Source organism: Xyrauchen texanus, chromosome 25 (genome assembly GCF_025860055.1).
Source record: "Xyrauchen texanus isolate HMW12.3.18 chromosome 25, RBS_HiC_50CHRs, whole genome shotgun sequence".
NCBI classification, from domain to species: Eukaryota; Metazoa; Chordata; class Actinopteri; order Cypriniformes; family Catostomidae; genus Xyrauchen; species Xyrauchen texanus.
Genome location: NC_068300.1, coordinates 39,572,902 through 39,644,990, shown reverse-complemented (window position 1 = coordinate 39,644,990; position 72,089 = coordinate 39,572,902). Strand labels below are relative to the sequence as shown.

The following is a 72,089-nucleotide window of genomic DNA, read 5'->3' as shown; positions in this document are numbered from 1 at the left end:
CGGCTGGCCGAACAGGGCTTGGTTCTCGGAGCTAATCTCTTCCCTCGACGGCTCGCCTTGGGCGATTCCGAACAGGAAGGATCTTCTATCTCAGGCACAGGGCAATATTTCATCCCTGCCCCAAATTGTGGAATCTTTCATGTTTGGCCCCTAAGGGTACCAACTGAGGGACACAGGGCTCTCTCCTGAGGTTATCGAGACCTTTTTAAATGCCGGGCTTTTTCCACTTGGAACAAGTTTGGGTGAGATCTTAGGGCAGAAGAGGACCTCTTCGCCTCTATGAATAGTGCAATGTCTCCTCTACTTCTCCCTGAAATCACCCAGCCCCCTTGGGTCTGGACGTTAAGACACATACATGACCCAGAATGCGTCTGTATGCGTTTCCCCGGTTTCTCTGCTCCCGGGAGTCTTGGCAGTGTTCACCAGCAAGGGTCTTGCCTCCTATTAATGGCGCTGCGCTGGCCGAACAGGATTTGTTTCTCAGAGTTAATTCCTCTCCTCGACGGCTCGCCTTGGGCGATTCCGAACAGGGAGGACCTTCTCATCCTTGGCCCGAATTGTGAAACCTTTCATGTCTGGCCCCTAAGGGTACCGAATGAGGTTCACAGGGTTTTCTCTTGAGGTTATCGAGACCATTTCAAGTGCTAGGGCTCCCTCCACTTGGAACTGATCTGGGTAGATTTTACAGGGCAGAAGAGGACCTCTTCGCCTCTGTTGATAGCGCAATGTCTCCTCTACTTCTCCCCGAGTCGCCCAGCAACCCCATGGAGGGGCTGATCGTAGTAACGCATTCATAGCACAAATGCGTTTCCATCTACTAAAGTTCTTATTACAGAACCAGCTAACTGCCAGTTTGCTTCAGTTCTGGATTTTCTGTAGAAAGAACTGTCAGCGGGCACTTGCCTCGCCACTGCCAGGTTCTATGTGGCCACTGCGGTTTGCCATGGCTTGGTGGGCGGGGTGCCCTCAAAGAGGCATCCTCATTATTGCCTGGGCCTACGAGGCGCACGGTCAAGCTTCGCCAGTAGGTTTTAGGGCACACTCTACCAGAGGGCTCTCCTCCTCTAAAACATTGGCTAGAGGTCTCCCTCTGCAGCAAGTTTGTGATGCGGCAGGTTGTCCTCTCCGCACACATTCATTAGATTTTTATAGTTTGGATGTTCTGCCACTCCGGGCTCTTATGTCCTTGAGTCGACATCTCAAACTCATGTCTGGACAAGTTTGTGATGCGGCAGGCTGGTCCTCTCCGCTCACATTCATCAGTTTTTATGACAAGTTTGTGTTGCGATCGGGTTCTCTTCGCACACATTCATCGAACTTTATGGGTTAGATGCTTTGCTAGTCCGGGCTCTTATGCCCTTGAGTCGACATCTCAGCCCATGCCTAAACAAGTTTGTGATGCGACAGGCTGGTCCTCTCCGCACACATTCATCAAAATTTAATGGTTTAGATGTTTATGCTACTCCAGGCTCTTATGCCCTTGAGTCAACATCTCAAGCTCATGTCTGAGACCTCTCGCGTTTTTGTGAGTACACTGCACAACCGTAGGGGTCCGGACAGCCCCAAGTGTGGCGGCGTGGGTATTGCATTCCCCGTAGCGCTTAGCAGTGCAGCATCAAAGTGAAGCTTTTTGTAAAGGGAACGTCTCGGGTTACATGTGTAACCCTTGTTCCCCTTAAAAAGCGGAACGAGATGCTGCGCTGCTTTGCCGCACTGGGACATCCCAGGACTGCTCTTCAAAAAGAAGTATCTGACGACACCTGGTGACGTATCCATTTACAGCCTGGCCACAGGTGCATCTAATCATTACATCAACCGAGGCTATAAATTCCAGTCAATGTTCATTGACGTGTTACACACACTATTTCAGCTCGGTTCACAGCTAGAGTTGTTCCCCGTAGCGCTTAGCAGTGCAGCATCTCGTTCCACTTTTTTCAGGGAACAAGGGTTACACATGTAACCCGAGACGTTTTTGTTCACAAATATTTTTTGTAGTTTCTCCTCATAAAAAATGCCATTGATGACATCGCCATCATAATCACACAATCATTAGAGAGGTTGTTAGCGTGGGATGCACGCTGTTATAGTGAAAAGCTAGTTTTCCTCATACACTTTTGTGAATGGTGCTTTTACTTACAAATTCTAACAGTGTCACCAAATTCATATTCATATTGACACCTTGATACCCACAAGACCCATATAGTTTATGAAACACCACAATTTCATTGTCTTTGTTCAAAACAACAGGACTCATCTTGATGCTTCTGTGATAGCTGATATTGTATCCATCCGTGATGTCTTGAAGTATATCGATGTAGAGTTTGGAGTTTGCAGCTGTTAAATATCTCCACATCCTACTTTTTAAGGTTCTATTAAACCACTCAATGACACAGGCTTTTAATTCTGTGGTGGGTGCAAAATGTGTGATGTTGTGTTTATCATGCTTTGAAAATTCTTCTTAAAAAACACCTTTCCTTTGTCTGTCTGTAATTTGTGTGGCACACGGCCCTCTTTCAGTATAGATTCAAAAGCTTTAGACACCTCGGCACCGCTCTTGTTTTTCATCCATGCATATTTACTAAACATCTATGCATGTCAACAGAAAATGGTTGTTGTCATTTTCCTTGGCGTATGTAGACATATCAACTAGATCGGCCTGGAACTGCATATCAATACCATAGACAAAAACCTTATTCCTTTTGTATTTTAGAGGGGCAGTTCTGTGTAGTGAGTAAGCATCCTCGCTGGCGAGCCTGTCCGAAACTTGTTTATCAGTTAAACAAACATCCGTTTCTTTTAATACACCATCTTTTTAAAAAAATTTACCTCCTAAAGAACCAGTTTAGAAGGTGTGTAATAAATATTTTTCATTTCTTCTGAAATATAGTCTGGTCATTTCTTGACAACGTAATTACACATGCAGTAAATCAGTAACATACATACACATACACATTATGTTAGCAATTCTAATACAACCAGTATTTTTCTGATAGTTGCACAAATTGGATCGCCCGCATTAATACACATACGCATCATCATATCTGTCCATTCATTTGACATGCCTCATACAACAGACATTTGCTTCATGAGGTTTGTTAAATGGTTGTGATCAAAACCACATCTGTTTACAGCAACAGGTACATCAACACAGTCGTTAATGATCTTGTACATTAAGTTGGTCATCTCACATCTAATACGAAGTGAGAAGAACTTTGCCAGTCCTGTTGCACATCGCATGTTCCTCCTTTCAATATCACACTCAGGCGACTTGTGCCTTTCCAGCTGCCCATGGTGTCATAGACAATTTGTTCACTGCTGACATCCACAACTTTCTCTCTGACTTCAAAGCTTTTCCACAATGTAAATTTTGTCACGCAGTTCATTCAAAATATTGTCGAATTCAAATTTTTGTTGATGAGATGTTCCAGAAGGACCACAACAGTCACTTTTATGATTTTGAATACGTCAGAGTAGATACAACTGTCTGTATCATCAATCCCAGTATAGGCTGCAACTCCAGCTATTACGTCTGCATTGCTGTATGGTGTTGCTCAGGTTGTGATACCCCAGATCCTTGCAGCTATTCAACCAGCTATTGTCACAAGTTTGTGGGTGGGGCACCAGAGGCATTGCATTGTCATCAGGCATTGCCGGTGCAGTCTCAGGAGTGTTGTAGGAGGTGTAGCAGAAGACAGTCATAGATTCTTGAGACATGGTGAATGTAGCAAATGTACCGAACTGCTGGCGTTTTTAATGGTTGTAAAATGGGGACAGACTTAAAGAGTCGGTCTTCAAGATTGACCTGCTCAGGGTGAAACAATATCGTCTTTACAGAACCGATCATACATGTTACACCATCTAAACATCTTGTCAATATGGTAAAAATGGTATATGGTCTGCACTTATATATGGCCTTTTTTAACCTTAGAGTTACCAAAGTGCTTTACACTGTGTCCCATTCACGCATTTACACACACATTCACACTTATATGCCAATGGCGGCAGAGTTTATGCAAGGCGCTAACCTGCCATTGGGTGCAACTTGGGGTTCAGTGTTTTGCCCAAGGACACTTTGGCATGTGGAGTCATGTGGGCCGGGAATCAGACTGCCAACCCTGCGATTTGCGGCAGACCCGCTCTACCACCTGAACCACAGCCGCCCCAATACAGGTAAAAATGTCGTCAAGCATACAAACATCTTTCTGTTGAAACAGAAATGTCATGTCATAGTTAATTTGATGCTCAGACTCAGGAATAGGCCATGCACATTCACAGAGCTTTGTCTTGTCATTGCAGCAAATATAAGGAGTCATGCCGTCCCACTCACCGATGAACAGTGGCTCATCACCAAAGCCATTCAAATCTCTCCAAACATAATTGTAAAACATATACAAGTCTTTGGCAGGGAAAATCAGGCAGGGTTCCTGTGATGTTAAATCATCTCCAATATCCACAGCATAGAGTTTCACAGTCCACATCACCTTGTCAAACACATATCTTCCAATATGATTACCAGAAAATTCTAAATTACGTTTCGCAAAGACCACATCTTCATGAGGAAACTTTGTCAAACTACACATTGATTTTTTTCCTTGGTGCAAAACTAGTTCCTCTCTCATTTCAATAGGTACTTTTGATCGTGAAGTACACATCACTTCTCTGAGCATAAATTGTAGAAGAAAATTGCGGAGTGTCTTCTGTATTTTAACTATGGCATCTTAAACCATTATTTAAACAACAAATTCAGGATGTAGTGATGTAGGTTTGAAAGGCAGGGCTCACGATTAAAATCATTTACATAAACAATCATTGACATCCAACGACTGGCCAACACATCCCTGGAAGATCATGTCAAAATATGTTTTAACATGTCCGAACTATCACCTAACAATCGGGTGACAGAGTGTCATAAATCACATGTCATAAATCATAGTAGAGGTTATACAAGTTGACAAGTTCTGGGTTTGTACTGATCTGTAATGATCAGTGGCCCCATGGCATAATGACCATTTACTGTGCATATTAAGACATCAACTTAATGTTATATTTGGGTATGAATCTACAGAATGGTGTTAATGGTAGTTTTAAATATTTTCAAGGTTCTTTTCAAAGTGTGTTATCTGTTCATTTAAAAGGCCAGTTTGGCATTGAAAAAAGTAAGTAAACTTGTTATTAAGAGAACAAAAATCAAGTTTGTTTATCTTTCAACCCATTTTTGTAATGTACTTCAATAACGGGTAATACTGTATACCGTAATAAAAGCTTCAGCAATAATAGTGATGTGAAAATTGTTTACTGTCACATGCCTAATGGTCAGACCCTGGAACAAATCCTGGTAATTCCATATTTAGGGGCATGGATGGATGGTTTGAGTTTGCACATGGTGGGTCTGCTGGTATATGTTGATGTGCCAGTTAGGCTATATGTTGTGGGCAATGCACATGGGTGATCTACGGCGGGCGATCTCTGGACATCATGGGGGGGTGTCGCACTATCGGGGGTGTTGATCTCTCTAATTCCACAACCAACCGCTGCAAAAAAAGCATTACAAACACAGCCAATAAGGATATGCTGTGGTGTTTTTGCAATCCCAGCAATTCAAGTGAAGATGGGAGAAATAACGCTGGACATTTGAAGACTTAAATTGATGGTATACTGGGTCTCAATTAGAGGTCATCCAGAAAATCATCTGGTGAAAAGATTTTAGAGTGCTGGGAACTTTGACATCATTTTACAATAAAGATCTGTAAAATTATTTGGATTTTTACAAAATTATTTTGACTTTATAAGTAAAGGACAACAGATCACATTCAGATAAGTTTTTCCTACAGAATTATTGGCTATTATATAGCTCTGCAATGGGTTGAGGAAGTCCAGACAAAGAATGCACTAATCTGCTCTGACTCATTTTCGGCACTGATGAGATTGTCAAGTGGACAGCCATTGTTCAGCGATTATATAGTTTGTGAAATCCTTCAGAACATATTTAGAATTAATGGTTTAGGTTTAGGCATTTGTGCTATGCTTCGTGTGAGTGAATGTTCACATAGGGTTAGAAGAGAACAAAGAGTCTGATCATCAGGCAAAGCGCATTATGTAATCCAGTGGTACATTTAGACATTGGTACAGCTGAATTAAAGGGAATGATGAGAGTGTTCACAAACAAAATCCAGCAAGGAAGGTATCCAAAAACAGGTTGGGAGAGGCAGCCTTAGAACAAAGTGAGAAAACACAATTATCACCCATCTCTATAGGGCTTTCTGGTTTGAACAGTTCACTTTGCATAATAGGGAAACATGTGTAAGGAAACTGTATACACTGTTTAACATGTTCTTCTCTCTTGTAAAGCATGTGATGCAGAAAAATAAAAACTACGTTTAAAAAAAAATTAAAATACAAAGTATTCAGCATATCTTTACGAAGTCTTTTATGGTATTCTGTTGATCAGTCCATAGTGTACGTTGCACTGTTGTAATATCTAAAAGAAACCGGTTTATATTACAGAATTTAGGTTATTTTTATTTTTTATTTCCTATCCACGATGCTCCACAATTCAGTCCAGTTGGTGATGGTTTTAGCACCTTTAGTTGGCTTGCCAACCGCCAAATAAGAAAAAGAAGAAATTTAGGTTTACACCTGTTTGTCTTTGTTCTTTATTTTTAAGGATTTATTATTCTCTATTTCATAATTTTTATTTATTTTTCTTACAACAAAGTTGATTGTTACTTTGAATATTAAATAAAAAAAATATTTTTTTTATTAATCCATGTGTGACCTCCCCATTTCATGTTACTCTGCCTTGAGCCAATGTTACTCACTAATAATAAACTTAATCAATTATGTATTGTTTTTGTACCAGTAATTGTGCATCTTATGTAATAGGCTGTGTAAATATTGACTCAAAAAGTCTGAGGAACATGGTATGCTTCATAATATTCAGAATAATATAGGCACAGTATAGAGGTACACTCACCAAGGTCCTCCCACTTGGACATTTCTTGCCTCGCCACTGACTCACTGTTATGACCCATGGCTCAAAAGGATGCAACAAGAGAGGGACACACAAGCTTTATCAAAAATAAATTCAAGGATTTATTAACAAAAGTTTTTTTCAAAATTATAAAAATTAATGTCATGTGTAATTGTCAGTAAAGTCAGTGATGTGAATACACGGAAATGTGATGTGATGTGATGTGATGTTGCGAGTGTACAAAACATGCAAACTAAAAATTCCAAACAAAATATGCAGCCCCTTCTCTGTCTCTTCTGTGGATCAGTCAATGGCTCCTTTTAAAGAATTACTGGTGCCCAACACAGGTGTGTGTAATGAGACACTTTGGGAGAGCAATCAATCTAGCCTGTGCTGGAAACCACGTACCAAACAAGACACAGGGCCATCACACACCTCCCCATTAAACAGGGTCTCTCTGTCAAGAATCCTTGTGAACAAACAAAAAACCCACAATGTACGACACATAAACAATAATGATATCCCAATACATTACTTGTAAGGCTCTTCAATTTCAGAACCAGGGAAAGCCACCAAGGGGCCAAAATAAAATTAGGAAAAAAATAAAATAATGAGATGGGCCGCATTTAATCTTTATACATTGGGGTACGCGACAAAGCCACAACATTATCTCACGTTTATCTGGCGATACATGACAAAAACACTGTTTAATGGGTTTATCATCTCCAAATAGGTCAGGAAAACTGAAATACTCACTCAACACTGCGCGGAGGCAAATGACTAAGAATGAAATCTAGCTTTTTTCAATGACTCTGAATTATTTAATCGACTACGCAAAACGTAATCATCAAGATCAATATCTTCCTTCTCCCCAGCCACTATGTCAGAACTACATCGAAAAACTGCAATGGTAGAGAGAGTAGGGTGAACAGGGTTTGAATCGAATGAATCAGACTTGCTGTCATAGGAGGGCTTCATTAAATTAACTTGACACAAGTGAGTTGATTTTTTCCGTAATCATATAATTTTCATCACTCACTTTACACTCCACGACATATGGGCCATCAAATTTCCCTCAAAAGGAGAGCAAACTAAAGGATGCAAAACAAGAACTTGATCTCCCAGTTCAAAACAATGACATTCGACTGTGCGATCATACAAAGTTTTCATGACTTCTTTACTTTTTTCGAGTTTAACTCTGGCAACACTCTGGCTTAAATGAGTCTGTTTAAACACATAAAGCACAGCCGAAAGCCCACGAAGGTTGGGACTAAACCCGGTACTTTCTTGTACCACCTCTTGTGAGGCCAACAACAGCCAAGGTGTCACAATCACAGACTCTGTAAACTCCCTCTCCAACCATCAGAGGGCGCCATCGCCTGAATATTGACTCTCTCTTCACACTACATTTCCCTACAGCCCCAGTTCTGACTCTAATCACCATGTTCAGCTGTTTCTCATCTACTAGGCTATTTAGCTGCACTGCATGCAGCTATCAGTGCGAAGTCTTGTTTTGCTACTGTGAACATTTCTCAGCGTTTATTCCTGTGACTGCCTGATTGTTTGTGACCCTGCCTATTTTGGTTTTCTCCCTGTCTGCTGCCTGCCCTGATCTTCTGCCTGGTATTGTTCTACGATTTAGCCCTGTCCTCACTGCTCTTTCTGCTGGTTCCGACCCTTGCCTGTTTGACTACTCTTTTCATTAAACTAAGCTGCAAATGGATCTCTCTGACTCAGATCGTTCACAACACAAGGTAAACCCTCCTCCCAGTCCCTGTCCAATTGTACACAAAAAGCATGGAGGAGAGACTTCAACATCTGGTGTAACATGCATTAATATGTCTTACGCACTCCAGGGTGAGCATATTGATCGTGTGCGACTTCCAACAATGTCATTCAGAATTTTGTGGGAACCACTACTTGAACAATAGCATCCCGACAAAATCATCGCCATGGGGAACCCACTTCCACAACAAAACCCCATCCTGCAAAAATTACCCTTGAGCACCTCAAGGACAGCACTGCAAAACAGCTCAGCCAAGGATGAATCAGAACATTGTTCTTTACCCAACTCATCTGCAGACACAAGAATAGACAAAGCGGATACAATATATCAGGCAAAGGACTACACAGTTTATTCAACAAAACTTTTGGTTGATCAATCATTTCACTCTTAGTGTTTGAGTCATAACACAGGTTGCTACACACTAGTGTTGCTCTGATACAAACATTTTGGTTTCGGTGCGATACCAGCCCTGGTACCTTGACCATATCAATACTTTTTATTATTATTTTTCAATACTCTCACATTACATTACATTTGCTAATCATGGTACCAAAATTAACAAGATGATATCATACCTTTTAAAATTGTTTGGTATTACGATATTTCGTTAGTACTGGTATACTGCACAACCCTACTACACACACAGTGTCTACAACCGTTGGGCACTGTTCAAGCACTAGAGCACCAATGGATGAAACTATGGGAGATGTAGGCAAATTAGCCCACAAACATTCGCTGGCTAGTTAATTAACCAAAATAATTTGAATGCCCTCAACTGGTAATGCTGGATCCACTCCCATGACAATTTCACAAAGTACCAATTCAGATAAGAGCTTGACTTTATGGAGAGGAACTGTTAATGTATTCAAAGCCATTCCTCGAACCAGTACGTTCTCGCCAATGTCAGACTGCAAAGAAAACTTGAAAATGGACTCTAATCCATAGCTCCTGTATCACATAAGTTCTTAACAGGAATTTATTCATCACTGCCAACAAGAGACACAACCTTCTGTAATAGATGGAGAGTATGAGGATAAACAGTCAATATTAGAAATGTTCTTTTCACAAACCTCAGTACCACCAGAATGAACAGGAACCACAAAGACAGCGGACTTGACCAACAAGGGCAGCTGTGGCTCAGGTGGTAGAGCGAGTCAGCTGCCAATCGCAGGTTTAGTTGTTTGAATCCTGGCCCACACGACTCCTCATGCCGAAGTGTCCTTGGGCAAGACACTGAACCCCAAGTTGCTCCCAATGGCAGGCTAGCGCCTTGCTATGAGTGTGAATGGGTAATTGGGACACAGTGTAAAGCGCTTTGGTAACCTCTAAGGTTAAAAAAAAGCGCTATATAAGTGCAGACCATTTACCAACATATTAACTCCAGCACCATCCATCCATTTATGTTCTTTACCACTTAGTCCATTAAGGTTGCGGTGGCAATAAGGAGAGCAGAAAGGCCCAAACATCCCTGTCCCCTGCAACTTCCTCCAGCTCAACCTGGGGGATCCCCAGCCACTCCCAGGCCAACTGGGAGATATAATCTCTCCAGCGGGACCTGGGCCAACCTCAGGGTCTCGTCCCAGTTGGCTGTGTCTGGAACACCTCCAACAGGAGGCGCCCAGGGGGCATCCTTACCAGATGCCTGAACCACCTCAACTGGCTCCTCTCAATGCGGAGGAATATCTCCTCTACTCTGAGTTCCTTCCAGATGGCCGAACTCCTCACCCATTCTGCCACCCTGCGGAGAAAACTAATTTTAGCCACTTGTATCTTGATCTTATTCTTTCAGTCATTACCCAGAGTTCATGAACATAGGTGATGGTAGGGATGTAGACCGACCAGTAAATAGAGAGCTTTACCTTATGGCTCAGCTCCCCTTTATCACTACACTCCGGTACAGCAACTGCATTACTGCTGCCGCTGTTCCCAGTCTGCAGCCGATCTCATGCTCCCTTCTCGTGAATAAGACCCCAAGATACTTAAACTCCCCTTACCTGAAGGGGGCTGTCATCCTTTTCTGTGAGAGAAACATGGGGAGCTGATCCTCATGTGCTGGAGGCATCTATGTGATGGTGCCAAAAGAACATCATCCGCAAAAAGCAGAGACATCACCTTCTTGCTCCCACATAGAATGTCCTCCTGACCTCGGATGTGCCTCGATATCCTGTCCTTGAAAATCACAAACAGGAATGGAGACAAGGCACAACCTTGGTGGAGTCCAACACCCACATTGAACGAACTTGACTTCATACAGAGTATGTGGAAACAGCTCTCGCTCCACATGTACAGAGACTGAATGGCCTGCAGTAGTGCAAACATTTAAACACATCCAAGTAAAATGTGAAGCAATGGGGCAACATGTGAATCAGAGAAGCTAAACCAAAGCTTGTTGTTGTTTCTAAAGCTTCTTTTTCTTCTTGAGTGTCTCTCTAACGGGCACCCCATACTCCCGAAGCACCTCCCACAGAATCTCTTGGGGAACACAGTCGTAGGCTTTCTCCAAGTCCCCAAAACACATGTAGATTGTATTGGCAAACTCCCATGCCCCCTCAATTATCTGTGAGAGGGTGAAAAGCTGGTCCACTGTTCCACGGCCAGGACAGAATCTGCATTTTTCCTTTTCAATCTGAGGTTCAACTATATGCCCGAGTCTCCTTTCCAGCACCCTGGCATAGACTTTCCCAGGGATGCTGAGAAGTGTGATACCCCGGTAGTTGGCACATGCTCTCTGGCCCCGTTTCTTAAATATAGGTTTGCCATTTTGGGCGGAGCAGTCAATCTAGACTGCGCTGGAAACCACGTTCCAAACAAGACACAGGGCCATCACACTCATGCATAGGTAGACTTGTGAATGTTTACCTTCCCTTTTGGCACAATCAGAAGCATGTTTAGTCAGCAGCGTGGTATACCCGGGTTTGGATCCCATGTTGAAACCAGAAAATATTTGTGTTTGTAAAATCAGGTGACAAAACTGCTGACAAGTTTTTGAAAAGTAGATGGCAGGGGAAGAGTTATATATTTTCATGAGTAAACCAATAGCTGATTAGACGATTAAGTAATATTCATCTGGAAAGCGCTACCTGATTGGTCAGAGAACTTAAAAAATCCTAACAAATCAGGTAGAGCTTTTATTCATTAATATGAATTAGTCTTCCCTTGTCACGTTTCGGAAATCTGCTACCTACTGTATTCCCTACAGACATAATTTCTAAATAATGTGGAAAGCCACTAGGTGCCTTCAGGATAACAGTGTTGTCTACTTTAGTTACTATATTCGACTAGTCGACTAATCTGTGCAACTCCAACTCCTGACAACATCACAAAACAGAGTGCAGTAAAGTTAATGTTTGACATGTAGGATAATGTCAATTAAACTGGATAACAGACTAGCAGTAATAACCCATAGCAGAAGTAGCTGTACCCTGCAGTCATGTATTTCTGTTTTTTTGTTGTTGTTGTTTTTGGTGAAAAAGGCCAATTTTGCTGAGAATATCAACTACATTGTGTCAATTCAACAACCACTCAAACAATCTCACCAAAGTCAGTGTAATTATGTTTACACATTTCTATTTCCAGTGTTAGGAAGCTCCATTACTACAAACAGTGAAGCTATAAGTTTAACTACATTTCTCAGTAGTGCGGTGGTAGTGCTATTTATAAATCATGTAGGTTTTTAGTTGGCTTTTGAAGCTATTTTATTAATTATGTAGCAAAGTAGTGTTGTCATTGTGCTCTTGTCAAAAGACACTTCATCCCAGGTTGCTACAGTATAGTGGGATTTTAAATTAATATGGAAATATGGCGATTCTATTATATTCTGTTTTAGCTGTCAGGTTGTGTTTCCAAATATTCCCTGTTTAGAATCCAGTTCATAATCAGTGAGTATCAAACATGACAAGCAATTGCTGATTATTTTTATATTGTAATACATTGTAGATTATTGTAAGAGTGCATATTTAATTTCTCTTAGCTGTTTAAATGACCTGCTTGAAGCAGTGATGCATGGAAATTTAAAAATAAGAGTCCCTGGTGTATTTTGGGCTTGTGCTGACTGTTTTACAATGGCAAATACTTTGTTCCCTATCAAAAAGCTACACTTTGATGCTACACTGATTTAGTGCTTTGGGAACAACTTTAGGTGTGACCAGCTGTGAATATGTGTGCAACACATCAATGAAATTGACTAGAATTTATAGCCTCTGCTGGTGACATAATTGGATGCACCTGTAGCAGGGCTATAAATAGATGCGTCACAGGTGCATCATCAGATCTTTTGTCTTCAGATCATTTTGAGTGTGTTGTGCTTCTTGACTGTCAGAACTTTCTACTTTCCTCTGTTAGGAGTTAGAATTGTTAGGCAGTGCGCCAAATTTTATTTGTATAGCGCCTTTCACAACACACATCATTTCAAAGCTGCTTTACAGAAGATCAGGCATTAACAGACGATAAAACTAATATCTATAATGTCGATGAATCATCATTGTGTAATTAGATAAAATACGATTGTTTATAGTGTTTAAAAATAAGTAATTAAATAATAATTGTATTAATAACCCCAGTGAGCAAGCTGAATGCGACTGTGGCAAGGAACACAAAACTCCATAAGATGTTGATTAATGGAGAAAAATAACCTTGGGAGAAACCAGACTCATTGTGGGGGCCAGTTCCCTCTGGCTAACATCATGAATATAATGTAAATATTACTTATGTATAGTTAAAGTCATGGTTTAAAATTATTAAACTAAGTAAATGTTAAGAGTCAGTGTTTAAACATCGATTTTGTTTGAACTGTAAGATTAATGGCCAATGTCTTTGAAGTCCGTCCTAGATTAACTGCAGAAGTTCACATAGGTGCAATTGTCCTTGTTAATTGGCTGATGAAGGCTTTTGTTGGCAATTGTTAGTCTATGCATTCCATTTCAAGATCGTAGTCCATCAATAGACCGAGGTGATGCAGGCAGAGATCGGGGATGTGAAACGCAGTTCAACCTGGCTGGTAATTTTGGTGAGGTTCAGTGTGGTCCATCCTAAATCCAAGTTTCAGACAATGGCATATGAACTATCCCATGTCTTATGGTTGGAGTTGGCATCAGTTAATCCTCTGAAGCCCATCATAACAGACTGAAGTTTGGCTGGCACCGGCTGCATTTAGTCATCATCATTCAGCGACACGTAGCAGTGGAGTCCAACACGAAGCTTGAATGGTGCTGGATCCATCCAGATCTGGTGACCTCAGGATAGGAGTCCTGAGGTTGAGATAGGGAAACAAATGAAATAATATAAGCATAGATGCCATTCAATTTATGGCAGAGATATAAATCATGAACAATGTTTCTGGTTCCGGCAGACTAAACTAAAGCAGCTTAATTGTGGGTTGGAGGATAAATTAGTGGCTAAATAGAGGAGTCTTTAGTCTAGACTTAAACTGAGTGAGGGTGTCTGAGTCCAGAACAGTGTTAGGCAGACTATTCCATAGTTTAGGAACCAAATATGAAAAGGATCTTCCTCCTTTTGTGGATTTTGATATTCTAGGAACTATTAACAGACCAGAATTTTGGGATCGTAATGAACGTGATGGAATATAGTGTGGTAGAAAGTTACTTAAGTACTGCGGAGCTAGGCCATTTAAAGCTTTGTATGTAGTTAACAGAATTTTTAAATTAATACGGAATTTAACAGGTAGCCAATGTAACGATGATAAAATGGGGCATGATCATATTTCTTGGTTCTCATTAGAAATCTGGCTGCTGTATTTTGAACCAATTGAAGATTATTTATTGATTTTGCTGCACATCCTCCCAGTAATGTATTACAATAATCTAGTCTTGAGGTCATGAACGCATTAATTAGTTTTTCGACATCAGCAACAGAGAGCATGTGCCGTAATTTAGCAATATTTCTTAGGTGGAAGAATGCTGTTCTACAAACATTGGTAATTTGATTTTTGAAGGACAGATTGGTATCAAATATAACACCTAAGTCTGCGCTGTTGAAGATGATGTAACAGTACATCCATCGAGAGTCAAATTATATTGTAGTGGCTAATTTTTAGAGTTTTTTGGTCCAATAATTAGTACCTCTGATTTGTCAGAATTGAGTAGAAGGAAATGTATTGCCATCCAATCTTTTATTTCATTGATACACGCTGCTAATTTAGAGAATTGTGAAATCTCATCAGGTTTTGAAGAAATATAAACTTGTGTATCGTCAGCATAGCAGTGGAAACTTATTCCACGATTCCTGATAATATCTCCCATGGGAAGTTTCGATAACTGCCATTTTTAAGTTTCTTGGAACATGTCCTAAGCATAGCGAGGAGTTAATAATATTAAGAAGAGGTTCTGACATTACAGGGGATACCTCTTTTAAGAACTTAGTTGGTATAGCATCTAACAAACATATTGTGGCTTTTGATGTTTCGATAAGATTTGTTAGCTCTTCATGACCTATGACAGAGAAGGATTGAAGTTGCACATGAGTAAAATTATTAGACATTGTTTTCTGAGGTGCTATGACAGATGATTGCATAATTTTATTACAAAATTTTATTTTTGATTATTTCAATTTTATCTGTAAAGAAATTCATGAAGTCGTTACTCTTGTGCTGCGACTTAATATCTGGTTCTGTTGAGGCTTTATTCCTAACAAATTTAGCAACAGTACTGAATAAACACCTAGGACTGTTGTGGTTATTTTCTATGAGTTTACTAAAATATGCTGACCTGGCAGCTTTTAGTTCCTGTCTGTATCTACAGACACTATCCTTCCATGCAGCACGAAATACTTCTAATTTTGTAGTTTTCCACATGCTCTCCATTTTCAGAGCTGCTCTCTTGAGAGCATGAGTGTGATCATTGTACCATGGTGCAGGGCTTATTTCTTTAATTTTCTTTAATCGAAGTGCAGTGACAATATCAAGAGTGCTAGAGAAGACTGCATTTATATTTTTTGTTATTTCATCAAGTTCTTCTGGGCTTTGGGGTTTATTGAGTGTATGAAATAGATCTGGAAGATTATTAGTGAAGCTATCTTTAGTGGTCGATAGAATAGTTCTACCTGAACGATAGCGTGGTAGAGATTGAGTAACATTAGCTGATTGCAGCATACAAGAGATGAGGTAATGATCCGAGATGTCATCGCTCTGCTGCAGAATTTCTATATTATCAACATCAACTCCATATGACAGAATTAAATCTAGCGTATGTTTATGGCGATTTAAGTTGGTCCTGTTACATTTTGTCTAACTCTAAGAGAGTTGAGAATATCGATAAATGCTAATCCCAGTGTATCATTTTTATTATCTATGTGAATGTTGAAGTCACCAACAATTAAAGCTCTATCTACAGCAGGGGTGCCCAATACGTCGATTGCGATCTACCAGTCGATCGCAAAGGTAATGCTGGTAGATCGCAAAAAATTTAAATGTATTTCGTTATATTTTAATACAAATAAATATAATGTTTTTCCATAATTTAGTTTCTGTCTGACTTGCACTTGACGAGTACATTTTGACCAGGTGAGATTTTTGTTTATTCAGTTGCCATGACAACTAGGTTTGCACCTTCCAAGGGCTTCTTAGAACAGAGCGCGAAATTGCTAATGCTAATTAGCTACCAACAGCTAATGCCCGGATTATACAAAACTGTCTGATTCAATTCAATGCAAATCATCAGAATAAGGTAAATGCCCTGGCTATTGTTTAAATTGTGCTGTAGGTGTTTTGGGTTTAGTGTTAAAACTGAATGATATCAACATTGAACATTATTATATATTTTTTTAATTAATTAGAAGATGAATTCCATGTAGGCATAAATGCAGTAGTCCCAACAAGCATTTTTTTTTAAACAAAACTTTGCTTTTTTTTAGTTGGTAGATCTTAATGATTTGGTCATTTAAAAGTAGATCATCATGCAAAAAAGTGTGAACAACCCTGATCTACAGTAACTACAAGATCTGATAAAAAATTAGCAATCACCAAGGAAATCAGAATACGGCCCATGTGATCTATATACTGTAGCAAGGACAAAAGATGACAGAGATTTTTTATTTATATCTAACGGTGTCACATTAAGCATTACTAGTTCAAAAGACTCACATTTATATCCTGTCCTCTGAGTAACACCAAAAACTTCACTGTAAATTGTAGCAACATCTCCTCCTCGAGCCTTCAGATGTGGCTCATGTTTATAACAATAACCTGGGGGAGTAGATCCATTTAAACTAATATATTCATCCGGTTTAAGCCAGCTTTCAGTCAAACAGAGTGCATCCAATCTATGACCTGTAATCATTTCATTAACAATTAATGCTTTGGTAGAAAGAGATCTAATGTTTAGTAGCCCTATATTTGTATGATGTGTATTTTTAATTTGTATGTTTTATTCAGGTTTGACCTTAATACAAATTTTTCTAAATGATTTAGTGAGGGTATTGTTTTTGGTAGTTCGGGGAACAGACACAGTCTCTATGAGATATCTAGGTGATACAGTCTCTATGTGTTGTAGTTTATGTGACCTGTGTGACATCTCAAGGCAGTTAGCAGACATTCGGATTAACCAGTTTGTCTGTTTCCTGACCTGGGCCCCAGTTAGTCAAATACTATCATTAAGACTATGAGCCAAATTACTAGAGAGGAGAGCGGCACCTTCCCTGGAGTGATGGAGCCCGTCTCTCTTTAGCAGGTCAAAGAGAGACGGGCTACCCCAAAAACTTTTCCAATTGTCTATTAATCCAATTTTATTCTTGAGACACCACTCAGACATCCAGCCATTCAGTGACACTAATCTACTATAAACCTCATCACCACGATGAGCAGCGAAGGGACCAGAGCATATTACAGTGTCTGACATCGTTTTTGCAAATTCACACACCTCTTTAACATTATATTTGGTGATCTCCGACTGGCAAAGCCGGACATCGTTAGTGCCGACAAGGATAACAATTTTAGGAAATCTACATTTAGCATTAGCCAGCACTTGTAAATTTTATTTGATGTCAAATGCTCTGGCCCCCGAAATGCAATTAACAATAGTGGATGGAGTCTCTATTTCCACGTTCCTTACAATAGAATCGCTAATAACAAGGGCTCTTTCAACATGATTCTCAGTGGGTGTATCACTGAGTGGGGAGAATAGATTGGAAACCCTAACAGGAACGGGAGAGAGGTGTCTCTTTGCTGAGTGAGTATGCCGCCAAGACGTCACCCAAATGCCCTGCTGCAGGGGCTCTACAGCCAGAACCAAAGTGTGTGTGTTGCTCTCTGTACTACTCTCATCCAAAACAGTATCTACCGGCTTCTCTTTCTCACTGACCTCCACTAGCATTCGAATGCGAGTCTCTAACTCATTAACCTTCTCCGTCAGCCTGACTAATTCCTTACATTTATCACATGTGAATCCCTCACTGCTGATGGAGGAGGCTATTGTAAACATGTAATGACTTGTTTGCAATGCAGGACGAAACATGAACGGATGCCATGACTTACTGCAAATTGTTTGTTAGTTGTTCCTGAGCGGTGAGGGTTTGAGATTGACGTGAATCCCTCAAAAATTGTTTGTTGTTGGTGGTGGTTGTTCTTGATAAGCGGTGCTTTGAGATCAATGCAATAATCTGTGTACTGCAGAGGAGAAAAAATGAGTGCTCGCTGAAAAAATGCATGCAGTTTAATCGCGATAAAATAGATCGCTGATGCAGGTGGAATATGCGCGCAGTTGAATCGCGATGAGAATAATACGAGGGAAACCCGATGCATGCTTAAAAATGGCAGATGTTAAGGATTAAAGGCTGAAACAGATATATAAGTGATGCTAAAAAAACTAGCAGGCTACAAACACAGACTCTAGCTAGGTGCTAGCAGCAACAGGTAAAATACACACAGATGAAACCGTAGAAAAGAGGAAAAACCTGAAACGCTGTAAAATGACAAAGGATATAACGATGAATATAACGATGAACATTTGAGAATAAGAATAAGAAATGGTAAGCAGCCTAAGCAGGATACAAACATACTCTTGTGCAGCATGCCATCGGCATCAGGAAGTCCAGTGACATCAGTGGACTCTCGTCAGTTAGGTCAGTCTCGAAGCCTTCTGTTTCCTGCCGTTTACAGCGCCGGAGCAGGAAAGATTTCACGGACTATATCCGGTCCATGCCCTTCAGACTTATGTCCACTGCACTAGCCAGTATTGCGGTGGGCTGGTCCTCTCCGCATACATTCATAAGATTCTACAGTTTTGATGTTCATGCCACTCCGGGCTCTTATATCCTTGAGTCTACATCACAAGCTCATGTCTGAGACCTCTCACGCACTTGTGAGCACAACTACACAACCGTAAGTGTTCTGGACATCCACAGTGCAGAGGCATTTTTTTTTTCTTCTTCTTTTTTTGCATAGCCGAGAAAAACGCTACTAAGATGGACAGAAAACATGGACAAGTTCTTGAAAAGGAAAAAATTATGGCGATAATTAGCCTATGTGGGATAGTGGTGTGCCGTATATTTTTTTTGTCGAAAAAGTGTGCCATGGAAGAAAAAAGGTTGGGAAACACAGGCTTAAGTAGCCTAATATTGCTAAAATATCTCTTCAATTGAGATTATGTTAGTGGCCTGTTGCTGTTAATGAACATGTTTCCAGTTGAGTTATTTGACCGTCGAGGGTTTTCTGTTCAGTGATCAGAAAATAGAGCTGTCCAGCGTGCTGATCTCGTTCTATGTCTGCTTTTGTTGGCTCTTTGGTTATAGGGCTGTTCAAAATATTTGTTTAGTTTTTTGACTGCAGGGGATTCTGTTCAGAAGGCAAATTTTAACAGTTTCCCAATTGCTTGAATGTGATAAAAATGCCTTTGCAAAGTATGTGTTCACAATATATTTAAAAAAGAAAGGCAAACGTGTTTAAAAAGTTTTTAAAAAAATTTCAAAATTAAACTGGATTTAAAATGGAATGTTGATAGCTTAATAAAAAGTTTATCTTAATAAAATTTTTTTGTAGTTTTGTACTAGTAGCCTAGTAGTACCAATAATAATAATAATAATAATAATAGCCTAATTAGTGGTGGTTGGGGGGGCACGGCTGTCTTCAAGTTCTCTAGGGGGAGGCTCACTTTCAACCAATTTGAAATGCCCTGGTCTATATAGTTCACGGAATAACTATATACTCTTTTGAATGTCCGCAGTATTGACATATCTAGATTTTTTTATAATATTTCTGATAGTAGGTATTGAGCTCCATGCTCATTGTCAGGATTCACTTCCTTGTTCCCCTTGTTCCAATTCCTAGCCATATTTATCTATTAAATACATCTACTGTGGTCAGGATATACCTATATGTGGCTTGGCCATACGCAACTCTCCATTTGCCCATGGCAAGAAGTTCAATCTGGTGGTGATCTTGAACTGCTTTGGCTTTAATGGATTTTGGAATGGGTTTGTTTCCAAATATCATCTTTGCAGATGGTAGCGTCTTGACCTGTCCAATGTGTCTTCTACCCTAGCTTGATTGATACCAGAGTATTCTTCTCTAAGGTGTATGTTCACCTTTCTTGCACAGGGCCTTTTGTTTCATCAAGAACCCAGTTTACAAATGTAGGGATAGTTGACTTCTTGGCTACTAATTTTTCAGCAAAAATGTAATTGCCTGGCCATCCTCACTGAAGGCATTAAGTTGCTTATTCTGTCAAAGTCGAACAAGAGCAATACACTGGGTCCTTGATCTCTGTGCTACAGGGACATTAAATTCCCCCTTGTGTGCCTTGATAGTTCTCATCTGACATTGCTCTCTGTCCATGTCAAGAGAAATATGAAATATATACTCTAAACTGAGGACATTACCTAACATACAATATAAGCTTATGTATAACAGAGTTTCAATTAAAGGGCAATACACAGGTGTGTTACATAAACATATGATCAATCTCTTTGCATGTAGCAATTCCCCCATGCTGTTATTGATGGGTAGAAATTACATATAAAAAAACAAACAACAATATTTCCAACACTCTGTTCTTACACAATGGTTTATGAAACACATAACTGTTAAATGGGAAGTTTTCCACACAAGCTCTGAAGGACCAGGGTTGAGATGTCACTGGTATTATCAAATTGTCATAGATAGCTGATAATGAACCTACAGTTTGTTATAGTCATTTAACTTTTTAAAATGATCTCACTAATTTCTATATCCTCTTGCACTAAATATATGACGTTAATGTATGTGCATGAATCTCTACTAAATTAACTGTATTTACTAACTTAAATTAGATCACTAATTACCTTTCACATTTGTGATAAGGACAACATAAGTTTGCAAACAACTGAAGAAAACAACTTGTCAATCAATGGCCATCTAGTGGTCAATTATGGGCACTGCAAAAGAAAATACACGTTTTCAAGATTGAACTGCAGATATAATTTTCTTCAGTTTTAGATTTTTTGTCGAGCTTGTAATGGCTGTATTCAAATAGCCAGGGATGTATATAGGCCAAGCATTCTGATTTGGTAATACATTTTCATGTAACCTTTCAGGAGTCAGGTTTGGTATGAGAGAGAGAGAGAGAGAGAGAGAGAGAGAGACTTTGACTTTTAAGGTCTCTTTATTACAAAAAGATTAAACAAATATATGAAAAAAGTTTAAAAAAAATAATCACATAAATATGAGTGTAGTTTTTACAAGCAGCATTTCTCAGATATAAAAATGCAAACAATCATCAAGGACAATATCACATACACACTGGTTTACTCCCCATTTATGTTTGAACATTTGCAAGTTGCTTATCAATTTATAATAGCTAAACTCTATATTAATGCGGGATTTTATTAATCCCTTGTAAGAATGTTATGTCTATATCTCAGCTCTGTCCAAGAGAGAAATGGTGTGTGTGCATTATCAAACATCTGTTTCATATCAGCATGGAGTGTAAGAGCCCCCTCCTCACTCTGTCTGTGTGTATATTGTATTAGTGTGTATGGCAAACGGTCCGACGGGCTCTCCAGGACAGACGGAGTATACCATATAGGTCTGATCGGCTCACAAGGAGCCTTTGCCATATGGAATTGTTATATGTGATATCTGTATGAGGTAATGTTTGCTCTGATTGGTAAGTGATGAGAACTCCCCTTCACTATTGTAGTATATCTTTGCATGCCACATATTGGAAAAGCTGAGCTGCATATTTGTTTGCTCCCCAACGTTGGATTCAATGCTTTGTATTGATTCATTCACGACTCAATAAAAGACGGAGAGAAAAAGGCACTGCTGTGGTTTAGAAGAACTTTTATTTCTAACAATTGGGGGCTTCGTCACCGGGATTCTCCAAACGGTAAGAATCTAATTTTCAGGGTTGATTCTTACTGTTTGCTGAGAAATAATTTTGAAGTATATGATTATAATGTTATGATAGTGCCGTATTGCGTTATTGAAAGACCGTATAGGTCATCAGAGATTGGTGACTCCTCGTGTTTTAATTAATGCGGGAAGGGCGATAAAGGACATGATCAAGTTTATTTATCATTGGGGGGTGTACGGTCTCCTCATATTTTTGATAAATGCGGGAGGATTATCCTCGTGTTTCTAATGAGATGCGGGAAGAACATAAAAAGAGACATGAATTCCCTCTTTTTTGTTGTGAGTAACCTCGTAAGTTTTTGATAAACTACAGGACGAACGTAAGGAAACGTGATCAATTTTCTTCGTTGTGTGATATCCTTACTTTTGTAAGAAGGATTGTTGTGAGATATTTCATTAAAAATCTCCGTCGTTTTTGGGGGGTTTGTGAGTGAATCAATGCACAGTTTATTTTAATTTTTTTTTTCTCTCTCCCCTCTTTCTCTATTCTTCTTCTTTCTTTGCTTCCTTGACTAAAAATGCTTTACTAACAAATGACACTGCAGAATTTTTCTTCTTTGTTTTCTATTTGATTATTTGAATTTTGTTTATTTTGTTTAGAGGTGAACATTTTTGTGTGGTTTCAAAAATGGGAAATAAAATAAGTCCACCTTTATTTAATTAATCTCCGAAAGATTTTATGGACAGAAATAATCAAGCCTTTTTTACGGAACCATATTTATCAAATTTAGCTGGCTGGTCCGCTGACAAAACACAATTAGATCCGTTTCCACGTGAAGGTTCTTTTAAAGTTAGAGACATGTCTGCAGTGAAAGACATGATTTTCGAAAATTGGGGTCATCCAGAATGGGACTTCGATTATATGAAACAATCCTTTAAAACTTGGGACATGATGAAAAAGTACTGGGATCGCGGACCTGACATAGATAAAGCTGCTGGAATAAATAAAGATCGCAAATTTTCTACCCCGCGGGCTGATCACAGTGTACAGTCTAACAGAGTGCTGAGTGTTCCTCAGTCAGTCTCACAGCCTGAGGAAAAAGAGAAAACTTTCTCACACACTGCTGTTCCTCCGAGTTATGAACATCTTCAGGCTCCTTTAGCGTGTGAGCCCGTGAAAAATAAACTGTATCCTGATTTGAAGGCTGCGACTGCATTTCCGTTCGTGGAAACTGCAGAAGGATTTAAGGTTCACCCGTTGCCTCTTGCTGATGTTATAGCTATTGCTAAAGAGCTTCCTGATCCGTCTAAAACACCTCATCAGTATGTTTCGGTTTTGAAGCGACTGACAGCTTATAGTCAATTGACAGGGCGTGATTATCGTTTCATACTAACTAAAACACTCCCTCCTGAAATCACGGAGGAAGAATTAATTGAAGAAATTGATTTGTTAAGCCCGACTTATGATACACCATTGGCTCGTAACATTTTGACAAGACATGCAGCAGAGCCTGTTGATTTGTCCAGAACTTTCCATGGTTCTGATGACGATGATGTTGATTGGGTTTGGGCCAATTCGGGTAAGCTTAAACTTTTCTTCAAACAACTAACGGCATTTTTGCTGAAGTTGTCATCAGCTAAACAAGACATCTCACATGCAGCTAATGCAAAACAAAAAGCTGGCGAGAGTCCAGTTGCTTTTTTCAACAGATTTAAACGTGCATGGATTGAAGAATCGGCGATTCCGGTTGATGATGATAATTGTCAGTTGTTTGTGAACACGTTTCTAAATAACATGCATAAATTGATTCGTATTACCACGAATCATTTTTTAACGATGTCGATTGATGATCTTGGCAAGCGTTTACGTGAGCTTTCCTCTGCTGGAGCCTTTGCTTCCTCAAAAGGGAAAACTCCGATAGTGTTACAGGTTGATGTTGCGGCTCAGAAACGTCCGTTCCTTCACAAAACAAAGCCTGTTAAATGTTATTGTTGTGGTCGCTCCGGACATGTTGCAAAGTTTTGCAGACAAAGAACTGAGCAGCAGCCTAATAGAAACCAGATGCGTAAGCGCTCTAATGGCTATGAGAACCAAAACCCTCCTTCGTTTTCTCCTAATCAGAGACAGAGTGTAACACATTCAGAGAGATATCCAACTGAATGGAATCGCGCCTGACGGTGCGAGAGCAAAGAGTCTGAATTTTCATTACTTTCGATGCAATATCCAAATAAATCAAATGTTTTGCCATTCCTTGAATTAAATGTGGACCATAAACCATACAAGTTTTTAATCGATAGCGGCGCTTCGGTGTCCTCGTTATCTTCCGATGTGTACTCAGGCTCCATCACGGGAAAGAAAATTAGTTCTGTAGGGATTAATAATGTTCCTGTGAAATGCTGAATTGACCTGCCTTACCAATTACTTCTAAGGATGTACCGACATTGTTTAAAATGCATGCTTTTGCAATCATACCGAATTCTCCATTCTGCCTGTTAGGTAGAGACTTGATGCATAAACTTGGTATGAAATTGAATTTTGATTCTAACTCTTTGACACTTCTGTTTCCTTCAGTTTTTTCCATTACAACCGACACAGGAAGTGCTCTTGTTGAAGATTCGTCTGCAACTGTGCTGCTACCAGAAATTTCGGGAGTCAACCCTCAATTGTGGGCGGAACACAAGGATGACGTAGGGTTAATAGATATCCAGCCCTACAGGGCGAATTTGATAAATACTAGGCCTGTGTTTCAGAAACAATACCCACTTTCAAAGGAAAAAGAGGAGGGACTTAAACCTCTCATTGCTCGATTTTTGGAAAAAGGCATTCTGGTTCGAACTCATTCACCTTATAATACACCAATCAATCCAATTAAGAAAGCTAATGGTACTTGGCGTTTAACGCAAGACCTGAGAAAAATTAATGATTTGATCAAACCACTTGCTCCTATTGTACCAGAAGTTCAGGCTATAATTAATTCTATTCCTTCAGAACATAAATTTTATTCTGTTATTGTGTCACGATTCCCTTGTTATCTGCCCTGGGTTTCACTTGTCATTGTTAAATGTACTACACTTCCCAGAATCCACCTGCCATCACCACTGCCATTTTGCTCATTGTTCTCACCTGTGTCTAATTCAGTCATCACTCCCTGGTTATTTAAGCCCTGCTTTTTGTTCACTCCTTGTCGTTCGTTGAATGTTGTCAAGCCTGATCTGTTTCCCTGCCTGAGTTCTTAGTTTATGTTTGTTTCCCCATCGAGGGTTTTTCCTTTGTGTTTGTTTTGTATTTTGTTAATAATAAAGAAACCTGCATTTAGATCCTCTCTCCTCGCTGCCTCATTCCTAACAGAACGAACGACCAACTATGGATCTAGCAGGGTTCCTCATGGAGCTGTCACAGGTGGACTTGACTGTCCGGGAGTTCTCCTACTTTTTCACCAACGTGGCCAGTTGCACCGGCTGGGATGACCACACTCTGAAGGTGGCGTACCGGTTCGGTGTTCCCAAACACCGGTGGTGGGAACTCCCGGAGACCGGAGACTGCACCTGGCGGAAGTACGTGGGACTCATCTTGGAGGAGTTCGCTGCCGGGGAACCACCTCTCCAGATCCCAGCTCCCGCCTCTGGGCTTTCCTCTCCAGCCACGGTGAGTGAGCCAACCCCCACGCCTGCCGTGGTCAACGAACCAGCGCTGCTAACTTCATCGGCCCGGAGGAGGAGGAGAAGAAAGGCCTCTGCTCTCCAGCCTCCGCTAACCACGGCCAACCAGCCAATGCCTGCAGCCCCAAAGGTCAGTGAGCCAGCGCCTGTAGCCTCCGACGTCAGTGAGCCAGCGCCTGTAGCCTCCGATGTCAGTGAGCCAGCGCCTGTAGCCTCCGATGTCAGTGAGCCAGCGCCTGTAGCCTCCGACGTCAGTGAGCCAGCGCCTGTAGCCTCCGACGTCAGTGAGCCAGCGCCTGTAGCCTCCGACGTCAGTGAGCCAGCGCCTGTAGCCTCCGATGTCAGTGAGCCAGCGCCTGTAGCCTCCGATGTCCCTGAGCCAGCGCCTGTAGCCTTGACCGTCCAAGAGCCAGTACCCCCCGAGCTTTCCAGAGCTCCGCCTTCCGAGCTTTCCAAAGCTCCGCCTATCGAGCCTCCCGAGCTTTCCAGAGCTCCGCCTACTGAGCCTCCCGAGTTTCCCGAGCTTTCCAGAGCTCCGCCTCCCGAGTTTCCCGAGCTTTCCAGAGCTCCGCCTCCCGAGCTTTCCAGAGCTCTGCCTTCCGAGCCTCCCGAGCTTTCCAGAGCTCCGCCTCCCGAGCTTTCCAGAGCTCCACCTCCCAGGCTTCCTAGAGCTCGGCCTCTCGAGCCTTCCGGGGCTCCGCCTCTCAAGCCTCTCGAGCCTCCCTGTGCTCCGCCTCTCAAGCCTCTCGAGCCTTCCAGGGCTCCGCCTCTCAAGCCTCTCGAGCCTTCCAGGGCTCCGCCTCTCAAGCCTTCCAGGGCGCCGCCTCTCAAGTCTCCCGAGCCTTCTACGGCTCTGCCCCTCCAGCCTCTCGAGCCTTCCAGGGCTCCGCCTCTCAAACCTCTCGAGCCTTCCAGGGGTCCGCCTCTCAAGTCTCCCGAGCCTTCTACAGCTCCGCTCCCAGAGCCTCCCGAGCCTCCTTTGGCTCTGCCTCTCGAGCCTCCTACGGCTCCTCCTCCGGAGCCCTCCAGGCCTCCGCCTCTAGAGCCTCCTACGGCGCCACTTTCCTCGGCTCCGCCTCCTGAGCCTCCATCAGTTCTACCTCCTGAGCCTCCCACGGCTCCGCCCCCAGAGGCCTCTGAGCCTCCAGAGCCTCCTACAGCTCTGCCTCTCGAGCCTCCTACGGCTCCGCCCTTAGAGCCTCCAGAGCCTCCTACAGCTCCGCCTCCAGAGCCTCCAGAGCCTCCCGAGCCCCCTACGGCTCCGCCTCCCGAGCCTCCTACGGCTCCGCTTCCAGAGCCTCCTACGGCTCTGCCTCCCGAGCCTTCCAGGTCACCGCCTCTAGGGCCTCCTCCCAGGCCTCCTGACCCGGCCCCTGACCTGTGGCCTCCTCCCAGGCCCCCTGACCCAGTCCCTGTCCTGTGGCCTCCTCCCAGGGCCCCTGACCCTGTTCCTGACGGGTGGCCAGCTCCCAGGCCTCCTGACCCTGTTCTTGCCTGGTGGCCAGCTCCCAGACCACCTGACCCTGTTCCCGTCCTGTGGCCTCCTCCCAGGTTCCCCAAACCTGTCCTTGCCCTGTGGCCAGCTCCCAGGCCTCCTGAACCTATCCTTGCCCGGTGGCCAGCTCCCAGACCACCTGAACCTGTCCTTACCCTTTGTGCCCCCTTGGACTTCCTGTCTGCCCCCTGTGCCTCCTTGGACTGCCTGTCTGCTCCCTGTGCCTCCTTGGACTGCCTGTCTGCCCTTTGTGCCCCTTGGACTGCCTGTTTTCCCCTTGTACTCCCTTGGTCTGTCTGTTTGCCCCTTGTGCTCCTCTGGTCTGTCTGTTTGCTCCCCCCCCCCCTCACTCCTTGGACAATTTTTTTTTTTTTCATTTATTTTTTTCTCTGAGGAGCGTCTGGAAGCCGCTCCTTTGAGGGGGGGCTATGTCACGATTCCCTTGTTATCTGCCCTGGGTTTCACTTGTCATTGTTAAATGTACTACACTTCCCAGAATTCACCTGCCATCACTACTGCCATTTTGTTCATTGTTCTCACCTGTGTCTAATTCAGTCATCACTCCCTGGTTATTTAAGCCCTGCTTTTTGTTCACTCCTTGTCGTTCGTTGAATGTTGTCAAGCCTGATCTGTGTTTCCCTGCCTGAGTTCTTAGTTTATGTTTGTTTCCCCATCGAGGGTTTTTCCTTTGTGTTTGTTTTGTATTTTGTTAATAATAAAGAAGCCTGCATTTAGATCCTCTCTCCTCGCTGCCTCATTCCTAACATATTGATTTAAGCTCTGCATTTTTCAGTATTCCTGTGGATCATGAGACTCAGCCACTGTTTGCATTTTGTTTTCAGAATTGTCAATACAGTTGGACGCGTCTCCCTCAAGGGTTCAGAGATTCTCCGGCTGTTTTCTCTGCTGTAGTGCACGATACACTGAAAGATGTCAAACTCCCTCCAGACACCTGCCTGCTCCAATATGCTGATGACATTCTGGTCACTGGTGCCTCTGAGGACATGCATGCTGCTGCCTCAAAGATTGCTTGCAATGTTCTGGCTGAGGCTGGTTTCAAGGCATCTAAAAACAAACTTCAATGGGTGCAGAGAAAAGTCAATTACCTTGGACATGAACTGTCACAAGGCCAAGTTTGTCTGTCTGCGTACAGGATCAAAGCCATCGCTACATTTAAGCATTCATCCACACGGAAGCAAATGCAAAGCTTCCTGGGACTGGTCAATTACTGCCACCTGTGGGTGCCTAATTGCTCCATGTATGACAAAATCCTGCGAGAAGCTATGCTGGGTGACAAAGAAGATATTATATGGACAAGTGAGATGAATCAAGCATTCAAACATTTGCAATCATCACTCTTAAGGCCGCCTGCCCTTGGCCTACCCTCTTACACACAAGACTTTCATCTATACGTGTACGAAAGTGGTGGCACAGCCGCAGCAATCCTGGCCCAAGAGCATGGGGGCACTTTCCGTCCAATAGCTTATTTATCTAAGACCCTTGATTCGGTGGCTAAGGGACTTCCGGCTTGTTTGCGTGCAGTGGCTGCTACAGCAATCATGATACAGGATGCTGAAAAAGTTGTTTTGTCACATCCTCTCATTGTACATGTTTCTCATCAGGAAGGAGCCATTATGCATAATATTTCGACTCAACACATGACTGCCCAACGCCGTTCCGGCTATGAGGCTATATTGTTAGCTACTGCTAATGTAACGTTGAAAGTAACTTCTGTTATTCATGGCCCTACTGTACATTTGCATAGGTTGCTGACACAAGGTGAATTTGAGAGAGACAATCACAACTGACTGAACAGGATCCAAATTTCGACTGCTTGCATTTCCACGTCTGTCCTGGAGGAGGGAATCCATTGGTATATTGATGGATCCTGCTTTAAGCCAAACGACAGTACATATTTGTGTGGTTATGCTATTGTTGAATTGCCTGATAAAGTAATTGAAGCGTATTCACTGCCACATAAATCAGCACAAGTCGCAGAACTGATTGCTTTAACAAGAGCTTGTCAATTGGCAAAAGGTCAGTGTATCAACATAAATACTGACTCCAAATATCCGTATGGCGTAGTCCATGATTTTGCTAAATTGTGGGAGGAAAGAAATTTCAAAACCTCCGAAGGAAAACCAATTTCGCATCATAACATTGTGGCTGAGCTGATAAATGCAGCACAGCAACCATTGAAACTTGCTGTAATTAAAGTAGCTGGTCATAAAACAGGTGAATCTGATGAGGCCAAAGGAAACAGATTTGCGAATGAAGTAGCGAAATGGGCAGCAAAAGAAGCAATACGTAGTCTGCATGTAAATGAACAAAACAATGAAGTGCCGATGATGAATTCATCGTTGATTAATGATTTGGATGTTAAAATCTTACAAGCGAATCCTACGCAAGATGATTTGACTCATTGGGCAGCCAATGAAGTAAAACCAGATCAAGTTGGTATCTTAAGAGATAAACAAGGTAGAATCGCGCTACCAGCACCTACTGTTGTAATGCTGTGTAGGCATTATCATGGTGTATCACATGTGTCAAAAGAGAAAGTGATACAAAATTTGAATCAATCATACTGCATTGCAAACGTTCGAAGAAATACTTTGTTGATATTGGATGCTTGCCTGGTGTGTGCGCAAACAAACAGGCACAAGGCAATCAGCCATGATGCTTTACCGCATCCTGAACTTCCTTTCCAATATTTACAGATCGATTTTACACACATGCCTCCATGTAGAAATCACAAGTATTTGCTCGTGATTATTGATCGATTTACTAAGTGGCCTGAGGCTTTTCCGTGTGGAAAAGAAGACGCAAAGACGGTAGTGAAGGTTCTTGCCAAAGAAATTATACCGCGTTTCGGTATTCCAACTGTTATAGCAAGCGACAATGGAACTCCATTTGCTTCTAAAGTAACACAATTATTAGCTAAAGAACTTAGTATTAATTGGCATTTTCATATCCCGTATCATCCTCAGTCTTCATCAAACGTGGAAAGTTTGAACAAAACGATAAAAGAACGTCTTAATAAAGCGTGTCTAGCGTGGGAACGAAACTTGGCTGAGCCATGAAAATGAACCACATTCGTTTGCTTCCAATATGTGGTGGAGATTAGTCAACTTCTAACTCCACTCTTCTACTTTATAAAATAAAGGTTGCAGTCCCGCACAATTAAGAAAAAGGTGAAAAACAGTTTCTTGTATTCCACAAAAAGGACAACCCTCCCCGACCTGAGGATCAAGGTGTGCTCTGTGTCTGTTTGTGGCTATTATACCATGCACAATCCTCCATTGCAGGTCTCCAGTTCTTTTCTCAATAGGAGGTTTGTACAAGGTCCTCCAGCAGCCTTTAGGGGAATCACTTGGTCCAAAGATCTCTTGCCATTTTGACTCTCTCACACTCCGAAGCTGAGGAAGATGTGTTTTAAAAGAAAGCAGACCATTTTCTGTTTCTTGCCAATCAGGAGAGAAAATTAGATCTGGGAAGACAGAAGTTTCTTCCTCTCTAAAAGATGTCTCTAGGGACAGTCTATATTCTGGTTGTAAAAACTCGTAAAAATGAGTCAGCAGTCTCTCTACCATCCGGACTGATCTTATGTTTAGTTTTGAAGCTAAATTGTCGGCAGAAATCCAACCTTCTTCAGAAATAAAATGACCAATTTTGGTAAAATTTGCAGTCCACAATGCTTTTCTGAGTGAGTCTGAATTAAAAAGATCTAAAACCAGTGCAGAATTAAAAAACAGTGGTTCTTCTCTCAGCCATAATCCCTTCATCTCATTTTGCTCCCGAGAGAAACTGAAAAGAGTCCATGATTTTAACATTGATCTATAAAATGATGTCAGTCCAGACAGGTCTAGTTTTGTAGTATCCATAAGGAACAAGTGCCGGTCAAATTCCATGTTACCCGCTCTTTTCAGGAGGGCACAGGCTATCCCAGCCCAGCTTACATCTTCCCCATACAAGAGTCTCTGAGCTGCCTGGAGTCTGAAAGCTTTAACTCTGGATCCAATGTCAACTAGTCCCTGTCCTCCTTCCTGTATTGGTAGATAGAGCACTGGTGCCTTCAACCAGTGCTGACCAGACCAGCAAAAGTCCACCAGGTGCTGTTGAATTTTCCTTACCAGGTCATCTGGAGGCTCTAGAACCATCATTTTGTGCCATAGAGATGATGCAACCAGGTTATTACATACCAGGATTCTCCCCCTGTAGGACAGCTGGGGTAGCAACCATTTCCAGTGAGACAACCGAGCACACACTTTTTCCACTAAACCCTCCCAATTATTTTTCTTATAATCATCTGTCCCTATAAAAACCCCTAGATAATTAAAACCTGTTCTCCCCCACTGCAGCCCACCAGGTAGTGACGGACTATTAAAAAATTGACCACGCCACAAAGCGTCACTTTTTTGCCAATTGACTTTGGCTGAAGACGCTTTCCCATAACACTCCAAAGCATTTTCTAAACATTTAACATCACATTGGTTTCGAATTAAAACTGTGACATCGTCTGCATATGCTGAGAGCTTGATAAAACACTTAAAATCCAAAGTATTGATCTGTAAACCTGTTAACTCTCTTCTTAACCTACACAGCAGAGGCTCAATGACTATGCTGTAAAGTTGTCCTGAAATAGGACAACCTTGCCTAATACCTCTATTGACCTTTACAGGAGTACTGAGGCCATCAGCTAATTTAATCATGCATGTGGCTCCGGCGTACAACAATTTTATTTTTGAAATAAAATTGTCCCCAAAACCAAAAGCCTTAAAGGTATCAAAAAGAAAATTATGATCAACTCTGTCAAACGCTTTTTCTTGATCTAATGACAGAAAACCTATATTGGTATTATTAAAAGAAGTAAAATCATAAATGTCTCTTACCAAATGTAGATGATCTATTATGGATCTATTTTTTATACAATATGACTGATCAGTGTGTATAATTGAATGCATTAAACCATTTACCCTATTGGCCAGACATTTAGAAAATATTTTATAATCGGAGTCCAAAATTGCTACAGGTCTCCAGTTCTTTAAGAGAGTTGGGTCACCTTTTTTTGGGAGTAGCGTTATGCTACGTTCACACCGGACGCGAATAGCGCGTCAGGCGCGAGTGATTTCAATGTTAAGTCAATGCAAAGACGCGTTACGCGCGTAAAAAATTCCTGCGCCGCGAATGAGGCGTAGAGCGCGGCGCGGTAGACGCGAATACGCCTCATTCGCGCGTCAAGTATTGAGCGTCTGGCGCGTTACGCGCGAATGGTGCATTTTGTGCATTCACGCGTTTGACGCGAATTCGCGTCTGCCGCCAGAGTTGAAAAATCTGAACTTTGGCGTCAATTCGCGCCGCGTTAACCAATCAGGAGCCTAGCTGCCTGCTGTCACTCAGGAGGTAAAGTGACGTAAACTCCCGCTCCCGCTCGGAATCTTTCATTCCAAAATCACTGACAGCTATGGAGGAAAAAATAATTGTTGCTGTTAGCACTCACCCGGAATTGTACGAAATTGTACGTCAGTTCATATTTTTACAGAGACAGGAACAAAAAGGACCTCGCTTGGAAGAGGGTCAGTGAGGAGATTGGGCAACCTGGTAAGTTGTAAATACAAATTAATCTTTAATATTTGTCCACTTCTTTACGATAGAAATGCTACAGTCACTGTAATTTCTTGAACAAAATATTTATGGGTATATTTTTTACACGCGCATATATATATATAATTACACATTTCACTTTTGTGTCACGTTATTGCCCTGCTAAGCAGCTAGCTATTTTTAACTATTTTCCTGCTACTTTTGAGTCACGTTATTGACCTGCTAACCAGCTAGCAAGCTGCCTTGCGCTATTTTACAATTATTTTCCCGCTTATATTCAGCTACATTTTTTGCTTACAAGATATTGTTTATTCAGGGGACTTTTGCAGAAAAAAGTGGAAGAGCCTCAGGGACACATATCTGAAGGAGAAGAGGAAGGAGATGGACAAGAGGAGTGGGTCAGCAGCAGGGTCTGGGAAGAGGTGGAAGTACTCTCAGATCTTGGGATTCCGCGATCCCGTCGAGGCCCGGATCAGAAAGGACAACCACCTCGAGGACCAGGGACAGCCTGGAGAAACGGCGTGGGAGACAGAGACTGGTGTGTTTCCAATGAATCCACATTACAAGGCATATATGCTGTCATTGTTTACAGATGAAGAAATGTAAACTCTCTATGATCATTGTTACCAACGTGTTGTATTAACATTTAATATTGTCTTGACAGAGGAAAATGATCAGAGGGGGGAAGAGGATATTTTGAGATCCCTTGCCTCTTCTCCTGTCTCCCCAGTCCCTGGTCCCTCAGCCCCTGCTGCTGAACTCACAGGTGTGTGAAGGCAATAGTACATACATACTTTTTAGCTACTGTTCATTTGCATGTTTATCTATGTACATGTCTGAAGTATAACTTGTAATTACTTGATATATAGTTCAAAACAATTTCACACTTGCATTTAAGCACTGTCTATGTCACTGACACAGATAGTATTCTCACAATATCTAGACAATTTTGTTGTTTCAATTAAATTGTTAACCTTTACTGTGAACATGAAAATCAGGTATCATCTTTCTGCCTTCTCATTGCACTGTGTATTGCTTTCACAGGCCAACAGAGGAGGAGAGCCCGACGGCGGCCCCGTGAGCGGTCCCAGGATGGTCCGTCGGAGGTGGAGCAGACGCTGTTGGAGCTCCTGACACAACCTCTGGCGCGACCTCCAACCCCACCGCCACGCTCCGCTGAGGAGTACTTCCTCCTCAGCCTTCTGCCTTTTCTGCAGAGCATGCCGCCTCATTTAAAAGAAAAAGTTAAATTTCAAATATACAAATTGGCAATGGAAAATAGCACCATTGTGCTAAATTTGGAACAATTGGACCCCCCCACACAGTAAACTTTAAAAATAAAAAAGAGGCGGCAGGCTCTGCAGGAAACGCAGAATGCCCTCCTTCCTCTTCTCCTATGCCGTTCCCTGTGGCTCTTCCACCTTCCAAGCGAGGTCCTTTTTGTTCCTGTCTCTTAATGTAAATAGTTTGCACATATTGTTCATTTTTTTCAGTTCATATTGTTATTTTATATGTTTTGCCTAAATAATTTTTTTTACGTTTTGCCTAAATATGTTTTTTAATGTTATACCTAAAATTACTTCATATGTTTGGCCTCAATAAATTATTTTGTAATATGACTAAATGCCTGGTGTGGTTCTAATGCACAAACAAAGCAAATCTTTTATCACATAAATTGATTTCAATATATGAGACATTTTGATTTTGTATTGATTGCTATTTATTCCATATCTAAATCTAGATTATATGAAACATTATTATTGTAATGTAAAGACAACCAACATTAGTGTCTGGACAGTGTTGAATAAGGAAAAAACCACAGGACAGGTTAATTATTTTTTGAGGCTGGCTCCATTTATCATCAAACCAAAAATAAATAAATAATTTAACCTGATATACTACCATGGAAAACCTGACATTTTTAAAAAGTCTCAACTTAATAAATGTGCATGTTGTGGACCTGACATCCTGGAACTGGGGCTGACAACCTGGGGAAAAAAAAAAAATATATAATAATAATAATGGACTATTTTTAGATAGTTTAGCTCTTTATAGGTTTGTGGGTGGCTCTTAAAAGAGCCGTCGTGGGGAAGTCATAAGGAGGACTTCAAACGCTACTCCGTCGGCTGCCATGGTACTGCTCCCTCCGCCGAGAAGTGTGCCATGAAGACATCCCTCACCCGGAGTGCCTCTCTGGAGGAGTTGTTGGCCGCAACCCGACCCAGACCTGGCAGTGGCTCCTCTCCAGCATGTCCCGCGCCCCTCGCAGCAGGTGCCTCTCTCCCCTCCGAACACCTCAGAAAGTTGTGGAGAAGACACGTCGCCTTCACACACTTCTCCGCAACTTCTGGGTGGACCTCGATGAGGCGGCGGTACATCCTCTACTGTGAGGAGAGGATGCCAAAGGCGTTCTCCACCACCAGCCAGGCTCTGGAGAGGCGGTAATTGAAGACACGCCTCTCTGGAGGAAGGGTGCATCCAGGGAAGGGCCGCATGAGGTTCCTCCGCAGCGGGAACGCCTCATCAGCCACAAAGACATGGGGCTGGGGTCCTCTTTCATCAGCACCGGGAAGAGGCTGGTCAGGAGGCAGATGAAGTGTACCAGCACGGAGAGCCTGTCCAAAGGCGGAGTTTGCCAGAATCCCACCGTCGCTGGTCCTGCAGTACCCCCCAACATCGATCAACCGGAAGCGATACCTCGCATCCACAACTGCAAGGAGAACGATGGAGAATGTTCCCTTGTAGTTGTGGAACTGGGATCCTGAGTTGGGGGGTGCCTTCATTACCACGTGCTTCCCATCCACCGCTCCACAGCATAGAGGGTAGTTCCACCGCTCCTGAAATCCTTCCGCGATGGACCTCCAGTCATCAGTGGTGGGCACAGCCATGTACTCCTCCACAAGACAGTCCCAGATTGCAGTCACAACCTGGTGGACGATCTGGCTCACTGTTGAGACACCAACCCTGAAGTTGGACGCTATGGTCCTGAATGAGTCCCCTGTGGCAAGAAACCTAGAAAATATTTTTATAAGTACACTTGTAGTTACATATTCAACTATATACAATAACCAGTCTGTTTTACTTTAATGCACCATATTTGTTTGTTTGCTAGCAATTTTGCAAGCAATTTAACAAAGTTTTGAATCTTCAAAACAAAAGGGTATATGTGTATATGGTTTAAATCACTAGTGTGCCAATAACCAATAACTGATTATCAAAAGAAAGAGTAACGTTACTACATATTGCTTACAGATAGAGACATGACAGTATCATTTTTAGGTTATAGCAGTTAACCGAGTAACGTTATCACTAGAAAGAGCACTACATATTGCTTACAGATAGAGACATTATCATGTCTGCCAAAATAATATTTTATTTTTTAGGTTAACGTTACAGCAGTTGACTGAGTATCACTAGAAAGAGCACCAACAGTGGTATCCGTACCACACAGTTTGAAAAACATTGCTAGCATAGCGTAAATTAACACATATTTAATATACTGTATTTAACATTTTATATACATTTACTAACCGAAGACAGATGGACAGGCGCTTCGCAGCTGGGATAGAGCGCCTGTAGTTGGTGTCCTGAAGGGTGATCCTCGCTCCGATGCGGGACAACAGGTCATCAAACTGGGCGCGGGACAAGCGGAAGTACCGCTGAAAGTGGCCGTCATCCAGGCGCAGCTCCTGGAGCAAATGATGAAATTCGCCGAACTGGGAACGCCTCCGGAGGGTCTGGTGGACCCAAGTACGGCGACGACGACCCATACGCCGCTGTTCTGCTCTCCAGAGCAAATACAGAGCGGTGACTCTCTCCACGAATGCTCGATCAACATCAGCTATCTTGTAAAAAGATGGCCGTCAACGGATTTCGCCTCTGACGCGCGTCACGCGCGTAAATTTCGCTTCAAACTTTTGTTTTTTATGCGCGTCAATTTCGCTCTTGACGCGCGAATGGATTCAAAGTGGTCAAGCGTATAACTAGACGCGGTAGGCGCGAATTTGACGCGCTAGTCGCGTCCGGTGTGAACGCAGCATTAGAACTGCCCGCTGACAACTCAAAGGAAGAATTTCTTCCTTAATACATTTTTGGAGAACTTCAAAATACTCATGTCCAATAATATTCCAAAAAGATTTATAGAATTCACCAGGTAATCCATCCAGTCCTGGTGTACGTCCTGAGGAGAGTCCCATAACAGCAGCTGTAACCTCTTCAAAAGTGAGTTCAGTCTCTAAAGATTGTTTGTGTTCTGCTGTTAACACAGGAAGATCTTGTAACAGCTGATTTCTACAGAGTTCATCTGGGGTATCGGCAGCGTATAACCTAGAATAAAAATCCACCGCAAGTTTCCGCATCTTTACTGGGTCTGAAGTATTTTGTCCATTGTTATCTTTTAATATGAGCATCTGTTTTTCTTGTCCAGCTTATCATTCCAAGTTAAAGAAATATGAAGAAGGTCCGTCCATGTCTCTTATTTTAAAAAAACGACTTCTTATAAGAGCTCCTTTAACTTTTTCATTTAAAAAGGAGCTCAGCTGATTTTTTTTTTCAGTCCACAGATCGTGTAGATTACCATCAACAACATCATTCATGTTCATTTCAATGTCCAAGATCTCTTTTTCCAGACACTCCAAAGTCTTTTTCAAAACCAAGGAGGAATGAGATGTATATTGTTGACAATAGCTTCTTATATGTACTTTACCAATTTCCCACCACTGAATAATATTTTCATAAAAACACTTTTCACTTTTCCAGGTTTCCCAAAAAAGTTTAAAATTCTCACAAAACTGTTTGTCTTCTAAAAGTTTAACATTAAAATGCCAGTAATAACTCATATGTTTTCTTTCAGTCAAAGTACATTCAATAGTGGTAAGTTTATGATCAGAAATAGCTGTTGGGGTTATAGATGTATTAACAATCATATTTCTTAAATGATGTGATATGTAAAACCTGTCTAAACGTGCTCCAGAAATGCTGCCATTGTTAAATTTCATCCATGTATACTGCTGAACTGATGAATTATGCTCTCTCCACACATCTGAGAAATTAAGATTTTTTGTTATATTAGCTAAGCAATTCGCAGACTGTGCATGAGGTTCTTCTCCATTCCTATCTTGTGTAAAATCAATAGTGCAGTTCCAATCACCTCCTAATACAATAAAATCACCGTCCTGCTGCTTTTTTAAAAAGTGCTCCAGTTTGGTAAAAAGTTGTACTCTGTCTGCCCCTAAATTAGGGGCATAGATGTTCACAAATAAAAAATTAAAATTTTCAATTTCAGCCCTTACAGACAATAATCTCCCAGGTACCACTTCACTTTTGAATAAAATCTTTGTTTTAAGAGCAGAGGAGAAAAGTACAGCTACTCCCGCACTTAAATTAGTCCCATGACTAAGAATGCTCTTTCCTTCCCACCATAAGCCCCAATCAATCTCATTATTTTGACTGCTATGGGTTTCTTGCAAGAAAACAACACCAAGATCTTTCAAACTTATCATTTCTGATAATAAACCAAATTTTCTCCCATCCCTCATTCCATTTATATTAATTGATCCCACCCGCAAGATCTCCATGAGAAATGGAAAAAGGATGAAAAAACAGAGAGAAAAAGTAAAGTTGTAAGCCATTAAGAATATTTAGTTTTTCCCCTCGCTTTCACTGTCTTTTTGCCTTGCCTGAGAACTGTAATGTGTTTTTTAAGACGAAAACGTTTTTGTTGAGAGAGCTCATCGTAACTACTCACTTTTCTAGCCCATACAACAGAGGAAATGAATTTATCAATGTCAGGGAAATAATTACCTATTTCAACACCTGCTTTTCCTTTGGTTTTATCAAGAAAAGTATTAATTTCATCAACAGTATATAAGTCTTTATCAGTTCCTTTTGCACCATCTGACACTTGATCATCATCTCTAAAACCGTCATCAGTAAACTGGGATAGACTATCTGTCTCATCATCCATGTTTTCCTCTAAGCCTTCAGCCTGTGCCACATCATTACCTTCACACACATATTCCACACCACTCTGTGTCTCATTCTTCTCAACATTGTCTGGTCTGTCATATACATAACTGCATCCAGCTTGCTCCACACCATCAGTATTTACATTTAACTCACTCACCTCTTGCACCTTGCCCTCCTCTGTGGTCCCTTTATCCTGCCCATCAAGTCTCTGTTCATCGCTTTCCTTAGTTTGTTGGTCAGTAATAGTCACATCCTTATGAGATGTGGACGCACGCTGGTCATCTTTATGTGGACACATGAAGCGTTTATGGCCCAAGTCTCCACATTCAAAACACTTAAAGCTCTCAGTACTGGCGTAAACCATATATGACTTCTCCCCGTGATTAACACGGAACGAGACTTCTAATGTTCGCTCCTTTGAAGCCAGAAACATAAAGACTTGACGTCTAAAGGAAAGAACACGTTTGAGCGCGCTATTTTTACATCCCAGAGGGATCTCTCTGACTGGGCTTGCGATCTTTCCGAACCTCAGCAGCTCTTTTGTGATGGTGTCATCGGAAATAAACGGCGGTACATTTCAAATGATGTTTTTCGTTGCTGGAGCGGATAGCGGGGTTACCGTAACAAACGTTTCTTTCACCCATATTCCGCTCACAGTCAACTGGTTTACCAGGGAGTCTGATTTTAAAAACACGACGACAGCTTTGTTCATCCGTGAGGCCGAAATTATATTTTCAAATCCGACCTGTTCTCCTATAACTATAAGCAGTTCCTCTACTGTCACTCCGGGCTCTGGTACACATTTGCACCCATTACGAAGTGACAGATTTGGCGTTCCTTGCACGGGAACAGACGCCATACCGGCGTCTGAAAACCGTGCAAGCGAAACCAAACAAACTTTCTTGACTGTAAGTAAGACTGTCCAGCAAGGGGAAAAAAGAAAAGATAATTATGAAAAAACAAAAAAAGTTTAAGGTTAAATATTATTTGAAAGCAAATCAGCTTAACAAACGCTCTCACAGCCACGCTTCCACTCACGCGCCACTCACGCGCATGCGCTCAAAGAGAGAGAGAGAGAGAGAGAGCGCTGAATAGCTAAATAGCTATAATAGTGTGGTTGAAACCGTTTGCTTGGAAAAGTTATTAAAAATGTTTAATTAAAGATGACATTTTTTTCATTAAAATAAATGGTGGTCTTTGTATTCGAGCACAAAGCATCTTCAAGTATAAATTAGAATAAATTTAATATTATATGACAAAGTAACTGTCTGTGTTTGCAAATATGTGTGCTCCAAAGAAGGCAAGGCTGGAGATAAGTCTGCAAATATATATATATATATAGAGAGAGAGAGAGAGAGAGAGAGAGAGAGAGAGAGAGCGAGAGAGAGAGAGAGATTTTTGATTTTCAAAAACCCATTTTATTACAAAATGTACATGTCACAAAAAATTGATTAAGTATCAATTAAAAAAGAAGAAACATTCTAATTAAAAGGGGAAAAACAACTCTTCTTCAAAAATTTCACAAATGATCCCGTTTAAGCACCAAATTGCTTCAAATGATGGAAGGTCATGCATTAATCTGTAGTAATGAAAATCAATCATAACTCTAGATTTGACTAATTTTACAAAAACAGCTTCTATACTACTAAAAACATTTTGTTCCACTTTCTCTTTCCTTGTGGTATATATTGCCATTTTTGCTTGACCTAATAAGAAGTTCAACAATTGACACTTCTGGTGATGTTTTTTAACATATTTAAAACCACAAATAAACACTTTCATTGAAAAAACTACATTGAAAGAAATAAAAACCATATTCAGGATATTAAAAAGAGGTTGTAACCTATCACAATGCATAAAGGCATGAAAAATAGTCTCTTTTTGTGAACAGAAAGGACAACCTTCAGTAACGTCATCATTTATCAGAGAGACAAAAGCATTGACAGCAATGGCACCATGCAACAATCTCCACTGTAAATCTCCAGTTTTTTTAACTAATGGTGATTTATATAGTGTTCTCCATTCAGGCTTTTCATTTACATCAAGATTAAGAACCTTTCGCCATGGTGTGTCACACTTGTTATCTAGAAATGTTTTGTTAAATGCCTTCACACAGCTCTTATACATATCTTTACCAAGTGCAAATTTTGGACCCACAATTATTAAATCTTTACAATCTAACAGTATGCCACTGCACTCACCTAAACTGGGAGAAAGACTCAAGTTTGGAAAAGGGTCTTTGCAATCAGGATAAATGGATCGCTTTGAGTATAGATCCAACAGTTCTGTTTCTTCACCAGTGAGGGCTGATCTCCATTTTTCAATTGCTTTAGTCACTATTCGGTGCGATTTGATTCTGAAACGCTCAGCAATGGCGTTCACATCTTTAAAAGCAGGACCCGTTATTTGTTGCAAGTGTCCGATTGTTGTTACCTTAGCATCACACAAAGTCCATTCAGGTATGGCAAAGGACATCTCACGAGATAAGTCCAGTCGTGAGCCAATGACTAAAGGTTCTTGTAGTAGCCAAAACAGTGAAGATGAATTGTTTTCTCTGCTTGTTTTAAATAAGGACCAGACTTTGAACAGGTTGCGGTAAAAGATTGGAGAATCATGTAATTTTAGTCTCTGAGGATCCAACCAGAATAAAACTTTGTCCAGTCTTAGTCCTGCAATATTTCGAAGAATCGCACAGGCAGCACCCATCCAACTTGACTCATCAGAGCACCTTAAGAGTCTTTGTATAAATTGCAGGCGAAATGCAGCCGTTCTGCTCTGCAGGTGTATTAGACCAAGTCCCCCTTCATCTTTAGACAGGTACAAAACACTTTTTGGTACCCAATGCAGTCTGTCCCAGAAAAAGTCAATTAAAATGGACTGGATTTTCGTTAAAAGTTCAGCTGGGGGGTCTATGCAGGCCAAACGGTGCCAAAGTGCAGAGGCTACCAGATTGTTGATGATCAAATTACATCCTTTGTAAGACATTTTGGGGAGTAAAAACCTCCACTTATCCAGTCGCCCTTTTACTTTCTCAATAGTACCCTCAAAATTCTTTTTCACAAAGTGTTCACCTAAAAAAACTCCAAGATATTTAAATCCATCTCTGGTCCATTTTAACCCCTCAGGAAGTCTCGGTTTGACTTTAAACCATTTTCCAACTAAAATAGCTTCACTTTTTTCCCAGTTCACCTTTGCAGAAGACAGAGTTTTAAAATCATCTAAAATCTTCAACATAACACTGACATCATTAGAATCACTGATTAAAACAATGACATCATCAGCATACGCTGATATTTTAAAAGTGTTATTGCAGTTTGGCATACACAGTCCATGCACATTAGCTCTTAGCTTGCTTAACAGGGGTTCTATAGCTAAAGTGTACAACATGCCTGACAGTGCACAGCCTTGTCTTACACCCCTATTTACCCTAAACGGAGAACATAAATCACCATTAATCTTTAAAATACTCTCAACGCCACAATACATAACTTTAACCATGGAAATAAAATCAGAATTATAACCAAAAGCTTTTAAGGCACTCCATAAATAAATATGTTCGACTCTGTCAAAAGCCTTCTCCTGATCAATTGAAATCAAACCAAAATCCAAATTGAAGAGTTTTCCACAGTCTAAAATGTCCCTAATAAAAGAGACATTATCAAAAATTCTTCTTCCTGGCACACAATACGACTGATCAGGATGAACTATAGATGCAAGAACTTCACCTAATCTAATTGCTAAGGCTTTAGACAGTATCTTATAATCATTACATAGCAAGCTAACTGGCCTCCAATTTTTAATTTCATTTAAATCTCCTTTTTTAAGCAAAAGAGTGATAATTGCTCTACGGCAGCTCTGTGGCAGTTGTCCTTTAACCAAGCTTTCATTAAAAACAGCTACTAAATCTGGACCCACCTCTAACCAAAAAGATTTATAAAAATCTATTGTAATTCCATCTATGCCCGGTACTTTTCCACTCTCCATTCTTTTAAGAGCATCCTCTAATTCTCCTAAACTCAGGGCTTTACCGATTTCTATGTTAGCATCTTTGGTTACTTGTGGCAAATTTTCCAAAAAACCAAAACTTTCATCTTTAGCCTCTAAAATTTCTTTTTCAAACAGGTCTTTGTAAAATTGTGAAGCTCTTTTTCTGATATCTAGGGGATTTGACAATAAGACTCCAGTTTCGGACTTCAAACCATGAATAAAATTTTCTGTCCATTCTTCTTTTCCATATTAAAAAAGAATTTTGAAGGAGCATCCATTAAATCAGCACTCTGAAAACGGGATCTAATTATTGCCCCTTGTGTTGTCAAACCCAATATATTGGCTAATAGATTCCTTTTCTTTTTAAAGCTTTCTGAAAAATTGACATCTTTTGTGGAGTCTGCAAGCCCTTGTATTGGTTGGTATCGGTTTTAATTGTTTTTTATTAACCCGGCCAATAATGTTTCATGTTTTGCCAATTATGGGCAAAAATGTATTACGTTCTTGGTTCAGAAATGTTATAACATTATTTGTAAGTTATTACATTATCGACTTTTATTACATTAAGAATGGAACGTTTATTACGTTATTGGCAGTTATTACATGAATGGTTATTACATTTTTGGCTGCTACGTGGACCATGACAGGTCTTGGCTGATATGGACTCCAAGGAATCTGAAGCTTTGAACTGCCTTCACCCTCTCACCATTTAATGCTGATGGGATGGTGAGCATTGTACCTCAGTTTCCGTAAGTCCAAGATCAGTATCTTCACTGATATCAGCAAATCTTTCAGTTAAGTTTCACAGGAGACAAAGGGCACGACTCATAAAGTGAGTCAGTATTATCTGTTGTGTTTTCATTGGGAAGACCTTCACACACCATCACACACCACTGCCCCAAGACACTATTTTGAAAGGCCAATAAAATGGATAATATAAAATAGACTATACTACACTATTGAGGCAAAGATACAGATACTAAAAGATAGATAAACAACTGAATAAACAGTAAAGTACAAACTGAAGATTAACTCAGGACACCAATTACAGTCATACTGTATCTGTCAGGGACATTTTATGCATACTTTATCCTAAAAAAACAACTAATAAATAAAAGCAATTGCTTTCAGCACTTTGAAGGTTATTTCAGTTTGTGTGGCTAATATGTCATTAAGCTAACACTTTAATTCAAAATCACTTTCAGTACCAACTTGTGTTTATGCGTGTTGCTCAAGTACACAATAATAACTGTCCACCGCTTGAGTTTTGGACCTGACAATTCTTAAGGTCAGTGATTCTCTCAAATGGGTTGCAGGTCTATTCTGACTAGGTCGGGAACGGCACATAAAGAGCAATGCTAAATGCAAAATAATTCAATGATAACCATAAATTATGTAATCATAGTTAGCATAGCAAAATAAATAGGAAAGGTAGAAACAAAAAAAGTTGTATGATATTTACTGTATTTGTAAGAAACATATCAAAAAGTATTCTTATCACACACATTCAGACAAACAAACACTAGCACTGGTGTTATGAACAGGGCTGTATGTGCAGTGTGAGCGCCCCCTGGCTGTGGAGATGTAGCAAGTGGATGAACTCCTCTGGCATTGCGTGCATAAACTTGTGCGGTTCTTTGTTGTCGTAATAATGATATGGAAGTGGCTGCTGCTGCAGGTCGATGTCAAATGGCCAGAATCCGTATATATGCACATCATCACACAGTTCTAGTGCCACATTAATTAACATAAACCCTGAGGAGAGGCGGATCTCTTTCAGGCCACGCCTCTTCCAGAAATGGTCCAATGTCTTGAGGTAGGAGGAGCTAAAGAACACCACACGCTGCTGAGTTCTGATTGGCTGGAGCACTTTGAGGGTGTTGATTGACACGGCAGTGCAAAATGGGTACGCAAATGCAGGAATGATGAGAGAGGCGTTGCCATACACACTTACACGTTGCACTAACGGACCTGGATTCACGTTCATATTTTTGTAGCTGCAGAAACACACACATAAACATACTCAACATAATCTATAAAAAATAAATTTCATTATTACACAAAATGTGTCATTCACTAACTGTGTACACAAGTATATGTGAATAAAATCGGTATGCAAACGTTTTAAGGCAAAAATCACGATTCATCAATAATTTTGCAGTTAAAATTATTCTAAATTAAGAACCAACTGAAATTGCAAATTCACAAAACTTACAGACATCCGGTAGCCTTAGAAACATGGACTGTGTTAAGACAATGTCAATTTAAATATTATATTAGGGATGTCCCGTTATCGGGTCTGGTTTTGTGCTCACACACTCTGATACCAAAAGCCGATACTGTCTGACGTACAAATGTCATTGCGTAAACATTCAATGCACAAATAAAAATTGTGATATGTCCAAGGGCTCTATTTTCATAAGTGCACAAAGCACAGTGCAAAGTTCTACGACTGTGCACTACGTCTTATCCAATTTCTGTGAGAGCGCTAATTCTAGGCGCAATTTTTGTGCCAGCGCAACTGGGCGTGGGTGGTAGTGTTTGTGCTACTGTGGGTGTAGGTATGCAAACTGTGAGTGTACTGCATGTAAATGAAGTGGTGCAAAGCACAATTTGCAGAAACCTCTTAACTTGGCGCAAAGTCAAATTCAGTTCCTGTATTAGCAGTTTGGAGATTTCCCCATCAGGTGGTAATAAAGTTAATGTCCAAATTCTGAAAGTACAGAACATCAAATCATGTCCCTTCAATCTCTGTTGAAGCCATTTTTTGAAACACAAAATTATTTGATTTATGTTGAACTTTCTAGAGGTCATGGTTTATTTTTCGGGGCCAAGCTCTGAAATTGCGTAGCCCCTATTGTATCCGTTGATATTATTAGTATTATTATTCTGGCTGGGAAACTATGGAAGCCCTATGGCTCGTACATAGGAAAATGCTGAAATTTGGCACATTGATAGGGGTGGGCATGAATTGCCCCTATACCAAATTTGGGGTCTCCAGGTCATACTCTATAGCACCACCACCAGTTCAAACATTCACTTCTCTTTTGTGTGAATCTTTTGAACCTTTTGTCCTAGAGATATCTTTCTTTTTTTATCTGATTACTCTCCTCCTGATGATTAAAATGTACCCCTTACATAAAAACTCCACTCATTACAGTGGTTGGCATCTTTAATTAAGACATTTAAAGTTTAAACTTTTCACATCCTTAAAACTTTGTCCAAACGATGGGTCAAAATAATTTCCAGACCGAGCCACACAGGACTGACCAGAAATCATTTGAATTTGTGCTACCATTCAGAAATTATGCTAATGTAAATTTAACAAGGTGGACATGAAAACTGATTTGAGGCTGTATCTCTGCAATGCTGTACCCTATATAAAAAAAAAAAAAAAAAAGGTTAAAGCATGTATAATATATCCTTTAAAACTAGAATGATTGTTGTTGTTTTGTTTTTTGTTTGCTTGTTTTTTATTATCCTAGGTTTCAGATTCAGATCAGACTAATCAACCTATAATACGTGTAATTTTGTCAGTGGTTTATTCTGTGAGATTATCTCAAGAAGATCGGTTTGTGAAGTATAGTTAAGACCCTGATTTACTTCATACAATGTGAAAGTACAAACTGGTTTGACATCATTTAGAACAAAATCTGTCCAAAAAGATGTTTTTGCATTTATTTTGGTGGTTCGTAACAGTTTTTGTTAATTAGTCTACAAAAGGAATCAAATATACTCAAATATTCTCAAATGCCCATTCATTCATGTGCCATCTGCAGCGAATGTCATTCACACATCTGCCCAAAGTAGTAGACTCTAATGTTCGCTCCTTTGAAGCCAGAAACATAAGGACTTGACGTCTAAAGGAAAGAACACGTTTGAGCGTGCTATTTTTACATCCCAGAGGGATCTTTCTGACTGGGCTTGCGATCTTTCCGAACCTCAGCAGCTCTTTTGTGATGGTGTCATCGGAAATAAACGGCGGTACATTTGAAATGATGATTTTCGTTGCTGGAGCGGATAGCGGGGTTACCGTAACAAACGTTTCCTTCACCCATATTCCGCTCACAGTCAACTGGTTTACCAGGGAGTCTGATTTTAAAAACACGACGACAGCTTTGTTCATCCGTGAGGCCGAAATTATATTTTCAAATCCGACCTGTTCTCCTATAACTATAAGCAGTTCCTCTACTGTCACTCCGGGCTCTGGTACACATTTGCACCCATTACGAAGTGACAGATTTGGCGTTCCTTGCACGGGAACAGACGCCATACCGGCGTCTGAAAACCGTGCGTGCTAAACTAAACAAACTTTCTTGACTGTTAGTAAGACTGTCCAGCAAGGGGAAAAAGAAAAGATAATTATGAAAAAACAAAAAAAGTTTAAGGTTAAAGATTATTTGAAAGCAAATCAGCTTAACAAACGCTCTCACAGCCACGCTTCCACTCACGCGCATGCGCTCAGAGAGAGAGAGAGAGAGAGAGAGAGAGAGAGAGAGAGAGAGAGAGAGAGAGAGAGAGAGAGAGAGAGAGAGAGAGAGAGAGAGAGAGAGAGAGAGAGAGAGAGAGAGAGAGAGAGCGCTGAATAGCTAAATAGCTATAATAGTGTGGTTGAAACCGTTTGCTTGGAAAAGTTATTTAAAAATGTTTAATTAAAGATGACATTTTTTTCATTAAAATAAATGGTGGTCTTTGTATTCGAGCACAAAGCATCTTGAAGTATAAATTAGTATAAATGTAATATTATATGACAAAGTAACTGTCTGTGTTTGCAAATATGTGTGCTCCATAGAAGGCAAGGCTGGAGATAAGTCTGCAAATATATATATAGAGAGAGAGAGAGAGAGAGAGAGAGAGAGAGAGAGAGAGAGAGAGAGAGAGAGAGAGAGAGAGAGAGAGCGAGAGCGAGAGAGAGAGAGAGATTTTATTTAATTTATTCTATATGATGCTTTGGCAACATTGTTTTTGAAACTTTCATGCCAATAAAGCCCATTGAAGAGAGAGAGAGAGCGCAGAGTTAGGACTGGTCAGGTTTTTGAGCAGCTATTTGAAAGAATCTATAGTAAGGGTTAGTGTTATGGAAGTCTGACACTTATTAAATTAAATATTATAAGATATAAGTATATTATTACATTATCGGTTTTAATTGTTTTTTATTAACCCGGCCAATAATGTTTCATGTTTTGCCAATTATGGGCAAAAATGTATTACGTTCTTGGTTCAGAAATGTTATAACATTATTTGTAAGTTATTACATTATCGACTTTTATTACATTAAGAATGGAACGTTTATTACGTTATTGGCAGTTATTACATGAATGGTTATTACATTTTTGGCTGCTACGTGGACCATGACAGGTCTTGGCTGATATGGACTCCAAGGAATCTGAAGCTTTGAACTGCCTTCACCCTCTCACCATTTAATGCTGATGGGATGGTGAGCATTGTACCTCAGTTTCCGTAAGTCCAAGATCAGTATCTTCACTGATATCAGCAAATCTTTCAGTTAAGTTTCACAGGAGACAAAGGGCACGACTCATAAAGTGAGTCAGTATTATCTGTTGTGTTTTCATTGGGAAGACCTTCACACACCATCACACACCACTGCCCCAAGACACTATTTTGAAAGGCCAATAAAATGGATAATATAAAATAGACTATACTACACTATTGAGGCAAAGATACAGATACTAAAAGATAGATAAACAACTGAATAAACAGTAAAGTACAAACTGAAGATTAACTCAGGACACCAATTACAGTCATACTGTATCTGTCAGGGACATTTTATGCATACTTTATCCTAAAAAAACAACTAATAAATAAAAGCAATTGCTTTCAGCACTTTGAAGGTTATTTCAGTTTGTGTGGCTAATATGTCATTAAGCTAACACTTTAATTCAAAATCACTTCCAGTACCAACTTGTGTTTATGCGTGTTGCTCAAGTACACAATAATAACTGTCCACCGCTTGAGTTTTGGACCTGACAATTCTTAAGGTCAGTGATTCTCTCAAATGGGTTGCAGGTCTATCCTGACTAGGTCGGGAACGGCACATAAAGAGCAATGCTAAATGCAAAATAATTCAATGATAACCATAAATTATGTAATCATAGTTAGCATAGCAAAATAAATAGGAAAGGTAGAAACAAAAAAAGTTGTATGATATTTACTGTATTTGTAAGAAACATATCAAAAAGTATTCTTATCACACACATTCAGACAAACAAACACTAGCACTGGTGTTATGAACAGGGCTGTATGTGCAGTGTGAGCTAGTGATGTGTCGTTCATGAACGATTCGTTCATTTTGAACAAATCTTTAATATGACTCGGGACTACCGAGTTGTCTCAGAGAGTGATTCGTTCATTTTGTGTTGACCGCGCATGCGCGCAACATCGCATAAGGTACATGAAGTCATAAATGATTAGTTCATCTTTCGCGAGTCTTCGGGTTCGGCCGGGTCCGAGTCTTTCGTTCTTCCTGTCAGTCCCATAGAGACTATGCTGCTGTCAGTACCGGAAAGAGAAATGATTAGTTCGTCTGGTTCGGTTTCGGCCGGGTCCGAGTCTTTCGTTCTTCCTGTCAGTCCCATAGAGACTATGCTGTCAGTACCGGAAAGAGAAATGATTAGTTCGTCTCTTCGGTTTCGAGTCGTTCGTTCTTCAAGTCAGACTCAGAAACCCATAGCACTATGCAGAGACAGAAATGATTAGTTCATCTTTCGAGTCTGAGTCCTTCGTTCTTTTGTCACGTGACAGCTGGTATCTCGCATCAAATAAAACATTAGATTCGTATTATTGACTGCGTCTGAATGTACATTGTTTTATATGTTGGGAATTAACATACAATTATCAAAATATATGTACAATAAACATCATCTGAAAAATAAAAAAGGTCCATCTTATTATTGTCCCTGTCCATCTCTTTTTTATTGTTAATATGTTTTTAGTTTTTATTATTATTATTGTTATTAGGATATATATATATATATAAAACGTGTGTGTGTATATATATATATATATATATATATATATACACACACACACACATACACACACACACACACACACACACACACACACACACACACATACACAATGTGTGTTTGGTTCAAACAAGAGTTTAGCCAATGGTTGAGATGAATTGCAACTGTCACTCAAGGCTGTCACCAAGGGGATAGTGACCCTTTCACACCCATCCCCCATTGTTTTGCGCAAGGTGAGGAGCAGAGAAGAGACAGATCAGGACAATGTTGAGCTCTAGAAAAAGGAGTGATGTTTGGACTCATTTTGTTGCAACTTCGGCCACTGAGGCAAAATGCAACATCTGCAAGAAAAATTTTTCTACTAAAGGAGGAAGCACTTCAAATTTGAGAAGACACTTGAAAAGCTCACATCCAACTGTGCTGTTAGCTAGTGCTGTGCTATGGGTTTGTGAGTCTGACTTGAAGAACGAACGACTCGAACCGAAGAGACGAACTAATCATTTGTCTTTCCGGTACTGACAGCATAGTCTCAATGGGACTGACAGGAAGAACGAAAGACTCGGACCCGGCCGAACCCAAACCCGAAGACTCGAGAGTCGAGACTTGAACTAATCATTTATCTTTCCGGATCCGGACCGGTATGCTGCATGTGCATGCAGTCAGTGAGTGCATTGGCTGCTGTGTCACACCACACGGCCCACACACAGACACTGACGAGTCGACATCGACAACTAAGTATTTTTAACGTTTTGAAGTTCGAACCCGATGACACAAGAGGCGGAGAAAAAGGAGGTGAGGTGAACTAACTGCAATAGCTTAAACTTAAGACCCAATTAATAAATTAACATTTCGGTTTCTTATAAATTGGCTTTGGCTGCATTACCCTATAGTTTATTTTTATTTATTTATTTCAAATTGAATCAACATTTTCGTAAGTAGACTACTTGATGTTTTGGGCTATTTAACATGACATTTAATTATATTCTGCTGAAATGAACGAAATGACTCGAAAAAAGATTCGTTCATTTTGCTGAACGAGACTCAAAGATCCGAGTCAGTAAAATGATCCGAACTTCCCACTACTAGTGTGAGCGCCCCCTGGCTGTGGAGATGTAGCAAGTGGATGAACTCCTCTGGCATTGTGCGCATAAACTTGTGCGGTTCTTTGTTGTCGTAATAATGATATGGAAGTGGCTGCTGCTGCAGGTCGATGTCAAATGGCCAGAATCCGTATATATGCACATCATCACACAGTTCTAGTGCCACATTAATTAACATAAACCCTGAGGAGAGGCGGATCTCTTTCAGGCCACGCCTCTTCCAGAAATGGTCCAATGTTTTGAGGTAGGAGGAGCTAAAGAACACCACACGCTGCTGAGTTCTGATTGGCTGGAGCACTTTGAGGGTGTTGATTGACACGGCAGTGCAAAATGGGTACGCAAATGCAGGAATGATGAGAGAGGCGTTGCCATACACACTTACACGTTGCACTAACGGACCTGGATTCACGTTCATATTTTTGTAGCTGCAGAAACACACACATAAACATACTCAACATAATCTATAAAAAATACATTTCATTATTACACAAAATGTGTCATTCACTAACTGTGTACACAAGTATATGTGAATAAAATCGGTATGCAAACGTTTTAAGGCAAAAATCACGATTCATCAATAATTTTGCAGTTAAAATTATTCTAAATTAAGAACCAACTGAAATTGCAAATTCACAAAACTTACAGACATCCGGTAGCCTTAGAAACATGGACTGTGTTAAGACAATGTCAATTTAAATATTATATTAGGGATGTCCCGTTATCGGGTCTGGTTTTGTGCTCACACACTCTGATACCAAAAGCCGATACTGTCTGACGTACAAATGTCATTGCGTAAACATTCAATGCACAAATAAATATTGTGATATGTCCAAGGGCTCTATTTTCATAAGTGCACAAAGCACAGTGCAAAGTTCTACGACTGTGCACTACGTCTTATCCAATTTCTGTGAGAGCGCTAATTCTAGGCGCAATTTTTGTGCCAGCGCAACTGGGCGTGGGTGGTAGTGTTTGTGCTACTGTGGGTGTAGGTATGCAAACTGTGAGTGTACTGCATGTAAATGAAGTGGTGCAAAGCACAATTTGCAGAAACCTCTTAACTTGGCGCAAAGTCAAATTCAGTTCCTGTATTAGCAGTTTGGAGATTTCCCCATCAGGTGATAATAAAGTTAATGTCCAAATTCTGAAAGTACAGAACATCAAATCATGTCCCTTCAATCTCTGTTGAAGCCATTTTTTGAAACACAAAATTATTTGATTTATGTTGAACTTTCTAGAGGTCATGGTTTATTTTTCGGGGCCAAGCTCTGAAATTGCGTAGCCCCTATTGTATCCGTTGATATTATTAGTATTATTATTCTGGCTGGGAAACTATGGAAGCCCTATGGCTCGTACATAGGAAAATGCTGAAATTTGGCACATTGATAGGGGTGGGCATGAATTGCCCCTATACCAAATTTGGGGTCTCCAGGTCATACTCTATAGCACCACCACCAGTTCAAACATTCACTTCTCTTTTGTGTGAATCTTTTGAACCTTTTGTCCTAGAGATATCTTTCTTTTTTTTATCTGATTACTCTCCTCCTGATGATTAAAATGTACCCCTTACATAAAAACTCCACTCATTACAGTGGTTGGCATCTTGAATTAAGACATTTAAAGTTTAAACTTTTCACATCCTTAAAACTTTGTCCAAACGATGGGTCAAAATAATTTCCAGACCGAGCCACACAGGACTGACCAGAAATCATTTGAATTTGTGCTACCATTCAGAAATTATGCTAATGTAAATTTAACAAGGTGGACATGAAAACTGATTTGAGGCTGTATCTCTGCAATGCTGTATCCTATATAAAAAAAATAAAAAAAAGGTTAAAGCATGTATAATATATCCTTTAAAACTAGAATGATTGTTGTTGTTTTGTTTTTTGTTTGCTTGTTTTTTATTATCCTAGGTTTCAGATTCAGATCAGACAAATCAACCTATAATACGTGTAATTTTGTCAGTGGTTTATTCTGTGAGATTATCTCAAGAAGATCGGTTTGTGAAGTATAGTTAAGACCCTGATTTACTTCATACAATGTGAAAGTACAAACTGGTTTGACATCATTTAGAACAAAATCTGTCCAAAAAGATATTTTTGCATTTATTTTGGTGGTTCGTAACAGTTTTTGTTTAATTAGTCTACAAAAGGAATCAAATATACTCAAATATTCTCAAATGCCCATTCATTCATGTGCCATCTGCAGCGAATGTCATTCACACATCTGCCCAAAGTAACATATGCCTATCATCATTCTTTTGTCTGTATTCTGAACATTAACAGTTCTTCATACAACCATTTTGCAGTAGTATCAGTGTCATCATAAATTACAATAACAGTGTAACCAGCGGATATTATGGCCGCATATAGCGTATTAAGGTATTATTGTGATGAATTCAGAATTTAAATAAGTAAAATTAAACATTTTCTACTGCATATATATTACGTTGAATTATCATTGAGTGGTTAAAACAACTTCATTTACTGACCTCTTGTGAATTCTTCTAATAAAATGAGGCATAAAGTCATTGATAACACATTTTTAAGCTGTTGAATATATAAATATTATCAGGTCACCTGTGAAATCATCAGGGAGATTGTAATGTATTCCCTGTTTTTGTGCTTAGACTTTTATTTTGAAATTCATGTTTAGTTCCCTGTTCCTGTTTCCTAATGTTAGTTTTATAGTCCTTTTGTAGTTTTATTTCTTGGTTGGTTTTCCTCTGATTGTTTCCCCAGGTGTTCCTCATTCCCTTGTTTTCCCTTGTGTATTTAAGCCCTTGCTTCCCCTGGTTACTTGGTCTTTCTGTGACGAGGCAGGTGAGGAATGAGGATCTAAATAGAGCTTTTTAATAAAACAAAGATGAACAAGGTAACTCAGAATAAAATGAAACAAAACACAGGGAACCAGGAACAGAAAATGACAACACGTGAAGACCGACAAAGAAACCAGGGGAAACAAGTGCTTAAATACACAAGGGTATAAAACTTTTAGAAGATATAAAACTACAAAGGACTACAAAACAAACACCGGAAACATGAACGGGGAACTAAACAAAAATTTCAAACTAAAAGTCTAAGCACAAAAACAGGGAATACATGACACAGATAAGTTAGTCAACTCCACCCAACTCCATGTCATACACCACTTCCCCGAGACACTAGTTTGAAAGGCCAATAAGATGGATGGTATAAAAAAGACTTTAGTTATCACCATTGGTGCAGAGACACAGATACTAAAAGATAGATAGACAATTCTTAAGGTCAGTGATAATCTCAAATGAGTTGCAGGTCTATTCTGACTAGGTTGGGGACGGCACATAAAAAGCAATAATTAAATAATTCAATGATAACCATAAATTATGTAATCATAGTTAGCATAGCAAAATAAATAGTAAAGGTAGAAACAAAGTTGTATGATATTTACTGTATTTGTAATAAACATATCAAAAAGTATTCTTATCACACACATTCAGACAAACAAACATTAGCACTGGTGTTATGAACAGGGCTGTATGTGCAGTGTGAGTGCCCCCTGGCTGTGGAGATGTAGCAAGCGGATGAACTCCTCTGGCATGGCGGGCATAAACTGGTGCGGTCATTTGTTGTCGTAATAATGATGTGGAAGTGGCTGCTGCTGCAAGTCTATGTCAAATGGCCAGAATCCGTATATATGCACATCATAACACAGCTCTACCACATTAAATTCACGTTAGCATGATTTATGAATGGTATCGCAAATTAAAATGAATTGTGGTTAGTTCTGTGCGGCTCAGTCTGGAGATTATTTTGAGCCATCATTAAAACAAATTGGACAAAGTTTGAAGGATGTGAAAAGTTCAAACTGTAAAGGTCATAATGCAATACTGCGGCCACTGTAATGGGTTTTAAAATGTAAGGAGTCATTTTAATCATCAGGAGGAGAGTAATCGGACAAAAAAGAATGGTGCCTCTAGGATAAATGGTTCAAAAGATACACACAAAAGAAAAGTGAATTTTTTAACTAGTGGTGGCGCTATAGAGGGCTATTCATGCCCTCCCCTATCAGCGTGCCAAATGTAATAATTTTCCTGTGTATGGTTCATTACTTGACAAGTTGAGCAGATACTGCGACTGAAGGAAGCAACAAACTCTTATAAGAAAAATACAAAAAAAGACTCAAACAGCAAACAGTCCCATACAGACCCCAAAACCTCCACAGACCTACATAATTAATTATGCAAATACAACAGCCGATACTAAGTCCTGAAGCAAAAACAACTTAAGTTACAAAGGCTTCCTTTTGGAAGGACGTGTTCTCCAGACATCACATAGGTCGCCTGCATACGTTATCGGATTTCTTTCAGAAAACCATGACGTTCCCCTTCTGTCACTCACTCGACATTCACAAAAGGGGTACCACTTAAAAAACGGCATGCACTAACCTGAGTTTCGTGGCTGCCGAGCCAGGTGCAAGCAGGCTGTTGCATACTAGAAGCAGCTGGGTCGGCTACATGTAACCCTCCCCAACGCCCCCTATAAAAGGTGTCATATACAGCTCTTAGGTTCCCCGTACCCATACGGAAACAGGCGACATGACTTGCATGGGAGCCAGCCGACATGCCGCGGCCTTTTCTCTCTTTGTTTCTCGTCATAGAGTTAAAAAGCGACTGGGGCTATCTTAACGCTATAGATGCGTCGGGGAAAGCGTCCCTTTCTGGTGGCAGATCTTGCCTAACAAGGGAGGAGTTGCTACAGACCCTGCGACCAGGGGGCAGCGAGGACTGCCCAAAGGAGATGCGGGTCCTGCCAGCGGGGGGACCGTACCATGTAAAATATGTCACAGGGAGTTGCCTGAAGCGGGAACTATGCAAGTGGAGCCCAAGCCCAGCATGGAGCAACTGACTCGTGGTGGGTCTGGCGGAAAATTCCTTCGCTGAATCCACAACCCTCTTGATGGAAGTGAGCGCGGACCAAAGGGGAGGACCTTGTACTGATACGCCTGGCCGTCGGATGCGAGCCGTAGGGAGGGTCAACGGCGAGGAAGAATGGAGACGTGAAGTATGCATCCTTCAGGTCTACCACTGCGAACCAATCTAATGCAAATGCAGGTTATAATTTGTTTCTGCGTGATCATTCTGAACGGGAGTTTGTGTAAAGTCTGAGAACTCGCAGGTCCAAGATAGGCCACAGCCCACCATGAGTACGATGAAGTAAGGGCTGTAGAGACCCTTCTCCATCTTGGCTGGAGGGACAGGCTCGATCACATCTCTGAGTAGCAGGGTATTTTACATTTACAGCGCGCATGCAGTGGAGCGAATACCGCCGAGACGAGAGAGGAGCCCGGCGAACTGTATCACGAAGCCGAGTCGGATGGTCCTGGACAGCCAACACGACGGGTTGGATAGCGAAGTCCAAGTTCCGTGCGAGGGGCACTAACAGGAAGATAATTTTTTACATACCGGGTGGCATTTCGCAGCGGGGGGGGGCAGGTAATAATGCGTCGCGAGGCAGAAGCAAGTCCCAAGGCTTGGGTGCTGAGAAAGATTCAAAGCGATTACCTTGATCCGCGCACCCGGCAGGGGGCGGTTAGAGACTGAGGAGGTTCTGTAGGGACACCTTCGGAACTCGTCAGCGCTGGCCTGCCGGGGCTGGACAGTCGCGGGTCCAGAGGCGAGATGACTGCATCCAGGGAGCCGGGACTGTAAGACTTGCGCCGGCTAGATGATCCAGGAAGTGCGGAAATCACCCTTTTATTAACAATGTGTTTACCGCAGCCCGAAGGGGGTGCGGCAACGAAGAATAAGGAAAACAAGGGTTTTCCTCCCGGCCCTCAACCAGGGGATGGAGTAGTCATTGTAGTTATAGCTCCGGAGCGATCTCAGGGGTGCCTAGGAGCTTCACTGGTCCTAGAGGGGGTCCTAAAGACGGGGGGCGTATACCACCTGCGGGGCACTCGACGCTGGGGCTGAGAGCTGGGCCTGTTTGCAGTGGAGCTGTCTGGTTTAGTAGCAGGGGCACGCTCTTGGCGGGCAGACGGGGCACGTGCTGCATTGAGGCGGCAGTGCAGCATGATGTGAGAGATAGCTTCCGTCTGCCTCTTCACCGCCGAAAACTGATAGGCGAAGTCATCGATGGTGTCGCCGAAGAGGCCGAACTGGGAGATGGGGGCGTTGAGAAAGTGTACCTTGTCAATGTCGCGCATCTCGATCAAATTCAGCCACAAATGGCGTTCCTGGACCACAAGGGTTGCCACTGCCCGCCCGAGTGCTTGCGCTGTGACCCTCGTAGCTATGAGAGTGAGGTTGGAGGCAGGGCGCAGTTCCTGCAGCACATCAGGATCAGGACTACCCAACTTGCAGGAGAGCCATGGCATGCAGGGCGTCCGGTGGCACTGTAGGCTTTCGCAGTCAGTGACTGCGTTGTCCTACAAGCTTTGGATGGGAATACCGGGCGGTCCCACCAGGTGGCGGCATTCTCAGGACACAATTGGATCGCAACTGCCTTGTCCACCTGAGGGACTTTTGTGTATTTGTGGACCGCCCCACCATCCAGGGTAGTTAGAGCAGAAGATCGAGGAGGTCGGTTCCAGGCAGAAAAAGTTGCTCTCCACGAACTCGTCGGCTCGTCATGCACTTCCGGAAAGAAAGGTACCGGGGGGCGTGGCTATGAGCGGCGCCCTGGCCCGCGGAACCGATCGAATAGCCGTGAGGGGGGGCGGAGGTTTCCAGTCCACCTCGCGCTCACGGTGGCCCAGGAAAGCATAGCGGACATTCGTGCATCAGGCTCAGACTGGGCGAGCGGACCCGAAGTTGGCAGCTCAGGTGAGTCATCAGCATCAGACACCGCTGTGATGCTCTCCGATGCAGCAGCGAAATTGTCATCCAATTCCGGGAGCTCGAAGGAGAATGCCAGCTGGCCTCGAAGCAAGCTGCACTCCTCCCGAGCTCGGACGGAAGCAAGCAAGCGTGCTGGGGGCGGGTGGTTTGTGGGGTTTTACCCAGCGAACCCGAATCGCCTGCAACGCCAGCCGGGTCATCCTCAATCCCATGGTAAGAAGGAATGACACAGGGGGGGCGGCTAAATTGGCTTTCTCTCATGAGAAAAGAAAGCCGCGACCGCAATGTTGCCGTGGCTATGTTCTTCTACTGAGAACACAAACCATTCATAAAACGCTGCTTGCGTGTGTTCGCAGCCCAGGCACACGAGACAACTTTTATGACCGTCAGAAGTGGAGAGAAATCGACCGCATCCAGGGACAACACAGCAGCAGAAGGGCATTTTTAAAAAGACGCATCCAGAAAAGGATGTTCAACGCTTGCTTGTGTATGTTGCTCTTTTACCAGAATCAAACTCTTTTAAAGAAAATAAACTCTTTCAGAGAATCAACTCTTTTATAACAGAAGCGATGACGAAGTGCCCCGGGGCAGAGTCTGCACAGCGTGCAGAGAGGAGAAAGCCGCTGGAATGCGCCGTCAAAGCCAACATGAAAGCTCTCTTGCAGAGGTGGTGAAGCAGTTGCACACACAGTTCACTGAACACACAATCGTTCGGCTCCAAAGAAAAAATCTGTCTGGCATTCGCTTGCCCGCTCCCTTTATATCCGTATGTCCGGGGGCAAATTCTGCAAATTCTGTCTGCCAACTTGGCATTGGCCTTTTCTCAAGTTCAGAGGGACACCCTATGATTTTGGTAATCATACTTTGTCACAGCTAACTAGTAATACCAATTGACATTTTAAAAACATGTCCATACACGAAAGCCAGAACTTGAAATGACACTTAATGCCCAAGCAAGCCTAATTTTAACTGCAGCATGACTGTTTTGTGAAATTAACGTCTCCCAAACAGACATTCAGAAATCATAATTTTTCATATGAATCTACCAAGGAGGTCTATAATACCTGGAAAAATCTCAGTGTGTTAAAGCACTGGTTTATAGTTTCAAGGTAGAATCCCCACCTCGACAAATCATGCAGTTAAAATTTCTGTTGTTACAGAGATCTATGTACTGTGCTTAATATATTGCTGCTGGGCTTTTTTCCAATCAAATTTTGATTTTTGTAAATGGTAAATGGTCTGCACTTATATAGCGCCTTTTTAACCTTAACGGTATTCAAAGCGCTTTACACTGTGACTCATTCACCCATTCACACACATTCATACACCAATGGCGGCACAGCTGCCATGCAAGGCACTAGCCTGCCATTGGGAGCAACTTGGGGTTCAGTGTCTTGCCCAAGGACACTTCGACATGTGGAGTCATGTGGGCCAGGAATTGAACCACCAACCCTGCAATTAGTGGCCGACCCGCTCTACCACCTGAGCCACAGCCGCTGCAATTTTGTTGTAAAGTTTTATGAATAAGAAGTTGATTATACTGACTATGATGATTAGCTGTAATTTCTCTATGGTTGGTATGTCTCATTGGTGACTGTCAATGTTGTGGTGCTGTTAATGAATGAACATTACATTTATAGCAGTTTACACAGTGAACAGGGGACTCTCCTTAACCTCCACTAGTGTGCAGCATCCACCTGGATGATGCAACGGCAGTCATAGTGCAACAGTACACTCACCACACACCCACTATTGGTGGAGAGAGTGGAGTGACAGAGCCAATTAATGGATTGGGATTATTAGGAAGACACGATTGATTGATAGATTGATTGACTGTGTGTGTTTGTGCATTGTCATTTGTGATCTTTGGGTTGTGGTTAATGTTGTGCAATGCTTGCCTTTCAGTGCTTGGCTCCATAATTTGCTGCTTGCAGCTATAATTTCAATTATTATTTTTATTGTTATGTTTATATTAGGGCTGTCGATTTAATGCATTAATTCAGTGTAATTAATTTGACTAAAAATAACGCGTTAAAAAAATGAACGCCATTAATCTCAATGCCCCCAGACCGTAATATGGAAGATTCCTGACAAATACAAGCTTGTAGTACCTCCTGTTTACTCCAGAGGGCAGTAAGTGAAACTTCAGCTGTGTGGCAATGCGCAGTTTATACAGTGAAGAAAAACACCCTTGAGCAGCAGATCAACACAAACATGCGTTACGTTCTTGCGTTCAAAACACTTGATAGAGCTTAAATCCGAACTAAGGGATCTCAATATGTGTTCTAAGTATTAAACTATATTTAACTTGACACAGTGACCTAAAAATGTTATGTTTATGATGCAACGCATCAAAGACGCTACACAAGCATGTCTGACGCAGGTGTTTATTGACGGGTCCTTAAACAAGCCCTCATAATAAATCTCCAACTGATTGACAAATTCACTTGTGAAATGGATTGCTGTAAACTGTATGACAATGACTGACTTATGATCAATAATATGGTAGTAAACAATACATTGTATTCTAAAGCCACTTTTTGTATTGTCTTATTAATGATGAACTCTTCTGCCAGAAGAATGTAATGCATTTTAATTATCTGAATATATATATATATATATATATATTCAGATATATATACATATATATATATATAATAAAGTCTATTGAGTAAAAATTGCTGAAACATAATAAACACGCTGTCCTCAAATCATCAGTCTCACACTATTGTATTTGAAAACTGCAACAATACAAAAAATAAAACAAAAAATAGGTATCACATCATTACTCATACTAAAAATGGAATTGGGACATCCCTGTCATAACAGAAATAATGCAATGTAGCTCAATCTGAGATCTGCACAAAAATGCCACAGATCACATTTAGTCTAAGTATTTATAATATGTGTTACTTGTTTATCAACCTTTTTTTGAGAACGCACACTAGGCTGTACTTGAAGATCTTGCCAAGTGTGTTCTTCGGAGTGTGTAAGGATATGATACGAGAACAAATGTATGTGTGTACTCACCTACAACCTGTGAACCCAAAGGAAATGTATTTCTATAAACAAAGTTCTAAACAATGAGACCTATTATATGAAACATGAATGATATCAAATACATCATGTAAAATATAAATTGTACATATTGACTGTGTTAATGCTAACCTTTTGTAGAGCTGAGTGGGGTTGATGGTAATTAGATCAGTCTTTAACCCAACATCACTGTCATTAATGGAAGCCAAGTTAAACCTGAAATATATATATATATATATATATATATATACAGTGATTTAAAATCAACTTGAAACAGAATTGATAACCCATTTTAACATGTGATGCATTGCAGAGTGAAAAAATAAGATTGAAATTAATCAAAAAATCTGTTCCTCTGATAGAGAACTTTTTAAAAAAGATATTTACTACAGTAAAATATGTCAACAATTGCTTTGCTGGACAGCTAGCACCTTGTATCAAGACAAATCCATAAATATTTACATTGATGACAACAGTTCTGTATATACACATGGCTCTGATTCTTAGTTAATTTGTGACATTCACTCAAGTGCTGAAGTAATTTGCTTGCATTTAGTGTGCGTTTTATTGTTATATGTTGTGATAGTCTTTTTATTTGGCGACCAAATACTCCAAAACAAGTAGCTGCTAAGAGACATGCTTTATTTTAACTATATCTTTTATTGGGGCCTGGGTAGCTCAGCGAGTATTGACGCTGACTATCAACACAGGGGTTGTCAAGCCAACTGTGTACATGGTGCGGTGGTAGATCCTGCCTGACAAGGGAGGAGTTGCTACAGACACGGCTACTGGGGGGCAGCAGAGACTGTCCAAGAGAGACGCAGGCGGACCGTACCACAGAAAATACGTCACAGGGAGTTGCCTGAAGGTGGAACTATGCCTGTGGAGCCCAAGCCCAACACGGAGCACTCGACTCATGGTGGGTCTGGTGGCAAATTCTAGTTATGGAGGTGCCTTGGGCCAGTGCCCACGAGGATGCCACACTTCTCATAGAGTGTGCTCGAACCCACAAGGGGGGGCACGGTCTGGGTGTTTGGAAACGTCGTTCCCTATTCGCCATCCGCCAAAGCAGACAAAGTGCTGCTCTGAGCATCTAAAGCCCAGCATGTGGTCCATGTAGATATGCAATGCACGTACCGGACACCGCAATGAAGAGACTGGGTTAGAAAGAAGGTCCTTCCTCAGGGGAATTTGCCAGGGAGGTGCTGTCGCGAGGAGTGTGCAATACGAGAACCAGATCCAGGTGGGCCAATAAGGAGCCAACAAGGTGACCTGTTCCTCATCCTCCCTGACCTTGCACAGCACCAGTGCATGAAGGCTCACTGGGGAAATGTGCCAGCCGGGGCCAGCTGTGTGCCAGCGCATCTGTGCCGAGAGGGGCCTCAGTTAGGGAGTACCAGAGCGGGCAGTGGGAGTTGTCTTGGGAGGCAAAGAGATCTATCTGTGCCCTGCCGAAGCGGCCTCAAATCAGCTGGAACACCTGGGAGTGGAGCCTCCACTCTCCGCTGAGTGAGACCTGTCACAACAGCGCATCCGCCGTCGTGTTGCAGTTGCCAGGGATATGAGTGGCGAGTCACCGCTGACTCCAAAGGAGGAGATGGCGGGCAAGTTGTGACATGTGACAGGAGCGTACGCCGCCCTGGTGATTTATGGACGCTACCGTGGCGGTGCTGTCTGAATGGATCAAGACGTGCTTGCCCCAAATCAGTGGGAGAAACCTCTGCAGGGCAAGGAGTACAGCCAACAACTCGAGGCAGTTGATGTGCCAATGCAGGAGGGGCCCCGTCCAAGAGCCAGCGGCTGCATGCCTGTAGCACACAGCGCCCGAACCCAGTTGAGAGGCATCTGTGGTGACCACGACAAGTCTGGACACCTGCTGTAGGGGGACTCCTGTCCGCAGAAAACAGAGGTATGTCCAAGGGTTGAGAATCTGAAGGCAGGAAGAGGTGATAAACACACGGTATGTGCAAGGATGCCATATGCCCCAGGAGCCTCTGGAACTGTTTGAGAGGAACCGCTGTGTCTGGCTTGAAGCGAGCGAGGTATGCGAGCACTGATTGCGTGCTCAGTTGTGAGGCGTGCTGACATTGAGACTGGGTCTAACTCCAAACCGAGAAAAGAGATTTTTTTTGCCAGTTGACCTGAAGCCCCTATATGGCTGAGGTGCGCCTGGTCCATGTGGGAGCATAGTAAGCATAATAACTCTCGAGAGGGTGCTAGGATGAGCCAGTCATCTAGGTAATTAAGTATGCGGATACCCACCTCCCGTAGCGGGGAAAGGGCTTCCTCTGCGACCTTGGTGAAGATGCGAGGGGACAGGGACAGGCCGAAGGGGAGGACCTTGTACTAAATATGCCTGGCCATAATATTGAATACAAATGTAATTATCATGTTGTGTACTCATCTGTTTCCACTGTCTACAGACAGTGAGCAGTTATGTGTATGTGATGAGAAGTTTTACCTGATGACAAAGTCTGCACTGTCAATCTCTTTTCCACAACTGCTGTTCTTGAGAATTCCTCCACTGCCCACCACAGCACATCGACCAAGACCACCATGACCTCTCCAGGGTAAGTCCTTCATAACACATAAATAACCAGTAATAAATAAGCCGCTTTAACTTTTTACAGCGATGACTACCGCAACAATGCACAAAAATGTACAGCTGATGAAACTGGTCTGTGCTTACTGAAATTCAAAGCACTGTGGCACCCTCAGTGGCTAAAGCCAGAAGTGTTTTTGAACATTATGGGCACATGTTGGCACATTCATTGAGCTTCAGGTGAATTTTCTATAAAGTGACATCAAAAGTGAGTTGATTTTTTTAGTTGTAAACTATATAATACAGTGAACAGGAATGTGTTTTTTTTTTTACTCTAGCAAATTCACAGAAATAACAAACACAAAATGCAACTTTGCTTGTGGATATCCGCTTCACTTTCTGCTTCGTGCCTTAAACTAAACTGAATATCTTTAAAAGATTTGATGTCATAACCTCTCAAACTTGGGCATATTCTGTGATTATTTCAACCTCAAAATTGTGGGGGTCTGGGTAGCTCAGCGAGAATTGAAGCTGACTATCACTCCTGGAGTCACGAGTTTGAATCCAGGGCGTACTGAGTGAATCCAGCAAGGTCTCCTAAGCAACCAAATTGGTCCGGTTGCTAGGGAGGGTAGAGTCCTATGGGTTAATCTCCTAGTGGTCGCAATTAGTGGTTCTCGCTCTCAATGGGGCGTGCAGTGAGTTGTGCATGGATCATGGAGAGTAGCATGAGTCTCCATGGTGTCATGCACAATGAGCCATGTGATAAGATGCACAGATTGACTGTCTCAGAAGCGGAGGCAACTCCGCCACCTGGATTGAGGTGAGTAACCACGTCACCACGAGGACCTACTAAGTAGTGGGAATTATTGCATTCCAAATTGAAAAAATGTAAAATAAATTGTATCAACGCGGAACCTTGTGAACACAACTCAGCTTTCAGACGGACTGATAAAATATCCTGTGTGCGTCTACTTTTGGAAGATACATCGAACCAGCCAATCAGATTTGCGCTGATTGATCGAGAAAACGTGTTCCAGTTTTGTGTGTTATAAGCATCAGACGGTTAGTGTATGGACTATTGGCGGTCCATGGGTGTACCATCTGAGGCTGAGATTACTCTGTCTGTGGCTATAAAGATGTACAAAAACACCCTGAGCCAAATGTATTTACTTCATTCTAATCACATGCACATATCTGTGCATTCATAGATACATTAACCTGTATATAGGCTACAAGGTATCTATTTAATTAACACAATACGTAAATGCACAATACTTGCTAATCAACCAATTTTGTTTTTCGTACTATTTTTTTGTTCTGTTGTACACTGTATTTTGTACAATATGTATTGTATTTATTTCCTCTTGGCATGTACTAAGACCTATATTTTCTCTCTTTGTGTTTTAAAGGTAATATTCTGGGTTCAATACAAGTTACGCTCAATCAACAGCATTTGTGGCATAATGTCAATTACAACAAAAATGTATTACATGCTGTCCCAACAAAAATCTTTTTCACTGAGGCACTTAAAATGGAAGTGAATGGGGCCAATCCATAAACATTAAAATACTCACTCAAAAATTTCAGAAGTATAAACACAAGATGTAAACTATATGTGTGTTAACATGATTTTAGTGTGATAAAATCACTTGCTAACCTTTTCTGTGCGAAGTTATATACAATTTTACAATTAACAACTTAACGCTAAAAACCCTTTATGTCCAGTAAATGACGATTTAAATAACTTTACAGCTCAAATAATACATGAGCTACAACAGAAGAATTAATGTAGGTGATTTTATAATATTATAAGCTTCACATTTCTGCCTTTAAACCCTCCAAACATTGGCCCCATTCACTTCCATATAAAGTGCCTCACTGTTTTTTTACTAATTCTTTTTTAAGAAAAGGAGGGAGGAGTCAATTATTTTTTGTGGTAATCAACATTATGCCACAAATGCTGTTGATTTGAGCTTAAAGAAATATTCTGGGTTTAACACAATTTAAGTTAATACTGAAATGCCTCAATTTCCCCAAGGTCTCAATAAATCTATATAAATATTAGTTTTATATGATCTCTATTAAACACTATTATCACTATACTATAAATTCAATATTGTATGATCTTGTCTTATTTCAAACACATGCATGTGTAAGCACATGCACATGCCTCAGTATGTATGTTGGAAAACTGACCTCAGGCAGCATATTGTGAAGGGCAGCATTCACTTTGTATCCCTTATTTGATTTTTCATATTGAATCATTTGATTCACAACTGTGTTCTGCTTTGTCAGGTACAAAGAACCTGTAGCATTACAACAGAAATGCAGTCTTAATCTGTAGAAAGACAAAAGGGTTAGGTCAGGCAGAAATATCTCCCGAAGGTAACAATTTGCAGCCTACCACTTTTTACAGCATGAAAGAGAAGGCGTGAGTGTGTGATATCTGTGAATAATTTTACTACCCTTCCATAAATGTAAATGTATTATCTGTTGTACAACACAACCATCTAATATAGAGAGTAAGACTCACCTGTTTATCTCTTTCAGCGTTCTATTAGACACATGTGGACATCTCATCAATGCCGAGAGATCCCGAGTGAAGCTCTTCATATCAATACTGAGACAAGAGACATTACTTACACTTTGTATTCCCTGTTCAATCAATAATGGTTATAAATCAGCTACTTATTTATTTCTTATTATATTATTGTTATATTATTATAGCAGTATTATACAGCTCACTGAAGTACTTGATTGTGGTCAATCATAGCATTCTGTTGTCAAATATGAATGTACAATGACAGCTAAACTGAATAATTTATTAATTGAATGTTGCATTTTTATCATCTCAGTCTTTAATAATGTACTTGTTTAGTAGCATCATTCTCCCTGTTGTGTGCTTATCTGTCATTAATCTTACCTCTTAGCTGGAGTGATGATGGAAAACTTTTGGCGGAGTCTCATGCAGTGCAGTAGTGTGAAGGTGTTTGTCATTTTACCCCTGCAGAATAAGAGAACTGAATATTTTTAATGGGATAGTTCACTGATTATTCTCTTTTGCGCTCCAAGTCAAAAGAATGCAGCGGAAGACCATTCCACAACCTCAGACCAGCAACAGAAAATGCAGTCGCCCTTAAGTTTTAAGGGATCATAAGAACTTATTATTAATTAGCTGATCTTGACGATCTACATTAGTATTGAAGATTAATAAGCTCTGTAACATAACCAGGGATACAGGTTTAACCAATGTAGAGAAGCCATAACAGGTCAATTACGATCCCTCCTCTTGGAATTTGTGAGTAGCCTGACTGCCATCATCTGGACCAACTGCAACCGTGACACAGATGCATTACTTGTCCCCAAATCGAGGACATTACTGTAGTCCAGGCTGGAGGAAATAAAAGCATGTATCACCTTCTCCTGGTCATTGACTGAAATAATTTATTTAATTTTTATTATAGTTCTCAGTTGAAAGAAGCAGCTTTTCACAAAAGCCTTTTTCTGCTTGACAGATTTAAGGGCCGAATCAAAAACTACAAAGATTCTTTAACTCAGACATGGGCAACATATGGCCCGCGGCTCATTTATCGTAAAAGCATTTTTTTTTTCATTGGATATTTCAGTTAACTTGCATTAGGACCTAATGCGTCTCCACAAGCATATAACATGCTCAGGGTTGCCAGATAAGAGACACAACACCCCCAGTTTGAGATTTATACATGCACAAATTGGAAATATTTTGTCTAATGTTATACTTATTGTGTGCAATCTGGCAACCATGCACTTTTCTATCTCTCGCTTTCCCTTTGAACTAACTTAGTGATCTGTAGTGCAATATTCTGCTCAAGGAAAAGTGTTATACAGTTACTCTGTGTCCATTCTTTTGCTCGCTTTGCGACAAACATTTAAAAGTTCTATAAAAAAATATGTTTTTATTTATTAAAACAGACCCCTGATGGAAATAGAGATGGTAAAATAAATGTATAAGCTCAGCCTTTATTCGGTTTTGCCTGATAGAAAAGTATCTACCTTTTGTAGAGCAATACAATACTTTAGGCAATTGCAGAATAATCCCATTAGTCACAGATACACTTCAGAAAATTTACTACACCACTATTTCTGGGCTTAAAAGATACAAAAACCAAATCAATGCAAATGCAGGCCCCTTTACCAAAATAGTTGCCCACCCCTGCTTTAACTGTATCTGTAAATTAGCAGCCCTTGGACCCAAGCCATTTATTATATCCCTTTGACATCCTCTAGGTCAAAAAAGAATGGCCTCTGTCTTCTTGTCATTTAATTGGAGACGGTTTTGTGCCATCCAGCTTTTAATCTCTTCCATAAAAATTTTCAGAGGAAGGTAAATCTGTGTGTCGTCACCATAAAAATTGTAAAACATACCATATTTTTTCAAAACAAAACCAAGGAGGAGCATAGAATATAAAATAGAATAGGTCCCAAAATAGATCCCTGGGGGATTCCACAAGTGATGTTCTAATGATAAAGAAAAATCCCCAACCCTCACAGAGAATGATCTGCCCTCAAGGTAGGATAAAAACCACTCTAATACTGTACCTTGGAAGCCCACAACCTGCCACAAGCAACTAATGAGAATCTCATGGTCTATTGTGAAAAGTGCTGCAGTTAGATTACCTGAATTACTAATGAATAAAGGTCACTGGCAACACGTAACAGTGCTGACTCAGTCCTTTGGCCAGCCCTAAAGCCAGATTGAAATGTATCATTATTCCTGGCTTGAAAATAATTCAGCTGAGCAAGAACCACCTTCTCCACAATTTTGGATAAGAAAGGTATCTTAGAAATTGGCCGATAGTTTGTCAAATCCAAAGGGTCTAAGCTAGGCTTCTTAAGAAGAGGCTGAACAATCACTTGCTTAAAGCACAGAGGGACTGTCCCAGCTGAAAGGTTGCTGTTCATGATAGACATAATTCTTGGAAATTAATAATTTCTACAATCTCAACAAGTGTCACAGTTTGTCACCTTTCTGTTCATAAGGACTCTTATTTTGACATGGTTATTATCTTCTGTTGTTAGTTTGCCCCATACTACATTTCCCATGTTGCACTGCCCTCATCACAGCCATCTGTTCCACAACTTCCTCACCTATTCCCTCATCAATCATTTGTTTGTATATTTACCCTCTAGTTTCACTCACTTATTGTCAGTTAATATGTTTCCTTGTAGGTTCCTGTGATCGTAATTTTCTTGTGTATTCCTATTTAGTTCTTTGTATTGCTCCATGTAATTTGTATCACCGTCTTCATCTCCATTAAAAAGCCTACGTTTAGATCCATCGTCTTTCATCTCATCTCTGCTCAGCGTTACACCAAGCAAGCACATGGGAACAACATCCCAGGGACAAGCTGATGGCTTCAAGTGACCAATAATGTCCTTCACATCTGAGAGAGAAACTAGATTAAACTGATCAAAGATCTCATCACTAATAGTAGCCACTACAGGGTCTTGAATTGGAGGATAAAAACTAGACCTGATTCCACTGATTTTATCAACCCCAAAAAAATACAAAAACATATCACAGGTATCTGTGGAGGGATTTAGGCAGGCTGTAGCTGGATTAAGTAGTTTGTTGATGGTATTAAAAAGAAGTCAAGGAGACTTCGTGTCGAAAGATTATATTGCAAAAAGTATTTGCTCTTGCACCTTTCACAGCTTTTTGATCGTTAGACAGAGCTTCTCCCAAAATTTTAAGAGAGTCATGAAGCTTATTTTTCTTCCACTTCCATTCTGCCTTTCTGCAATCCTGTCTGAGTGCATGTGTATGGTCATTTAACCATGGTTGTTTTTAACTTTATGCCTCTTAACTTTGTATGGAGCAACAGAGTCAAGAATGTCAGAACAAACCGATTTAAACACAGTAACTATCTCCTCTAGACCAAATAAAGATGAAGCAGACTCAATAAAAGCTATGGAAGAAGAGGCTTTAAAAGCATCTGTGAAGTCTAGAGCTGTGGATGAATTTATTTAGCGAGAGCAGGAAGAAGGAGGCTGACAGCAAGGAAATCCACACTAAACAGTAATATTAAACATAACAGGCATATGGTCAGACAAACTAAATTACTAACGTTCTACATCACAGATTGGAAGACCTAATGATAAAACAAGACCCAATGTGTGACCTTACTTATGGTTAGGGCCAGTATCAAACTGATAAAAATTAAATGAGTCCACTAAATCCAGAAAATCTGCAACCAAAGGCTTTGCAGGACAACAAATGTGAATGTTAAAATCCCCAATGATTAAAATATTGTAAAATATATGACAAATAAAATCTGAAAATTCCTTTACTTTCTGTATACAACCACACCCAGTACAGACTCCTGTAAATCAATCATCATTAGTTGGGCTTCAAAACTCTTGATAGTTTACAGTCTTCAAAAGGCGGCATTTAAAGGGGCATTCAGTAGTTCTCTAACTAGCATTATTATTCTTCTTCTTCACTTTAAATACCAATACGACAGTGGTGTTAGATGCAGTACTGCCATCTATGAATGTGGATAAGCATGATTGTCTCTGCTGCCCCCGCCAGCTCTGGAATATCATAAATGTCGGAGTTTGAGATAATTTCTAATGTTTCTTATTACTACTATAATATAAGTGCTTTGCCAAAAAAAAAAAATCTGAATTCAAGTGAACAGACTTCTACAGTTAAGGACAGATTATTATTGTCCCTCATATCAATAATCTTTGGAGACTGTCTGCATTTCACGTTATTTCTAAAGACAGTTATTACCTTTATCAGAGAACTGCTTAGCGTGAAATAAAGCTCAATTATTTAGCGATACAGAATGTTATGGTAAAGGAAAGATTAGAATTGTTTTTGATGATCAAATTTAGCATGTCCATGAATACTGTATTTGAAGAACTCGTTTTGATTTCAAGCAAACCAACGTCATGGTTTAGTCAAAATCCTCAACAATTGATATGCCAAGCTACTAAACAAATGAAGATGTATGCCATTTTATAAAAGTGGAGGTAGATGGGGCCACCCTTACTATTGTCACGAACCCCGCTCCTCTGCCCCATCTCCGCGTCCACGAGCACGCACACATGCACTCCGCGAGCGTGCTCGCTTCCCGCTTCCTCGCTCCGCCCCCTTGAGCTCGTACGCTCTGTTTCCTCCCTCGGGCTTCCACGCCCGGTTTTGCTATTACGAGCTCACGCTCGTAAACTATCTCCTCCCTCTAGCGCACTCGCCTCAAATCAGCCTGAACATTATGACCACTTGCACTCACGCGCTTCTCGTCCCCACATATTAGATACACCTGCACTCGTCCCTATCACCTGTCATTGTTTACACCTGTTCTCGCCCCTATAAATACACTATCCTTCCGTTTGTTTCCCGTTGGTTATTGTATTTAGTTCCCCGTATCTTTGCCCCTGCTAGTCTCGTCTAGTTTTGCCCCTGCTTGTCTCGTCTAGTTTTGACCTCCCCACTATTCTTCGTCTTAGCTTGCCAACTCCCCATTCCTCTCGTCCCCCTGTCTTCGTTCCCGCTAGTCTCGTCTTGTTCCTCGCCCTAGTTGTTAACTCTTTTCCCCGCTATCGTTCACCTCCCTCATTAGATCTGTCCCACTTGTTATTGTTATCTTGATACCCCGGCTTTTGACCTCACGCTCCCCTTTGACGACTCTTCACTGGATTTGCCCGTTTGTACTTTTGCCTGCTTTTATTGTTGTCAATAAAAGCAGTTTTTTGACTTACATTGTGACTGTCTCATCTTGTGTGTGTGTATCCGGGTTACAACTATAACTGTGATAACAAAGAAAAGTAAATAACACGTTGCTTTCCACTGTTCATTACTAGCATACGTTGACTACACACATAATTTTTAAAAGTTTGAGGAAAACTTGTATGTATGTACTATTTTAGAGAGTGGTCTAAACAATTAATAATGTCTTACCTGTCCAACAAAAAAGAGCAACATCGGCATCACTATTCATATTTTTCTCCATCATCAAATCTTTCTACCTTGTGTATGCCATACCGATGTTTACTCTAGTTTTTCGCCTTTGCCGTTTTTTCTGCCTGCTTCTGACATTTTTCACATTGGCAGTAGAGCTACTGAATCTCCTGTTGTCTATGCTCCTAAAGCATGATAATAATTATGTTCCGTTGTATTATTTTTGCTCTTCGTATTACCAAACAACACTGTGCTAAACATAGACATGCGTATCTATATAGGCGGCAGCCAATGCCTGCGAGGATCCACTTGTTCGACGTTTAGTAAAACACAGCGGACCATGTCATTTCAACATGGTGAAACACATTGAATTGGTGACTTGCACCATGTATAATGAAAACACTTTTTTATAGAAAACTATTATGAGTACAGTCTCATGTGAGTGTACACCATTCAAATCACTCTTCACCCAAACACAATTAATTTGATAATGTGTAAATCTTCTTAAATTAGCCCCAAATTACTGAAAGCAACTTTAAACGTTTATGTTTAAAAACTGTAGCTAGCCCACCACCCTGACCATCAGTTCTAGGGGTGCTAAAAAAGTCACATTCAGTTGGGTAAAGTTCATTAAGGAGAATACATTTGCCACCATTCAGCCATGTTTCTGAGATAAATCAAAAGTCCAATTTATGAGATAAAAATAAGTTAATAAAAGTTTTGTTCGAAAGAGTGTGCATTAACCAATGCCATCTTTACTGAACTGGAAACCACAGAATCATCCGATGGGCCACCATAAGCTCCTACCATTTTAAAGTAATGCAGATTGTATGGATTCATCCCTCTGGTGCGGTCCTGTGTTTTGATAATGAAGATGTGATAAGTTACGTTTGTGGGCAATGTAGGAGT

General features: G+C 41.0%; 1 protein-coding gene and 1 long non-coding RNA gene across 2 annotated transcripts; one reads left to right on the top strand and one right to left on the bottom strand.

Moving 5' to 3' along the window:
• Positions 1-33,257: 33,257 nt before the first annotated feature.
• LOC127618730 (uncharacterized) lies at positions 33,258-34,012 on the top strand. Its single transcript, XR_007967489.1, has 3 exons — positions 33,258-33,329; positions 33,456-33,557; positions 33,836-34,012. It is a non-coding gene; the product is annotated as an uncharacterized LOC127618730 (long non-coding RNA).
• A 10,267-nt stretch (positions 34,013-44,279) lies between these two features.
• On the bottom strand, positions 44,280-66,232 carry LOC127618440 (alpha-2,8-sialyltransferase 8E-like). The gene is made up of 8 exons (XM_052090870.1): positions 66,159-66,232; positions 65,769-65,855; positions 65,432-65,573; positions 63,152-63,267; positions 60,823-60,906; positions 50,808-51,259; positions 48,163-48,229; positions 44,280-44,742 (listed from the first exon to the last, which is right to left on the bottom strand). The coding sequence occupies exons 1-8, from the start codon at positions 66,230-66,232 to the stop codon at positions 44,280-44,282; spliced, it is 1,485 nt and encodes a 494-aa protein (XP_051946830.1).
• Positions 66,233-72,089: the final 5,857 nt, after the last annotated feature.

Bases quoted from the DNA above. Each gene is read 5' to 3' on its own strand.
- LOC127618440 (XM_052090870.1), bottom strand. From the start codon at position 66,232: ATGACAAACACCTTCACACTACTGCACTGCATGAGACTCCGCCAAAAG. The intron at 51,260-60,822 runs GTTAGCATTAAC...GTGTTTCTGCAG, and splicing joins CCCACTCAGCTCTACAAAAG to CTACAAAAATATGAACGTGA. The intron at 48,230-50,807 runs GTTCGGATCATT...TGCTGATATCAG, and splicing joins GCTCACACTAGTAGTGGGAA to TGAAGATACTGATCTTGGAC.